General features: G+C 38.3%; 1 protein-coding gene across 4 annotated transcripts; it reads right to left on the reverse strand.

Moving 5' to 3' along the window:
• Positions 1–1,239: 1,239 nt before the first annotated feature.
• NAB1 (NGFI-A binding protein 1) lies at positions 1,240–46,588 on the reverse strand. 4 transcript variants are annotated; one of them, XM_012464141.3, is made up of 8 exons: positions 46,433–46,588; positions 35,732–36,569; positions 24,695–24,828; positions 22,331–22,382; positions 9,495–9,584; positions 7,701–7,863; positions 5,998–6,114; positions 1,240–3,698 (listed from the first exon to the last, which is right to left on the reverse strand). In XM_012464141.3, the coding sequence occupies exons 2-8, from the start codon at positions 36,548–36,550 to the stop codon at positions 3,610–3,612; spliced, it is 1,464 nt and encodes a 487-aa protein (XP_012319564.1). In that variant the 5' UTR covers positions 36,551–36,569; positions 46,433–46,588; the 3' UTR covers positions 1,240–3,609. The 4 variants fall into 4 exon arrangements, with proteins under 4 accessions (XP_012319564.1, XP_012319563.1, XP_064229301.1 ...); XM_012464140.3 differs by lacking the exon at positions 46,433–46,588 and adding an exon at positions 45,777–46,041 and having other exon boundaries at positions 7,701–7,860; XM_064373231.1 differs by lacking the exon at positions 46,433–46,588 and adding an exon at positions 45,777–46,041.
• Positions 46,589–72,089: the final 25,501 nt, after the last annotated feature.

Below are 72,089 nucleotides of genomic sequence, written 5' to 3' on the forward strand. Positions count from 1 at the left end.
TCATTCAAGCTGTTGCAAACATACAATGTTTGTTCAATTCTAACTTCAGCTATTTACTAAATTAATTCATTTCCTAAAAGAGGCAGACCTTCTGGCTTCATGAGGTTGGTTAATACCTTGGTTTTCTTTTGAAGACTCAACATGGTATATTAAGTGAAGTCACAAGCAAAATGGGCATTGTGTCAATAATAGTTACCATTTGAGTAGCCAAGTGAGTAGACCATACGTTAGGAAATTCCCTGCATACTTATTTAGCCTTTAAGTCTTAAATAGTGTCAACTATAGTTGTAAAGGTACACTAGGTGCTAGCAGTCTCATAATTACCAAATCCTAAAGCTTTTACCCAAGTGGTTTCACTAATTAGGGGCAGATGAAAAGCACCTTTCCCTGCTGCCTTTTGACAGATTCAATGGATTGTCAAAAGAATTATTACCCAGGCACAGATCTGCCATTCAGTTCCACAATAAAATTGCAGTTAAAAAAAAAAAAAAAAGCCTCAAAGTGAAATGTACTACCACTATGGCTTATCAAATTTCACCGCTGCAAGTTGATTTCAGTCCTGGCCGATTCTCTTTTGAAATCTCAATGTGCTTTCTCTCACCTGTAAAGTGCTGGCTACGTAATACAGAATGCACTAAATGTCAGCTCCTTATCCCAATATGTAAGGCACTAAAATTTTTATTTTTATGTGAGTGGTATTAGTTCCCATCCAACTAGATTTTGGGCAAGGATCATATATTTCGTCTGTGGCCTTTACCTCTTCCCTGGCACCTAGCACAGTGCTTGGCACACTGATGATCTTCATTAATCTATAGAACTCATCAATTAATACCTGTTGATAGGCTTGTCCTGGTTATTTACTACAGGTTAGCTCAATTTCATCTAATTAGCCCATAATACTGAGGCCAAATCACATTAATATTTTACAAATATGTAATGTATTATAGATGTTAAATCCTAACATTTCTCCTTTTAATACAGTTGGAAATGGTGGAGTTTTAAAAATGTCTCATAAGTGAGAATATAAATTGACCTTTATCTCCCAGACCAGAGTCTACTGAGAACCTGCTCACCAAATGACGTTTTAGAAATGACGGTAGCTGACAATATTTAGTCCCAACTTAAGACGTAAGTTCTTGTCCCCTAATGCTGAAACCTAGCTTAAATAAGCAGATAGGGGAGGCTTAATATTACTTACTGTAGAAAACTGCTATGTAGAAAATGCTATAAACATAAATGTGTGAGGCACAGAAAAGCTTTATTGCCACAGGAAGCAAGTGCACTCGTCCCACCTCACCAACAGCTTGAAGAGACACAGAAACGTGGATATCGCACAATAAAGTGTAAGAGACTCAGGGAGAAATGGTCCCTTGGACTATATTGGCTGTAATACTGAGGTAACCAATTGACCTTGTTCAGTGAAAATACCTCTAACAAAATGAAAAAAAAATCAACTAGTTATAACATCCAATTCATATATACAATTCAAATAAAAAATATATTATTTGCTTTAATGTATAGCAAGTTTAATACATTAGTGTTTACAAAATAAAAATTGTATTCTACTGAAATTTTTCTTGTGCTTCCACCTTATCACTAAGCTTGAAAGACCGGAAACAGATGATACGTAAGGAAACTTATTATGAATTTAAAGATGCAATTTGTGGGTCCACAATGGATGGATAAATATTGGAAGTTAGAAGATTACTGCATCTTTTAAAATTGTGGCTTATTAAAATCTACAAACTTGACTGTAAGACACAATTAAAAAAAAACAAACGAAATGTTTCAAAATAGATTAGAATACAGGAAACGTTTCATGAAACTACTGAGATACTAACCAGTGCTATGGCTAATATTAAAAACTGACCAGTCTATTTAAGTTGCACTCATACTATTTCTACACACAGTGAACAATACAACCACAATAATCAACCTCAAGCTAGCAACAAAGTTGCAAGGTCCATAAGAAGCTTCTTCAGTGAGCAAAACACTATGGTACAATTAAAACATTTAGGAAGGGAAAAAAGCCTTTTAACAGTATAAAAGTTGTTTACTGGTGTTTCTTACTGTAAAGTTCTTCTACAAAGTAAAATGAAGAAGCAATTTATATATGTGACAGTGATCTGAGACTACAGTGCAGACACTTCATTTAACATTTGGCTGACGAATTTTAGTGTAACAGATTATGACTTAATATTTTTTACAGTTATGATCTAGAGCAGAACTAAAAACAAAAAAACACATACTCTAAGTCAATACACTCTTCTCAGCAATATCTGGGTTTGATGTATCTATAGGAAGTAGGTAAAGCTGTCAGATACCTTCTCTTAAACCAACAGAAAAAAAAAATATTGTCAGATGTATTTGTTTTTTTACCATTATGAATTCCAATGTGAAATTCTCATAAGTATGCAAGTACATTATTAACATGTAAGCACACTCCCATATATACGCACAGTCCATGAATTGGGATAATTAAAAACGTACTGTCAATTTAAAATGAATTTTAAGAAAAAACTGCATTCACAAATCTCAAAAATGTAGAAAAATGAAATGGTAACATAAATAATGAATACAGGTGTCAACTAAACTTTTATAGAAGTATTCCTACAAATGTGGAAGCAGTGATTGTCCACACTTGTGATGGCTGGGTGGGAAGACATTCCCTAGTGAAAGCATCTAGTCTGACTTCTCTACACAGAGAAGACTTTCTGTATATAAAACAGTACTTAATCTATTATAGCTTTTGTTAACAGTCACCATCTTTATAACATGTAGGGTTAACTTACCATGTCTTAATCTATTTAACACATTCTGAAATTTCAAGTTCTTTGTCCAAGTAATAGCTTCCTATCTTTGATACATCTTAAGTAGCTATTAATACAATCTAGGTCAACTAGTTGAAGAGATATTTTCTACTCTTGCTCATCTTTTTAACTTTCCTCCACTCAAGTACTTATTGTGTAAACGTGCATTGATAACCAGATATTTTATGAGTGAATGCTACACATTTCCTGTTAAACAAAATCAGTTTTATCAAATATTAAATTCACAATCTTTTCCTTGGCTTAAATTGAGTATTTGCTTTCTATTTTTCCACAATCATTACAATCTTGCCAATAACTACATCACTTAAGCTTTCTTTTTCACGACTGCAGGCAAAGATTCTAAACGCTGACATATATTCACGTTAAACACACAAAGAGACAACAAAATTTCAAGTAAAATAAACTGTATCCACATCTATTGGACCAAACAGGTCTCAACATCCAGAGTTTACTTCTATAAATTACACAAATACATTGTACATTCTTAAATAATGAATGCTTACAATATTGATTTGCAAGCCTTTCCATATAAAATGACTTAACACAGGAATGTGAATGAATCAATATTACTGTTATAGATTGTAACACTCTTGATTTTCTCTTTTGTGGCTGTTGTTTTATCTTCCTAGTTTCCGCAGACTACCGTACCAGTCCTTTTGCTTTGGCTATGAAATCTGTTTGAGCTGAATGAGGCAACACTGGTTATTAAGGCTTATTTCTATGATGGAGTATCATCCTTAAATCTGATGCCATTTCCAGAGAACAGAGAGAATCACAGCTATCTTGAATCTTCAGGCTCCGTTTTGATGACTTTCTTTTCTAAGGTAAAAGCTGAGTGAGGGTAGTCTTTTAAAATCCCAAGGCTCTCTACATAAAATGGAAACAAAGTGAGTCGATATTTTAAATCAATGGACTGCAAAAATACCAAAGCTATGAAACAAACCTCCACACTCCATACCAAACAGTATCAACTATTCATGATTCTGCAATTCCATATAAAATTTTTGTTCATAGAGCTGTTAAGAACTTGGATTCTGGATTTAAATTTCAACTCTGCCAATTACTAGCTGTATACATGTCTGGGCAAGTTATACACCTCCCTAAGCCTTAGTGTCTCCATCTATAAAACGGGAATAGTATCTACATAAAGTGGCATGAAAATTAAATAATGAAATACACATAAAACATTTAGTATATAGAACATATTAATTTTTATTTAATGCTTGATCCAACATGATAAATATATAAAAGGAAACTGATTATTCATATATAACTGTTATTGGTTAAAATATTTATCACCAATGAAGTAATCAGACTGAAAAATATCTTCATAACCTTGGAATTATTTTTTAAAGTTCTCCTATATTAAGGTGGCAGAACTAGGGATAAAATAATGAACTCTATTTTCATAAGAAATCATTCCATGGAGTTCTATGTGTATAGTTATTTCAACCATACACAAACACTACAGAATAATAATCAAATGTAACTTTTATATAAAGTACAAACACTGGGAGATATGTACACACACACATATACATGGCAAATGTCCATACACATATACTTACACCTTCAGAGGATTCTAGAAAGTAATCAATACTAATAGCTTACCTGAAATTAAATAGTTCAATTTAACAATCCTCTCTATCTAAACAGAAGGGGATTTTAAATTCCACATAAGAGTAATAAAAATAGTAGCTACTATTTATTGAATTCCTGCTGGCTGAAACAGACAGTGTACGACGCAGGTATACTATCTTGTTTAATCCTCCTAACTATCCTACAAGGTAGAAATTATTTCTCTTTTACAGATGAAGCAACTTAAGAACAGGGTACTTAAGTAACTCAGTCAGGGTCACTCAGTCAAGCATTGGTGCTAAGATCTAGACCCAGGCTTGCACTATATGAAACCTGTATTATTTCTATTCATTTAAAAATTTTAGAAAAGGCTTTTTCAGGCATTTCTTCATTCGGTTCTACATAAAATCCTAGCTCAATTATGTCTCCATGATGAGACACATGATCAATGTGACTGGAGTATTCCTGTTATATAGAGTCTTCAAAGAAATATAAATTAGTCAAAAGTGGGATTTTGTTCATTTTTTTAAAAAACTTTAAGTAATAGATCACTTTTTGTGTTGTGGAAAACAGACCAGGATGTCATCTTTTTGGGACAGTTTCAATTTCTCAACCTCCCTTTGAAATTATTAAGCTGGCTACAATCAAGTATGCAATCGCATGCTAAAGTCACAGCACCAGACCATTATTTAGGACTTGCCTTTTTAGCATCTGCTACTAAAAGCATGATCTGAAACTGAAAGACATAAAGGCTCTTGATAACATTTTTTTCTAGTAAATATATAATTCATTCTATCTAGATAACAGATGTAAAGTCAGGTTTAATCCTAGTGCTTGTAAAAGTACATTTCTCACTAACTTACAATGCAAATTTGGAGCTATTTATTTGGCTTCAGTTATATAATCTATAAAATCGGTGACTTTCATCAAGTGACTCCTAAAGTTACTTTAACTTGAAGACTGAATGATACCAGATTCTTTCAAATGGTGCTGGTCTCTAATGCTTTAACTAGGTCTAACTCACTTCACTTGGGTAAAAATATGTGAATATCTAACTATGATAAGGAACTGCTCATCCTTTTATGGAATTCAGTTTACTTCTGAAATATGAGTATCACCTCTAAAATGCATCTGCATAAAAAGTTTAGATTTTGATACACAAGGTTTTCTCTGTGTCAAAGCAAACATGTAGTCCATCAATTTCATATTAGTAACACAACTTAAACCAGCTATTTATTGTAAAACTTTCGTATAAACGTCACCATTCGTATAATGGCTAGTGAAAGTAATCTCAACTTTCATGAATTTTCCCTTCATTGTTCAGAATACTAAGTTTGCAAAAAGACTAACAAGAGCAGCCAGTGTTATGGCAATTACCACTTCCAAGGGGAGAAAAACTGACAAGTGAGCAACCGTTATACAAAATGCTTGGGACCATTTCGAATTTTCCAACTAGGGATACTCAATCTACAGGAACACTGTCAGTAATAACATTTTTTGGTGGGGGAGGGACACTGGAAACAGGAGAACAGAATTTGAAGATGCTTTTATTCAAGTGTTACCCTCTCATCATATAGCTCATTCTCACCTGATGAGTGGGACTTTGCCTCACTGGGGTAAAGTCTGCTCAGCTCCCCGTCCACCACAAAATGATGGGGTTGTCTGTTCTGTAAATTAGGCATGCGGAGATTCAAAGGTCTTTCTCCTAATGAAAAAAAAACCAAAAAACAAAAAAAGAAATATGCATAATATTAAAAACACATCATGGATTTTCTTAAAAATAAGTTTTCAAAAATTGCCTGAACACTCCTTAGGAAAAAAGTGAGGAAAGTCAGTGGACACTGAAGAATTTACATAACAGTTGGAAAAAACATTTTAAATAATAATTTAAGAGGAAAATGGCAAGTCATTTCATGCTAGTCCCAAGGTTTACAATTCTGCCAGGATAGTTTTAAGAGCTAAACAAAAGACTGGGAATTCCAGTGAGCATTCCAGTTTTGGCATATAATACAACTCCTCCATTAGGCATTTTCTTACAAGTGCCACCATTCTGCCACAGCATGTCATTAATCACATAATAACAAGTACTAGAAAGACAGAGAAGGCTTCAAGCCAATTACAGATTATTAAAAAAAAAATACAGCAAAATCCATGAGAAAACAGATTTAGCATAAATATGGGGAAAAATTAGATACCCAATCATGTTGTCATGTACTGAAATGCATCGCATTAGCAAATTGTCTCCCCACACTGAATTATCCTGGTGTCACAAATTAAGAGTCATAAAATCTTTAATAATTGCCTTTGCTTCTTAACGGTTAAGGATAATTGGAGAAGTAAAACAAGCAATCAACTCAAAGGTTCCTATAATATTTTTAAAAGGAAGAACTTTCTTCTCTTCCAGTACTCTGATCTGCTGAGACATGTAATATTTTACTCCATGGCTGGAGAATGCTTAAGATGGTATTCTTACTTACAAATGCAATTTTTTTTGACAATAATAACTACTCTCTAGAAAAGTATAACAATAACATATAAAAAGTAGGCACTACAAAATTATTTTTTTTCTTCAAACACTTCAAACTAGAAGATATACTTATAACCTGTACATCTCCCTCCACTAGAGTGTAAGCTCCAAGTAAACAGGGACTTGTTCCCTGCCACATCTTCAGTGCCTACAAGCGTGCCTGGCACATAGAAAATACTAAAAAATAAAATGCCTGTTACATGAGTGAAATAACAATGACTTGGGATTTTCTTTATGTGAGGATGTGAAAAGAATGAAGTACTTTTTAGAATGGTAAAAATACTCACGAATCCCATGGCTTTCTAAACCTGAGCTGTACTCTGTCGTTAACACTTTAGAAGCAGTTACCATATTCTCTTAAAAACCCAATGCTGAAAATTTCACAAACTTGTTTTCAAAGTCTAAAAAATATGAAGTTTTGGTCATTTAAAAAGGATAAACATCTCTCTTGGAATCTGCTTCTTTGGGGAAAATAGTCTCTGCTGTGGTCATTCTCACTTTTCCACCAACCCCTTACAAAAGAATACATGTCAATCTCAAGTGCCAACTAATGTTTAGAAATAATGAAGCTTTAAAAATTTACAAATTAAAATTTGCAAAATAAATTATTTCCTATTTAGAACATGGAGAATTTAATTTTGATAAGAGGACCTATAAAATAATCTCTACAAAATACCATAATTTAAAAATCAGCTGTTTTCTTCTGTTTCTCTTTGAAGTGCATGTAGTGGCTCTAAAGGTGTAGAAAATTCTAAAATATGTACCTTGTCCATCTGAGTTATCAGAAGTCAAGCCATTAGGACTGTGCTCTTCTGAGCTCTGCCTGTAAAGCCCTGTAGACAACCTCCTCTCAACGTGCTGCAGTCTTTCATAGCCAGCTTGGTTGCAAAGGAACTCCATCTGCTTTGCCATCACCTTCTCAGGCTGCTAGTAAGTAAAGCAAAAATAAAACCAGTAATTGAAACATTCTAGATTTTTTAATGGTTTAAAGATACCAATTTCAGACTCTAGCAAATATATTTAGTATTCATTAAAATTAGTTCACACTTCATGTGGTATACAAATTCATAAATATGCATAGATGTCTATATCATGTTAAAATATAAAATGCTGGATGGTGTACAAAAGATAAAAGCTTTCTTCTCAATCCTGTCAAGAGAATTCCATGTCAGCTCAAAAGCAACATAACCTTAGTTTTGTTTTCCAAGGTACTAAGTCCTTTAAAGGATTTTTTTAAAAAAGAAACCTAAAAGCAACAGCAACATCTGCTATAAACTACTTCTAACACTTAGGGCGAAATCTTGGCATTTTTATTTTAGGATCTGGCAGTACACAGACTCTGATATGATGACAATATGTTTGGGGGAGAGAAGGTGTAAAACAGCTGTCTAGAAGAACAAGACAAACACACCTCCCACTAAAATTAAACAATGTAAATTATGCAAAAAAAACAGTGCCAATAAGCATCTTCACCTTCATCAGGAAATGAAACTGCAGCATTTCCCAACCAATCACAAAAAGGCATATTCTAAATATGCAATTAAGTCAACTGACATATAAATTTATATGTGTTTTATAAGTTCTTTTCAATGCACTGCTCTAGATTACTTACATGTGAAATTCAGAGCAGTGTATTTGTGGTAAGGTAATAGTCGAAATGCACAGATATGAATCACTACCATGCTATACAAAAGAGTAGGACAAGAAAGCTGCTATATAAAATCGGTTACAAAAAGCTCTGATTCACAATGTAAAAATCAATAGATAAAATATACAAATTCACAGAATAAACATGATAAATACTTATATTATTTTTTGGAATGCACATAAACCAAATCAAGAGTAACCACTGCATTTTATTTGAACTTGTTACTAATTAGTTGATAAAATAAATAAGCATATCTGAGGTAAAAAAAAAAAAGTATTTTTCATCCTAACATGAAAAAACAAAACTTAGCAGTAATAAATTTGATCAAAAGCAAGTTATTACAAAGAAGCTGTTCAAGAGGAATAAAAGCTTACAGTGCTTTCTAAAAGATGATGTTTGCAGAAGGAATTTTAAAATTAATTTCAGTGTACAGACACAAATAACTTAATGGCAAAAGCACCTGAAGCCACATATTCATTTAACAGTTTTTCAATAAATATGAATTTAAAAGAGTTAATAATTACAATGTTGACTATTAATATTTTATTGAGAACTAGTACTATTTTATCTCAGAGTTGTATTACACACAGCCATGGTCAACATGGCTGGTTTTCCCAATCATCAAACTGTTTCTTTTAAGTTTTCTTGAGTAGAGAATCTGTCTCACTTCCTACAAAACTACAAGAATAAGTAAGTAGCACCATATCAGATTCCTTTCACAAACTGAATCAAACCAAGTTGTTATTGCTCTCATGTTGATACAGCTGTGGCTCAGATGACGTTTTAAAAAACAACCAGAAATAAAAAGTCAGTCTTTAGACACTTAAAGCAGAAGCTAGCTGAAGTAGTTATTTATTTTTTAATCTACAGATACTACTATTATGAAATAATAACTGGTAGTTTACGTTACCTGTGAATTAAGAGCTGTGAGTTCTTCACTCTTAGCTCTAGCCTGCTGGAAGAGCGTTTGCACAGAATCTTGGAAATCTGGAAACCCATCCTGTGGGTCAAATAAGAAGTCCTTTATATTTGGAGTTTGTAAATAATAAAATAACAATATTATCAAAAACTTGGAAAACAAAGCAAAGAAAACTCAATATAATCATGATTAACATTTTAATGTACAATATTTCATTTCAGTCTTTTATGAAACATACTTTATTTTCTACAACTGTAACCTCAGTAGAAACATAAATTAGATGAAAAATATCATCATCCCCATTGTTTTACATTAGAAAGCAGACTTTATGATCATTGATTATAATGGTTATATAACATTTCATCTAGGCCAGGAAAGGTGGCTCACGCCTGTAATCCCAGCACTTTGGGAGGCCAAGGTAGGCGGATCTCCTTAGGTCAGGAGTTCGAGATTAGCCCATCCAACATGGTGAAACCCTGTCTTTACTAAAATAAAAAACACAAAAATTAGCTGGGAGTGGTAGCACATGACAGAAATCCCAGCTACTCAGGAAGCTGAGTGGCTACTCGGGAGGCCGAGGCACGAGAATTGCTTGAACCCGGGAGGTGGAGGTTGCAGTGAGACGAGACTGCACCACTGCACTCCAGCCTGGGTGACAAAGTGAGACTCCATCTCGAACAACAACAACAACAAAAAACATAGAACAAAAAGCATTTAACCTAGTGGGGGGTTTGACTAGCCATATCCTCGCATTGGACATTTTTTATTCTTTTCCTAATTTTTGGTTTTATGAAAAACACTGCAAAAGTATTTTCATGGAGATAGCATTTTTGATAGCTTAGATTATCCATTACAAAAGATTCCCAGAAGCCAAATTACTGCAGAAATGATATTTTTATGCCTTATATACTTTTGCTAAACCCATAGAGGGCCTTTACTAGTTTATCATACCACAAGCAATATATGACAATCTCCTTGCCAGCACTAAGTATTCTTGTTTCTTAATTTCTGCCAATTTATCTACACTTTTGATACGCAAAAATTTTTAAATTTTTATATGCTATAGTTGCACATACTTTTATTTTGTGATTTCATCTGCTGCTATAAAATTTAGAGAAATTCTGCCTCAGGAAATTCTGCTTCAGAAATCTGGTAAGTATTCAGATCTACCCTCTAATTTTTCTGTGCTACAGTTGTACATACTTTTATTTTGTGATTTCATCTACTGCTATAAAGTTTAGAGAAATTCTGCTTCAGGAAATTCTGCCTCAGAAATTTGGTGTATGTATTCAGATCTACCCTCTAATTTTTCTAGAACTTTGTTTTTTAAATTTAACCCTCTAACCCATCTGAAATTGATTTTGTTACGTAAATGTGGTTAATGATCCAAACTAAATTTTCTTTAAAGTGTTAACCAATAATCCCACCCTGAAGAGCTCAAAGATGTAGGCTTGTGATTTCTCCTTTATCATATCCTATGACAGGAAATGGGGCTTTGGAAATCGAAAGGCCTGTATTTGTGTTCCAACTCCATCACTTACTAGCTATGTGACACCGGATGAGTAACTTAACCTTCCTTAACTTCAGTTTCCTAGTAGGAAAAATGAGGATAGGAGAACCTATCTATTAGGATTGTTGTGAGGACCAAATGAGATAAAGTGAAATAATGCCTTCAGTTATAGTAACTACTAAATAGGTGTAATACATACTAAATTCCTATAATAAATAGGGCCTCTCTGGGGACACTGGACAATACTTCAACTTAAATCACTTCCATTTTATACACTGTATTCCACATACTACTTTTTTCAAGGTTTTTTGTTTTTTGCCTGTTGATTGCTCATGAACTTTTATAACTAAAAAATACCATGACAGCATGGTTTTAACTTTGGTAAAACCTCCTAAAGGACTCCTCACAGAAATTAACAATTAAACTCTAAAACATTATTTCTCCCCTTCTTTGATAAGTTACGTATTTGCAGCAGAGGGCAAGTCCTTAAAAACCAAAGTTCTTACAATATACAGCAGGAAAAGATGTAATAATAACAAAATATTTTACCTTATCTGGGATACAAGATAGTGGTTCAAAAATTTTCCCCCATCAGGGTCTTTTCAATAAATGATTTCTCCACTGCAGATTTAACATTTTCAAATATTTTATCTATCAAAATTCATTCCCTAAGTAGTAACTAATTTGCTATTTTTAAAATTCAAAGACATGAAATAACATAGAGAGAGCCAAGAGCTAATAAACTTAACATCTTAAGATGGTCCTATGTAGCTTTATCATGGGCCAGTATGTATCAGCATTTTTGAAGTGTTGAAAATAGCCGCTCTTCTAGGTCTCTGTGTTGGCTTACAGATATGCATGGAACATAATCATAAAGTAAGCTAGAATGAACTTCATACAAGTGTATACAGTCCAAGCTAAATCCAAAGTCTACTTTTTCTTAGTCATTCCAGTTTTCTTATAATAATTTATTTAGACTGAAAAATCCAACTTTCTCTTTAGCAAACCCCCACCCCACTGGAACTACTTAAGTTCTCAAGTTCAGTGAGGTAAGCTAGTAGAAGAGTTAGAACAACTTCTAAATGAGCAGTTACCATTTTCCAGGAGTCAACAACGTACCAGTCCCTATGTTCTATATTTTACATTCATTATGTCATCTAATCTTCCTCACAGACAAGATTGGGTTTCCTTTTTTTACAGCTACAACACTAGCTTCAAAGCCTATGCTCAACCCATAAATTCATAGAGTTACTACCTATAAGAAACTCACAAGAACATAGGCATTTCTATAAACAGAAATTATAGCTCAGCTTTTCATAAGCTGAATGGGCTTTAACTAACTGTATGATTTGCACCGAGTTCAAAACCCAACTCTTCTACTTATTCGCTGTAATACTGGGTAGATTATTTCATCTCTCTTTGTCTGTTTCCTCATCTATAAAATGGGAAGAATAGTACTTAACTTACAGAATCATTTTAAGGAAGCAGAAAATTCATGAAAAATACTTAATACAGTGTCTGGCACACAGCAATTACTTGATAAATGTTTGTTACGGATATCTGTTAAGCTCATCTAAAAAGTCACCAGATTTAATCAGTAAAGCATGATCCAGGGGAAAAACAGAAATTTTATGGACAGTTACAGAGTATAGACATCTTAGAGAAGGAAGAACTAAAACATTTAATACTAAAATCAACCAGAGAATATTGAGTACATTGTTGGGGAACTATCTCAGTGAAAAGAACACTGGAAACCTAGAAACATGTGTTTATGCGTTCAACAAAAATGTCGTGTTCACCCAGCTGATTCATACACTGTACTCAATATAGGGACACAAGATACAATGGCAAACGAGATGGCCTGCTTCGGCGCTCCAGACAACAGTCTAGGGAGGGAAATGGATGGAGACCCAGAGCACAGCAGAGGGCGCTGTGGCAGAGCAGGCATCCCAGAGGCCAGGGCGTCTAGGCTGAGAGTTCCAAAAGAAAGCAGCTGGTACAGAGGTCTGGAGGCAAAAAGAACAGGGCATACTCTGGGAAGCTGAAAAATATTCCATATACACTGAGAAAGAGGGAGTGGTGAGGGAAGGTGGAAACATAGGGACAGATTCTGTAAGGCCTTGTAAGCTATGTTAAGAATTTTAGATTTTATCTTAAATACAAAGAGAAGCCATTGAAAGTCTCAGGGAAGAGACAGATTGGATTTACATTTCAGAAAGCCCATCGCATGTGAATGTGATGGAGAATGTGTGCGGAGGAGGGGAGTTCAGAGTAGTGACAGGGACACTGGTTACAGGGTTGTTGGTGAAGATAGGGTGCAGCCCTGGACAGCGGCAGGTGCTGCAGAAATAAGGCAACTGAGAGTTTGGTTGTGACACTCACTAGAATGAGGAACTCAAGACCACAAGATCTGGGAGGGGCCGGAACAGTCGAGCTCATCTGCTGGTCAGACCTCTTAGATAAGCCAGGTAAACAGGGGCAGTGAGTTTGGAGCTTGTTGTAAAATCACGGCTGGAGACCCAGATTAGAGGGTTATCGGTTCATCAGTAGACTCTGAGTGGAGTGTACCAATCAGAATCCCCATGAGCCCCAATGCCTCAATACTGTTTCTGGAAGAGCTTGAAGGAGAAAGGTTTGATCTAGTCATTTCACGTTAGGAACCAGCTGCATGATCTCAAGCAAAAAAGTAAACCTCATCATTCCGAGTGATCCAAATTTTTAAATTAGGATTACACCACCTGTGTATCTGCCCACTGGAAGTTTGTGGGGATTAAATAAAGTAACACAAATAACTAAGCCTTGGAAAAGTACACATTGCCATACAAATATATGGTGGCCCCACTGTCAGGATTATTCAACCATGAGAATACTGAAAAAGCTGGATGGGGGAGCCTCTAACTCTACATGTGAAAGTTGCCGGAAAATGGACACTATTCCATCATTAATAAAGATAAATAAAAGCCTAAAACAAGTAATAAATAACAATATCCAAAGTAATCAGTGATCTCTCTGCAAGTGGGTACATTAGTCATTATTTTCTCCCACTGTCTTGACAGTTCACTGTGGATGGAAAAACTACAAAATCGAGTAGCTATCACTGCATGTCATATAAAGTAGATTTAAGGTCCCAAAATATATGACTTAGAAATAAAAGTGAGAATATTCCCAAGAAACTGCTCTCTTTCACATTATGTTTGGTGCACGACTTTTGTTACACGTCTAGTAAGCTTGTTTCCCAGGCACCAGCTGCACCATGCTATGAGTGATCTATCTCCATGTCATATTTTTGGCTGATGCCATTAATCACAGTGTTCCCTTGCTGATGAAACTCTGGGTCTGAGCACTGAGAAAATAAAAAGAAATAGGACGGAGGCTGGGGCATGACCTAAGTACTCTCATCCCATCGGTCTCATCCCCATTCCTCCTCATCCTTCCTGCTGAACACTAGCAAGCCACTTTAAGTGGTCTAGGGACCACTGCTTAGCTGTCTCTAGATGACTTGTTACAACAGATGTTCTCAACCCCACACGTGCATTTTCCTTTTTTCTAATCACACTTTCTGTATGAATAGCATATTGTAATGCTTCTGTTTTTCTGATCCAGAGGGGAAGAGTCTATGTCAAATTAGACCAGCTTTCTTTTCAACAAGCTTAGTAGCAGTGTAGGTGGATGTTCTGACCCTCTTTCCTCCCCCTTCCTCACTTTCCCACCCCCACCCTGCTGGACCTGCTAGCAGATGTTTCCTTTAGGTCTTTCTTCTTCAAGCCCCAGTTCTCTGACTTCCTGGGCTCTCTTAACAAACCTCATTTCTTTCATCCACTCATCTCTGAATGCTTTGCACCTCTGACTCCCACAGGGTCAAGAATGCTGTCATTTCTCATCTCTGCCCAGTCTCCAGCAATTTGAGCGAATGAAGAACACTCAGATGAGATATAGCACTTAGTCCAGTTAGTCAGCTCCCACCACCAGCCCTGAGACTGTAGCTTTATATATCTTTTCTCCCTTCTAAGATGTTACTCATAACACTGGAGTTAATGACAAGTTTGTTCATGGAACTCAATGTGTTCTTAATGAAAAAGAAAAGTTACCAATTTAATCCACTTTTAACTAAGATTTAATAAAAATTAGGAGAAGACAAGAGAGCCAGGGACTTTGGCTCTTGATTTTTCATCTCCTTGAATGAGTTGTCAAGCCACCTTAAATATATTCTGTCATAGGTAGGACAAAGGAAATAAACTAATTTTTCTGATTTACTCTGTTTATCTTCTCAACACAAGGTTTTTACTCATTGTAAACAATCAGCATCGAATGATAACTTCTTATACTTAAATATTTTAAAATTTACATCATTAAATTTTCTATTCAAAACTTGTAATTGTTTACTAAATAAAATTTCATGGATTAGAAAACAGTAATTGCCACTGTCCACCCTTTTCAAAGACTAGCATTTCACCCTTCACACGGTACTAGTAGGAGGAAAGGTATAATTCCAATAGTGTTTTTTCACAGGTAAGATGCTTTGTGAATGATCATTAGCACCTAGGAAGGTGCTACTGCTTTCACATTCGGGAATCAGACATAGGTTGGAAGCCCTGGCTCTGCTACTGGATAGCAATCTGGTAACACTGGCAAGATACTGAGACGATCTGGGTCTCTCCTTGGCTGTAAAATGGAAATCATAAAGCCTCCACATAGGTTAGACAAGAATGTTTGTGATAATGAATTCCAAATGCCTAGTAGGGACTGACACATAAAAAAAGCACCACAAAGTAGCTATTTTTACAACTGCCCCAGAACTAGAAGATTTAATTAGAAGATCTAATTAAAAGATAAGTAAGAATAAACAAAATCTATTTTCATTTCAGCTAAAAGTGGATCACAGAGCGCTGTGTTCCAGTGGACAAGTTATTCATCCGGGTCAAGCAGAAGGACTCCCAACCTCACTTACTAACTAGCATGAAGGCTTGAAGATGTGTTTCCCTAGATATTTCATTCCAAATGGTGGGTTCCCTAAGACATACCTAAGCTAGCGGGCGATCCTTCTCCATGTCTATCTCATATATTCTAAGAATTAGAGTTCAAAGTGTTTTAATGTTTAACATACCCTGTAAGAAGGAACACTATTTAAGGAAAGCAGATTATCTTGCATACTTCTATGCAATGTATATACTGCTATTTTTTTAAAAATCAATTAAGTAACTATCCTTTAAGGGGGAACAACCTACTACATAAATAAGAGCTTTCCAGATAGAAAAATCAGACAAGTGAATGAGTTAGAACTTCATTCTACCCAAGCCTTCATGTTTAGATCAGGAAAATACAGTATTTAGCCACAAAAGCTCTTAACTGAGCTTGAACAAAGCACTACTTTTATTAGTATACCCTAATGCATTGATAATGACAAGCAAGAAAATGTTTCTCTTTCCTTTACATGTCAAAGTATTTTGAAGTCATTTTTATTTTATCTGCTCAACATTACATTTTTGTTAACTGTAAAAATTATACTTTTAAGATGGAAAAAGCCAGCAATAACAGATTTTAGAACACTTAAAGCTTTTAAAAGAAGATAAAAACTTGTCTCATTAGTTTGGGCCTTGTAATTAAAAACCAGTTACACTTTAAAATGGGCTAAGCTTAAGTTTATTTGTCAATCACTTAAAACTTTATTTTCTTTGCTTAAGACAGGGTCGTGCTCTGTTGCTGGGGCTGGAGTGCAGCGGCACAATAAAGGCTCAACCTCCCTAGCTCAAGTGATCCTCCCACCTCAACCTCCTGAGTAGCTAGGACTATAGGCGCATACCACCATGCTTGGCTAATTTTTGTATGTTTTGTAAAGATGGGGTTTTGCCATGTTGCCCAAGCTGGTCTTGAACTCCTGGACTCAAGCAATCCACCCACCTTGGCCTCCCAAAGTGCTGGGATTATAGCCATGAGCCACCATGCCCAGCCTTGTATATTAGTTTCTTTACATAGAAATTAATAAGCTGAGAATCACAAGAGAAACACTCAAAAAGTATGTTAAAATAATTCTACATTCTTTGTAGTTTTATTCATGAGGTCCTCTGTGTCAATCACATTCCCTAGACGAACTTATTGTTCTCTCAATATGCTTAGTATTTTCTTATCTGCCTTTGCCCATGTTAGTCTATCTTTATAATGCTATCTCAATACCCTCCCCATATCCCTATCTTCTGAAATTCTACTCTTCTTTTAAAAACCCAGCTCAAATTACACCTTCCCAATAGTCTCCACTAATTTCTTCTTATACCAGAAGTTCTCCCTCCCCAGAAGCCACAAAGAAGGTAGACATAAAGCACTAGTACTTGGTGAAAAGTTTTAAGGGAGCAGTAACTTTATACAGCCAGTACTATCTACCTCATATCAGCTTCCATAAATAGTTCCGGTATCTCAAATTTGACTTATAGTACAGCACAGACAAGGATTCATACCAATACTATATATTTGGCAACGAATTACACAATCTACATGTGTAGGTATCCATACACACAAGACACACACGTTGAAAGATACTGATGATCTGCAATACACAAGTGCTTTTTAATAAACTAGAGAAGGTTTTTTGTTTTTTAAACTATGCCCAACTAGCTTGTTTTATTGAAGGGGATGCAAAATAAACAATGCTAAAAGCTGGGACCTGAGGCTGGGAAGAACCCCCTCCCCTCCCCATACATGCCCACTGCCCCAAATAAAAAATAAACAACTATGGGAGAGCAGCCAAGACAGCAATTGGAGGCAGGGGAAGAAGACACAGAACTCGAGGGCAGTGGTGAAGAGACCATGTGTGTGTTGGGAAGGCCCAGAGGCAGCGGCGGCATGAACAGCACAAGTGCAATCTCTGTGTCTTCCCCAGGGTTATGTATAAATATAGAGAGATGAGGCCTTCTCTCTCCCCCTGCTCTTCCTTCCACTCCGTGGTGCTTGCCCCAGTCCCAGCTGCTCTTTCTACATGAGGGTGAAGGGGAAAAAAAAAAATCAAAAAGTGGGTGAACAATATGAATACACACATCTCAAAAGACAACATTTATAGTCAACAAACACATGGAAAAAAAGCTCATCATCACTGGTCATTAGAAAAATGCAAATCAAAACCACAATGAGATACCATCTCACGCCAGTTAGAACGGCAATCTTTAAAAAATGATGAGTTCATGTCCTTTGTAGAGACATGGATGAACCTAGAAACCATCATTCTCAGCAAACTGACATAAGAACAGAAAACCAAATACAGCATGTTTTCACTTATAGGTGGATGACAATCGATGCACTTGGGTACAGGGAAGGGAAGAACACTCACTGGGGTAGGTGGTAGGGTAGAAGGGAGGGGCGGTGAGGGACAGCGGTGGGGAGGGGCAGGGAGGTTGGAGAGGGATAACACCGGGAAAAATGCCTGATGTAGGCGACGGGGGCTAGGGAGAGGATGGAGACACAAACCACCATGGCATGTATGTACCTATGCAACAATCCTGCAGGATGCAGGATGTGCACAAGTACCCCAGAGCCAAAGTTAAAAAAAAATTGTCTACATTCCCCATCTCCTCTTCCCCTATGAAGTATAGTATATAAGCACCTGTACCCCATTGGGTTATTGGGCCATCACTCTTCTGTGATTTTTCCCCCATGCATGTTAAAATAAATGTGTATGACAAAAAAAAAAAAAAAAAAAATCAGGAAACAACAGATGCTGTAGAGGATGTGGAGAAATAAGAACACTTTTACACTGTTGGTGGGAGTGTAAATTAGTTCAATCATTGTGGAAGTCAGTGTGGTGATTCCTCAAGGATCTAGAACACAAAATACAATTTGACCCAGCAATCCCATTACTGGGTATACACCCAAAGGATTATAAATCATTCTACTCTAAAGATACATACACATATATGTTTATTGCAGTACTGTTCACAATAGCAAAGACTTGGAATCAACCCAAATGCCCATCAATGATAGACTGGATAAAGAAAATGTGGCACATATACATCATGAAATACTATGCAGCCATAAAAAAGCATGAGTTCATGTCCTTTGCAGGAGCATGGATGAAGCTGGAAACCATCACTTTCAGAAAACTAACACAAGAACAGAAAACCAAACACTGCATGTTCTCACTCATAAGCGGGAGCGGAACAATGAGAACACATGGACACAGGGAGGGGAACATCACACACCAGGGCCTGTCAGGGGGTGGGGGGCTCGGAGAGGGATAGCATTAGGAGAAATACCTAATGTAGATGATGGGTTGATGGGTGCAGCAAACCACCATGGCACATGTATACCTATGAAACAAACCTGCATGTTCTGCATATGTACCTCAGACGTTAAAGTATAAAAACAAAACACTAGAGAGAAACAAAATTAAAAACAAACAAACCAACAACAAAAAAGTGAGCCATTGTGCTAAATTCAAAGCTATAGTTACTATTTATTTCTGAGAAACAAATCATGAGTCTAGTGTCTATAAAAGTATTTAAAGCAGCTTGGGGCCGCTTGTCACTTGTCTTATTTAGGAAGGGTTAGAACAGTTATTCACAGGAAAAAGAAACACTAATTATCTTAATTCTGAATCCAGAGCTGTTTAAGTGGCTTTGTGAACTCCAGTAAACCAATAAACTAACCATATAGACCTATAATTCAAGTATCTCTAGTGGAATATATTTAAAGGAACAGAAGAGTCACATCTAATGTTACAGCCCAACATCTGGGCTTCTAATAAGAAACTGAAAGCACGGTAATGAAATACAAGGCCTCTGAGAGGGTCAGAAATAATTACCAATAAAGCCCATCAAGAAACAACTGCAGACCAGGAGTGGTGGCTCACGCCTATAATCCCAGCACTTTGGGAGGCCGAGGCGGGTGGATCACGAGGTCAAGAGATCGAGACCATCCTGGTCAACATGGTGAAACCCCGTTTCTACTAAAAATACAAAAAATTAGCTGGGCATGGTGGCGTGTGCCTGTAATCCCAGCTATTCAGGAGGTTGAGGCGGGAGAATTGCCTGAACCCAGGGGGTGGAGTTTACGGTGAACCGAGATCGCACCATTGCACTCCAGCCTGGGTAACAAGAGTGAAACTCCGTCTCAAAAAAAAAAAAAAACAACTGCAGTGCAAACAGACCATTAGATTCATGATCACAAATTTCAATATGCAACAGTGACCTCTCAAGATAGACAAGTTTGGCTTAAATGTAAGCAGCTTGAATCATGATCACACTTAGGGCCAACGGTGAAAAACAGATATGGATGTATTTCTAGCCTAGCAGTTGACTACTTTTCCCAGCCCTGTGTAGGTTCTGTGCTTTCTTTCCCTCCAACCCTCCAGTGGCACATGCCTTCTTAGCAGTTTCTATGTTCACCTGCCTTTCTTTTCAGTGGCAGTGAGTGACTAACAGCCAAATCCACAAGGACCCTCTGTTACCTGTTATCTGGGCAAGCAACAGATAAAACATCTCACTAGTTAGACCATCTTTCAATGTAGCCTTTTAGATAATTCCCACAGATTTTCTGAGTCAACCATGTTAAACATTATTCCAGAGCTAACAGTGAGGTATGTTACAAATATAAGCACTTTTTATTTTTCGTAGAGACAGAGTCTCCCCAGGTTCCCTGGTCTCAACCTCCTGAGCTCAAGCAATCCTGTTGTCTTGGCCTCCTAAAGTGTTGGGATTATAGAGACATGAGCCACCACACCCAGTCCACAATTTTTTTTTTAACGTGGCTTTTTGTTTTTGACAAAGCACTTCTCTTCCTTGAGAAGCACTGCTTTAGAATAAAGTGTTTGTAAGGCAAAGATGCTTACCTGAAGCCACTCATTATTTCATCCTATAGATTTTATTAAGTGCCTATTAGGTGCAAGGCAGTTATAAACTCTAATTATACAGCAGCAGATACACAGATAAAAGACCTGTTCTCATCTAATGGGGCAGACTGATAATAGATTTAAAACAAATATCTAATAGTTTCAAATATTGGCAAATGCTATGAAAACAAAACAAACTAGGAGAATAACCTGAGTGTGATTCTGGGGCGAGGGTGCCCCTATAGAAAGGGAGGCAGGGAAGTCAGGGGAAACTCGGCTGTGACTTGAAGCCATCTAAAGAAATATAACTCTAGGTAGAGGGAAAACAGTGAGTGCTGAGGCATAAATGAGTTTGGCATGTTCCAGGAACAGAAAGTCAGCCGGTGTGGCTGGAACACAGTAAGAATGGAGAGGTGGCAGCAGACAAGGCAGGAGATGCAAGCTGCAATCAAATCATGTGAAGTCTTAAAGATGCTTTAAAAAAAAGCTTAGATTTTATTCCAGGTACAGTGGAAAGCCACTGAAAAGATTTAAGAAAGAAAGGGATTTATGTTTTTATAAGATAACTCTGGCCTTGGTATGAACAAAGGATTACTGCCATACAAATAGATACTCTATAAATATAATTTGAAGATGTATTAATTTAGGGTGGTCAAGGATAGCTTATTTGCTTTAATTTGAAATTAAATAATAGGATGGCTAAGAGAACATCGACCTCCATCCCCTGCCTAAAAGAAAAAGAAAGAAAGGATGGAGCTGCCTGACCAGATTTCCACTCTGCTACAAACTAGACTTTTTAAAAAGTATTCGTAAGAAACAATAGTTCTGAAACCATTCTATAGTTCTGAGAGCCCTAAGAAAAGTATGTTTTTCTTAACTACCACTTACCACTTGCAAATTTAAATAAAAAGAGCAGCCTCAACAGTGACCCTCTAAAAGAGGCTTTAGTTACAGTAAAGTCTCTGTATTTATAGCTACTAAATTATCATTTCCCTTAGTTAATATAAAGAAACACAAAGTTAGCTCTTCTGAATGTATTTGATGACTAAAAAGAATGGTTTAACCAGTAAAGTCTTAAATCTATAAGAAACACCAATTTTGGTGTCTGATAAACTGACTGGACTAGTCACCATAGTTTTCTAAGAATTTCCTTGGACAAAGCATGGTGGTTCACACTTGTAATCCCAGAACTTTGGGAAGCCAAGGAGGGAGGACCACTTGAGCACAAGAGTTCGAGTCCAAGACCAGTCTGGCCAACATAGAGAGACCATGTCTCTACAAGAAAAAAGTCTTTAAAATTTTTCCTTGGTCTGCTAATTCAAATTACCGTAAATATTATATTAGAAAGTAACAAAATTCTGTATTTTTAAAAGACTTATTCAAAGTCAATTTTCACTAGTTTATGGGACCATCTTTTTTTCTTTGTCTGAACTAGTTAAGATTTTGCTTGATCTTTAAACAAAAGCAAACATTATCTGAATAAGAAAATGTAACATATGGCCATACCTCCACTTTAATTCTCTTCGGGGATAATTCATCTCTTTCTCCACATTTTGACCTAAGGGAAGCGGGAGAGGAAAAAAAACAAAAAACTTGAGAAAATAACTGATTTTATTCCAAAGGCATCTCAGCCTACAACCTTCTGCCAAAATGTATACCCTGAAACTCCAACACCAGAAATGACATACTCACAATGAACATTAAAATAATGAAGAAAAGATCTTTCCTCATTTCCAAGTTAACATTAGGGGAACATATAGATACAATTATAAATTTTAAAAGCCCACTACCTAAGAACTCCCCACAGAAAAAGTACTCAATATTTTTTTTTTTTTTTAAGACAGGGTCTTGCTATGTTACCCAGGCTAGTCACAAACTCCTAGGCTCAAGGGATCCTCCCATCTCAGCCTCTCAAAGTGCTGGGATTACAGGCGTGAGCCACTGTGCCCAGCCTAGCACTCAATAAATATTTAATAATCATCACATAAAGAAAAAAAAAAGCAAGAAGGAGGATATTCCTTTATGGTTCAATAGGAATAATTTAGGATAAAATGACTAAAATGACCATTTAAGATGGACATTTTTGGTTACATGAGATTAAAATGAATTTTGTCTATCCACAGAAATTACAGATTATCTACCCCGACCCAGCAATTTTTCTGCTGGCAAAACCGATCCCAGAGGTACCTACACATATTTAAAATGGTGCTCTGCTAATACATAATTGTTTCATGTACCGCTATGAAATTAATTAAACTATGATAAGCCATCAACTACAAGTTATACTTCAATATAAAAGATGTTAAAATGTGAAAATGTGCATCTCAGAATCAACAAAATATGTATGATGTTATTTATTGCAGTATTATTTATAATAAGAAAAGACTAGAAACAACCCCAGTAGCCATCAGTAGGGAATGGAACTAAATGAATTACGGCACATCTACACAATTCAATACCATACAGCCATAAAAAATAATGAGGGCGCCTTAGGAGTCTGAGGTGGCTTCTAAGTTATAAATGTTAACATATTTTAAAGTACATTTAACTTTAAAAGGAAAGGTGAAGGTAAAGACTAGAAGAAACAGCTAAAAATCGTTTAAGGCAGTTGACTCTGGAACGTGGAACTGAGAAGTGGGAAGGCAGAGCATAGGAACCATCAAATTTCATTATGAGCCTTACGTATTGCATGACTTCTTAAATCGTGGACATGCATCACTTTGATTAAATGAAATTATTTAAATAAAGTACTCAGAAAGAAAATGGTGTATAATACAACAAAGAAAATAAAAAACCAGTGAATCAGCTCTTGATTATCTAACTCCAAAAAAAAAACCTTATAAATAATCCCAGAGAATGTTGCTGTATATTCTTACCCTATTCATTTAGTCTACATGATTTTACTTGTCAGCTGTAAGTATGTAGGTACTGACATAGGGCAGAAAATGAAACTGTTGTGAGTTAGGAAAAATAACGGTAATGAGGGCAAATGCCTATTGCTGGTTTTCAAACTTGAGGATGCACAAGAATGCTCTGGGATGGTGAAAGTTTGTATTCCAGGGTTCCATCCCCAAAGAATGTGATTTATTAGGGCTGGAGAGGGTGCTCAGAATGTGAAATTACCAACAAAAACTTAGTTACTTTAATGCAGTGGTCACCTGCATCCACTCAGAGAAGCAGTGGTAGGCACAATACAATGTGGGCTGGAAATCAGGATCCATGTGGAATCAAGTGAACAAAATCAAATGGTCCTATTCTGTAGACAATGCTTACAGCTCAAGTAAGGATAAGGTGAAGAAGAATATGCTGTGTTTACATTAAATTTTGAAATCACCATTGCTTTTTAACATCATATTTATTATTTCAAACTCTTGTTCCATAACCCATTTGCTAGTAATAGAATTGTCTTTCAGTTTTCCCGTAGATACTAGTCAAGAGAGACGTTTTACATATTCAGCTAATCTCATCAGATTGCAACTTTGCAAAAAGAACCACTCTGTTTCCTCAGAGTTCAAGAAGTTCATGTAGTTAGGGGGTGTACAAATACATCTATAAATGTTGTCTGACTAAATCCCCTCATCACACTCAAAACCAAAGAGTGTGTGTGAGAGAAGAGTATCTAAAACCACTACCAGACCAATGCTATAGTAATTAGAGAATGATGCCTTTCAAAAAAGAAAGAGGAGAATTAAACAACAAAAATCACCTGAGCAATGTTTTCAAAAGTCACTGCATCATTTAGTTTCATAGAACAATAATCATACTGCTTTTTCAGAAATGCTTATAGCTTATATTCTATCAACAGATGATGTTTCAAACTCTGCTTCTATCAAGGAATGCGAAAATACTGCCAATTGGTTAAACACTTACTTGGTGGTTCTGTATGTATATTTATAGGTGACTTCTCGAGAAATCTGCCTAGCCAAGGCAAAGAGCTCATCTCTTCTTGTCAGCAGGGCATTATCCTTCACACAGAGTTGAGCAGCTGCTTCATTAACAGTGAGCTGGATATTCAAAACAGAGTTTTAAAAATTATGAACATTTTGATTTCATCAAAATGCAAAAGGTTTTATTTCATATATAAGAATGTCACAGCATTATATAATGAAATCATCATAATTCATAAAAATCAGAATGGTATTTATTCCTAATTATTCCTAATGCCAAATTTCTGAAGAAAATCAACTCATCTCCCATCTCACAGAGCCCAAATGAATCATAATAGTCATCTTGATTTCATTTATTCATATGCTTGCTTATTTTTGGTTAGGTAGGAGAGTTTATAGACAACAAGGAAAATAAAGAGTAAAACATATTCTGCATCTTGCTTATAAAAACACCCAAAATATTAGAATACAGGATTTGCTGATACTATATCTAACCAAAAATGAATGTACATGGTCTGACAGATTTTTTAAAATGTGCGCTGACAGAAAAATTCTTAAAAAGGAATCAAGACCAAATGATTTTAAACACTTATCAAATCGTTTAGTAAAAAATAAGAGTGGCTGGGCATGGTGGGTCATGCCTGTAATCTCAGCACTTTGGGAGGCAGAGGCGGGTGGATCATGAGGTGAGGAGTTCAAGACTAGCCTGGCCAAGATGGTGAAACCCCATCTCTACTAAAAATACAAAAGTTAGCTGGGTGTGGAGGCAGGTGCCTATAATCCCAGCTACTCAGGAGGCTGAGGCAGAGAACTGCTTGAACCTGGGAGGTGGAGGTTGCAGTAAGCCAAGATCACGCCACTGCACTCCAGCCTGGGTGACAGAGCGAGACTCCATCTAAAAAAAAAAAAAAGATAAAAAAATAGAAGAGTTATCACATACTAGGGCTGTATTGGAATATCAAGGTCTTGGACTAATCTCTATGATCCATCTAATTCTACTGCCCTTTCATAATTCAATAATTACTAAATACTACCAATATAGAGTTGCTAGTTGACCAAACACTTTGTACTAAAATTTTGTTACCCTAAACTCAAAACCTGTGATTGTTTAACTAGAAACATTTTCACATAATTTTGTCAATATAAATAGATATAGGAAATTGTCAAGAGTTATATCAGGCTTTTTTAATATGCAAAAGATTTACTTAACCAAGGCATGATGATTAGCAAAAAGAAAATGGGACATGATGGCAGACGGACCTGAGATATCTCCTGCTCCATCATTTAACAGCTGTGACTCTGGACATGCAAAACTTTTGAGAGACATGGTATTTAATATTCTGAGAGGCAAAATGGCATAATATCACTATCCCAAAAGGCTCTAACAAGAAGCAGATGAGGAGACACACCTGGCACAAGGTTGTTGTGTTAGTTCTTGTTTTCTTTTCTTAAGAAATCAGGTACAGCAGTATCTTCTTACCCACAGTTTTGCTTTCTGAGGTTTCAGTTAACTGTGGTCAACCGTGGCCCAAAAATATTAAATGAAAAATTCTAAAAATAAACAATTCATAAGTTCTAAACTATGTGCCATCTCACTCTGTCCCGTCCGAGTGATGAAATCATTCCTTGGTCCAATGTACCTATACTGTCTACATTCCTGCCCGTCAGTCACCTGGTGGCCATCTAAGCCATCAGATGGAGTCTTCTGGTATCACAGTGCTCATGTTCCAGTTACCCTTGTTTGACTCAACAATGGCCCCAAAGTGCAAGAGCGATAATGCTGGCATATTGTTCTAATTGTCCTACTTTATTATTATTAATAGCTACTGTTGCTAATCTCTTGCTGTGTCTAATTTAGAAGTTAAACTTTATTATAGGTATGCATGTATATGGACAAACAGTGTATATAAGGTTTGGTACCATTTGCAGTTTCAGGCATCCAACTGGGGATCTTGGAATGTGTCCCTCACAGATAGGAGGGGACTACTGTAGCCACCCTTTCTCCCTCCCAGGCATCTCATCTTTATTTAGAATAATTTTTCTTCCTTAAAATTTTTAAAAACAAAAATAAATAGAACACAATCATTCCATCCAGAATGACAATATTCTAATATACATTACTCCAATATTTCAGTGTACGTATAAAATGTAAGTACATACATACATATAGATTTGTAATCTACTTTTTCCAGTTATGTACGCTGTGTTTTTTATTTCCACCAATGTATTAAGGCAGAGACTTGTTTACATTAGGCATCTGGCATGGGTTGGAAGTTCAATATGTATCTGTTGACTGATGAATAAACTGAAAAATCCTTTATAATATCACTTTTACTACCTACACATACAATATTCCATTGTAGAAAAGAGCAATATATTATTTAAACCACCTTCACTCTGAACATATCTCCAGTTTTCCATGTACTGTTTAAAAAAAGCTGCATAAGAGATTCTTAAACGTGCATCTTTACACACAAATCCAGTTATTTCTTTGGAATAAATTTCTACAAATAGATCTGTCACGTCACAGGGTATACTAAATTTTAACAAATTTATACATTCCACCAAATCATAACGCTGTCAATGATTATATGAGGAGTCCATTTCCTATCATCTTGACCAACACTCGTTATTACCTTTTTAAAACTTTACTTGTTTTCTATTTCTAAAAGTATTTGGTTATAATTTGCATCTCTTTGACTATGAAACTGAAGTTTTTTCTTATGTTTTTGACTCATTACAATGTTTCATTTTCTTAGAACTTCAGTAATTCTTTATTAACAGTATTAACTCTTCATCACATATAATGGGATTTTTTTTTTAAGTTTGTCATTAGCCACACAGTTTCTATGCCATGGGTGCCAGGCACAGAAACACTCTTCTCACCCTAACAATATATAAATGTACCATAATTTAGTCTAATCCTTTTACTTTTCCCATCTAAGTATTTAAACCATCCAGGATGTGTTATGGTACACTGGTATGATGCAGATATCTGATATCCTCCTCCCCAAATTTACAACTGTGATTTATATTGATTTGTTCTGAGACAGTTAATTTGGCTACTGACAACAAAAGGTTATAATAATAAACCCAAGTCTCCTATTTTAAATCCATAGCTGAATATGAAAGCATAACTGAAGGAAGAATTTATTTTCAGCTTTCTCCCCTCCTTCTAAAGAGTCATCAATACATAAATTCCTCCCCTAAGTGCCTTTGAATGTCATTGGAGTTAAAAGTGAAATGTATACTTTAAATAATGATTTCCAAAATAAATCAACTTCAGTTTTGGAATGATAGTAGCTACATGACCTTGAAGAGCATTCTCAAATAGCTTTTTATGTAGCGATTTTTGTTTTCATACTGATAAATCTAAATTACTATAAAAACCTCTGATTTTCAGTAAGATGCTTAAATTGACAACATTTCAGAGGTACTAGCGTATGCACAACCACAGAAAATAACTTTTCAACATAAACTGAAAACAATATTCTAATATTCCTTCCATCACCTTGCCAGAAACCAAGGAAAATAAACATAATGCATTCACTGTCACTGAATTTAGGCTCCCACAAACCAAGGAAGTAGACTAAACTCTGCAGTCCCTCAGGAACCTGGGAGAAAACTGAGGCTGGAGAAATAACTCTAGCTCACCCCCTTATTGTAATAAAAAGCTGATTCATGAAGCCTCTCCCATAAAAACACGTATTTTGTCAGAGTTACCTAGATTTCATGCCCCCAGTTGCTAATAATTAACAAATCAATAACTATTATGATATACTTACAAAAGAAAAATAAAAATATTCCCAAACAGTTCATCACTTGCTGTAGCACTGTTAGTTTTTTCTGAATGTCAATATTCTAATTTTGTTAAAAGGATAAAGTAACAAGTAAACCTTACTGGTTTACTTATTTCCTCCATTTTCCTTTTTTGCCCAAAACACCAAAATTCCACTCATATCTTTATGTGAAAGATTTCTTAAAGTTGGCTTCCTTTTTTTTTTTTGAGACATGAGTCTCACTCGGTCACCCAGGCTGGAATATGGTGGCATGACCTCTGCCTCCCGGGTTCACGTGAGTCTCTTGTCTCAGCCTCCCAAGCTGCTGGGACTACAGGTGTGTGCCACCATGCCTGGCTAATTTTTTTGTATTTTTAGTACAGACAGGGTTTCATCATGTTGGCCAGGCTGGTCTCGAACTCCTGACCTCAAGTGATCTGCTCGCCTTGACCACCCAAAGTTCTGGGATTACAAGCGTGAGCCACTACGCCAGGCCTCCTGAAATTTTCTCTCTCTTATAACTGGACTTAAAAATTAAACTCATTACAGTTATCTTTATCCTCAAAAAGAGTGGTTTATTGATTCCTAAACAAATATTTCTTTATGGGTTGTTAAAATTGTAATCTCCAACAATCAAGTGATTGTGACTTTAGGTACTGTTGGCATAAAAACACTGTGACCACAGTGTGATAGGGAGGCTCAGGACTTTCATCTCCAGCACTGGCAGGGCTAGGTACCATTATTGGCCCCTCTCAGAAAAAACAACCAAAAATATTAAATAAAATGGGGAGGGGATCATCTAAATGCTCAATGAGTGGATGAGAATAAGGACACTGAGGCCAAAATGAATAAATACAGTACCTCAAGGGAGTTTAAGTTATGCACAGTTGCTATACTTGATAAGTTTGAGATTCAATCTTCATGGCCTCATGGGATTGGAGAGAATGGGAAGGAAACGAGGCTGAATTAGAAATACATCTGCACCCCCAGGAGAATGCAAAGAAAATTATCTGTCTTGAACGCTGGTAATGACTGGGAGAGAACAAAAGGTACTCTTTTGAGATTTCATGACCCCAAATCAGCCGTAATTCACACTAAGTGGGCTGAGAATTTATTTTAACAGGGGCTCAGATTTGCAATGTCCCCAGATGCCCGGTAAAAAGAAAAAGCAAATAACCTCTAGAGAATTCACTTTCTTCCCAAGCTTCTAAACATTCTCACAATTAAAGTTCCAAGAAATATAAATTCACAGAAATCATAAAACATCCAAAGAAACAAGAGAACAAAAGTGAAAACTCACAGAAACAGACAGCAAAATCAGACCTTCAAAGACTTCATTTGAAGAAATAAAGGGATTTGAAAATATGATTAAAAAGCAATATAGTAAAAATAACCAAGAAAACGTGAGAATCAGGAGAGGAGAAAGAAACTTGGGCAGAAACAAACAAGATTTAAAAAGCAAACAATAAATAACAGAATAAGCACAAACTTCTAAACAGAACAACGGAAGCCGAAAGCCAAAAGCCAACAAAACGGTATCTTTAATTACTAAGGGAAAACCACTAACATTACAGAATTTAACACTCAAATAAATAGCAATTAAAAATGAGAGCAAAATAAAGTTATTTCCTAGTAGGTGGAGAAGGATGAAGTTTGCCACCAGGCCTTCATTAAGAAAATCCTAAATCATTAAGAAAATCCTAAAAGGAAACTAATCCCAGATGATAAATGTGGAAATAAAGTGTATCGGGGCTAGAGGGGAGATATAAATAAAATAATGGAAAAAATCCAAAATAACAGTAATTATAATAAATGTAAATGGACCAAATGTCCCAGTTAAAAAACAAAGAATGTCTGACCGGGTTCTTTAAAATCTTATATAAATTTTATATACAATTTTATGTAAAAGATATATATAAACATGGATTCAGAAAGGCTGAAAATAAAAGGATGATATAAAGATATAACAAGCAATAGGCCATGTGCGGTGGCTCATGCCTGTAATCCCAACACTTTGGGAGGCCAAAGCAGATAAATTGCTTGAGCCCAGGAGTTGGAGACCAGCCTGAGCAACATGAAAACACTGTCCCTACAAAAAAAGAAAAGAAAGAAAAAAATTAGCTTTCTTCCTTTGGATCACACGCCTGTGGTCTCAGCTACCCAGGAGGCTGAGTGGGAGAATCACTTAAGCCTGGAAGGTCGAGGCTACAGTGAGTCGTGATCTCACCACTGCACTCCAGCTTGGGTAACAGAGGAAACTCTGTCTCAAAAAAAGATATAAAGATGTAATAGGCAATTACTAGTAAAAAGAGAGCTCATGTATTTATACAAATATTTAAAAAATAGCTTTTTAAATTAAAATGCATTATTAAAGGTTAATAAGATTACTGCATAATACAAAGAGAAACAGATGACACTACAATCACAGTAAAATTTTAGCACACAACTCTTTTTACTGATAGAGCAAGTAGACAAAATAGTTAAGAATATAAAAGATTTGAATAACAGTTAATAAGCTTGTTAGAACAGACATATACAGAACACTCTACCAACAACTGCTTAAGATATCATTTCCAAACATAAAAAAGCACTGACCACAAACTGAACCACAACTAAACTCTCAACAAATTTTAAAGGGTTGGCATCACACAAACCATATTCTCTTGCCCTCAATGTAATTCAGTCAGAAATCATTAGAAAACATAACTAAGGGGAAAAAAATCACTCATATTTGGAAATGAAGAAACACTTTTAAATAACTCATGGTCAGAAAATAAATCATAAACATAATTAAAGTTGAAAAATAATAACCTCATATCAAAACTTTGGGAATAACAATGAATCAATACTTAGTGAGAACTTATACTTTAATTGCTCATATTAGAAAAAGAATGACTAAAAATTAAAGAACTAAGCACCTAAATAAAGTTAGAAAAGACCAATAAAATAACTGCAAGAAAGGAGACAAATATATACACAGCACAAGCAAGAATATCAACTAAGCCCAAGTGGCTTCTTCAAAAAGATTAGGGGTTGGCAAGCTTTTTCTGTAAAAGGCCAGAGAGTAAATATTTTAGGCTTTATGGTCCAAAGAGCCTGTGGCGCAACTACTCAACTCACCACTGTAGCTCAAAATCAGCCACAAACAGCACATAAACAAATAGGCCCAGCTGTGTGCCAATAAAAGTTTATTTATAAAAACAGGAGATAAGTGAGACTGGGCCCACAGACCCTCATTTGCAGATCTCTGAAAAAGAATAAAACTGGCAAATCTTTGGCAAGGTTGATCCGGGCAAAGGAGATTAAGTGTACAACCAGTATTAGGGGTGTGTGTGTGTGTGTGTGTGTGTGTGTGTGTGTGTGTATATATATGTTTTTCTTTTGAGACTAAGTTTCGCTCCGTTGCCAGGCTTAAGTGCAGTGGTGTAATCTCAGCTCACTGCAACTTCCGCCTCCTGGGTTCAAATGATTCTCCTGCCTCAGCCTCCCGAGTAGCTGGGACTACAGGTGTGCATCACCACACCCAGCTAATTTTTGTATTTTTAGAAGAGACGAGGTTTCACCATGTTGGCCAGGATGGTCTTGATCTCTTGACCTCATGATCCGCCTGCCTCAGACTCCCAAAATGCTTGGATTACAGGCATGAGCCACCATGCCTGGACTTAGGTCAATATTAGGTCTTAACAAAACTATAAATAACTTTACACCAGTAAGTGTGAAAACTTAGACGAAATGGACATATTCTTAGAAAAATGTAGCTTACCAAAACTGACTCAAGAAATAGACTACCGTAATTCATTTTTTAAAATTATCAGAAGGAAAAGTTCAACATTTTCTTTCAAGTGTTAGATGCTGAAATCTATCAATTCTGAGATTGGGAGTTTAGAATAAAACAAGCTAACTTAATAATGTGTCCAGGTTTGTGAGTTCCCAGATTCAGCATTCCTCCTCTCTTGAAGGTAAAATTCCTGGCTTTCTCTGAAACACTCAGCCTTGATTTCTCAGCACTACAATGGAAACTGACCTAAGCGTGGCATCACTGTTTATTTTACAGGCCTGGGTCCTTATCTTGGTAACCTGCTTAACATCTCAATTTCTCCAGAATTTCTTCTGCTCAGTCTACAGCAACCTGTTGACTACATTCTCCACTTCTCCTTCCTATATATCTAGAGCTCTTTGGATGGAAACTGCTATCTGCTGACAAATACTCTGTAATGCCAAATTGTCTATCTATTTACATTTATGAGTATTACAAGTAGAAACCTGTAATACTCTACTTGTAATACTCTACTGCCTTGGTGTTCCCAAATTTTAGTTGCTCTCTTCTCATTCATTCACTGATTTAAGATTGGGGGCACACTGCTTGCCTAGTTTACCATCTACTGTCTGTTAATGCCCCTTATAATAGATGCAACACTGCCTGCCTGCTGGCTTTTTTCTGATATTGCTCTGGGTTTGTCCCTTAGCATGTGCCTGACACCAGCAATGTGTGTGGTTCTAAGCCTCAGCCCTCACTCTCTCCACAATCTGATGCCTATAAAACAGACCATACTTAGCCAGGTTGTAGGACTATCACCGATTCTTTAGCACACACAAAAAAGAAGGGCTTAACAATAAGTCATTCCATAGTTCTTCACAGTCTACACTCGGAAACAAATGTTATTATAAATACATAAACAAATATTTTCTTCTTACAAGAAAAAGAATTTTATGTACTTGAACAGTTGAAAAAACAGGTATAGATAGCCTGAACTTCATCCACTAGTGACCTACATACAGCTCTATGTCTTGAAATATTAAAAAAACAGTATCCACACAATTTACATGAAGAAAACACTCAGAACAGTGAGATTAAGCCAACAATGAATTAAGAATAAGTTGTATGTTCCTTATGTGGAAACTGAATAGAAACTAGCAACATTCTTTAATCTCAGGAACTTAGAAGAACTAAAAAAACCCCTGATTTTAAATAATCAGGAGAAAAAAACTGCAAAATTCTCATAATACCTAAAAGGTATACCTAATAGTATTTTCTTTCAATTCCCTCAGGATTTTGTAATTTCTTCCAAGATCTTAGATAGTTACTAGTTTTAAGAAAGCTTCCTGATTCACAAACATTTATCCTAAACTATATTATTAAGCCAGATTCACATATTGGAATTACAAGTAACAAGCAGGCCTAAGTGAAGCTTCTAAAATACAAGCCACAACTTCCAAAGCCCCCACCCCCACATTTCAGCCTACTGGCATTCATTTTGAGTATTTCCTTATTTTGGGAAACCCACAGTCTCATTACTTAAATACCATCTGTACCTACTTATCTAAAGAGGCAAAGAGCTCCTTAGCAAAAGCTAAGTGTAAAATAATTCTTTTTGGATTTTTTTTAAAGTAGGATATGATTTTTTTAAAGTCAGGTTAAAACTAGGTTTATTAATCTTTTAGAAATAATTTTACTTTGATAAAAATATAGGTATTTTGACTCAACTTTGTGTTTCATCTGCTGTTTTAAAAATTATAAGAAAACTAGATTAAAGTATGAAGCTAAAATTGCCAACACATTTTGCCTTTTGTTTTTCTACTAATGACAGCCATATAGCCTTTTAAGTGTATCCCTCCACTGGTTCAAAGGATACTCCCAAAATAGAATCAGTTACAGATTGGCCATGACTTAAGTCATTCTGCCAACCAATTATCTGATCTCAAGCTCCAACATTCATGTTTAAAATCATTTACTTAAAAAGATCTGGCTGGGTACAATGGCTCATACCTGTAATTCCAGCACTTTGGGAGGCCAAGGCAGACATATCACTTGAGCCCAGGAGTTTGAGACCAGCCTGGGCAACATGGAGAGACTTCCATCTCTATAAAAAACTTAAAAAAATAAATTAATTAACTGGGTGTGGTGGCACACACCTGTTGTCCAAACCACTGGAGAGGCTGAGTGGGGAGGACTGCTTAAGCCCAGGAGGTGGAGTCTGCACCCACTGCACTCCAGCCTGGGTGATAGAGCGAGACGCCCATCTCAAAAAAAAAAAAAAAAAAAAGTCTTTTTAACTCTTGAAAACACATTTATTTTCCAAGCACTTACTGAGTACATTAGACTCTAGGGATATAAAGATGAATGAAACATTATCTCTGCCTTGAAGAAACCCAGAGTATACTGTGAAGCACAGACCAGTATACAAAAATAAGTACAATAAGGAGTTGAAGTTATTGTGACAGAAGTATATGTAGGGATAAAAATGAAAAGGAAAGGTCATTCTACTTGAAGGAAAAGATAACAGAAAACACTTAAGCTTATTCTAGGCTGAATTTTAAAGATGATGTGTTGACCAGATAGATGAGAAGCCAAGAAATAAATGTCAAAGTTGATAAATACACATAAAGTATAATATGTTATACATACAAAATTTTATATCTAAATGCACACACACATATACACATGCAAACTTAGGCAGACTATGTCTAGAGTGCTATAAGGATAAAATAAAAATGTTTAATGCCAAACATCAAACCAAAACAATGTTCAAAGTTATAATTCCTACAAAAATGTTTTTTAAATGAAAAGTTATATTTAAGACCTAGTTTTATTTCTGAATTAAAAAAGAAACTGCCTTACAAATACAAAAACATTATGCTTTCACTGCTTAAATTCTGCCATTTTTCTAAAAGTCACCACATACCATAGTTCCAAAGCTCAAACATGTTCACGTTCAATAAAAATATACCCCAACACAGCTGCGCATGGTGGCTCATGCCTGTAATCCCAGTACTTTGGGGGGGCTGAGGCGGGTGAATAACGAGGTCAGGAGATAGAGACCATCCTGGCCAACATGGTGAAACCCTATCTCTATTAAAAATACAAAAAATTAGCCGGGTGTGGTGGCGCACGCCTGTAGTCCCAACTACTCAGGAGGCTGAGGCAAGAGAATTGCTTAAACCCAGGAGGCAGAGATTGTAGTGAGCCGAGATTGCACCACTGCACTACAGCCTGGGTGACAGTGTGAGACTCTGTCTCAAAAAAAAAATTATATATATATATACACACACACACATATGTATACACCCCAACACAATAAATATGGTCTATCTTCACAGAAGAGTTACATGTTGCTAACACCTCCATGTTTTTAATACTGCTTTCAGGGAGTGTATCACATTTGCTGCAAACTATTACCAAACTTATCTCTAATGACTAGTAACATGCTACACACACATAAAGAATAATGCGGGCTTTGTACCTCATGAAGTGTGAGATGTTTCCCATCCTTCCTCTTTGAGTCAAATCTGCCATATATTGCACTGTACTTCCGAATTTCCTCCTCTTTGTGTGGATCATCATCGTTCATCTCAAAGATGTGACCAATCATTTTGGCCAACTTCTTGTTGGTTTTTAGCAGCTCTTTCACTTCATTCAAGTCACTTTTCGGCAGTGTGGGGGCCATCCGCTCCACACACTCAGCCACAGAGAGTGCAGCAGCAGCATCCAGCGCCTCGCTGCTCTCCTTTGGGGATGCAGGGGAGCCCAGGTCTGCTGGCGAGAGGCTGTGCTCGCTCTCAGTAGCATGGTGGCCTTGCCAGAGTCTGGAATCACCAACACTCTGCAGCGCTAGGCTCCCGACCACATCTGACTTCCCCTGTCCCAAGCTCTGCACACAGGTGGTGGCAGCACATTTGGGGATTTTTAAATGAGGTTCCCGGGCATTGCTACTCCTTTCATAACTACTGCAGGATATTCCCAGCCAAGTCGGCGATCCCTCCGGTAATTTATAGATGGGTATGCTACTGACAGGAAGGGAAGTCAGCGGCTGATTGAAAAGCCCAGGGTTTGTGACCCAGTCTCTCAAAGCCTTCTGCAGCCTTCTAACATGAAGGGGCTTGCTAGCCATGCCCACGAGTGCCATGATTTCCAAAAACTCCTCTTCTCCTGCTTCACAGAGCTGCTGGACATCATCACCACCTTGTTGGATAAAGGCATCAAAATAAGAAAGTAGGTTGGCTTTTTGTAATATTCTATACAGCTGCAACTCGCCCAGCGTCCTGGGTAAGGCCGTAGCCATTACTGTGGATGGGTTCAACCTGCCAAAAAAAAAAAAAAAAGTAAAAATTCGTCATACTTGTTTCAAACCTCTTACATCAAATAGGTTAGACTACAGGTTTTAAAAACAAAAACAAGCAGCATCTGCATAGTGACTGTCTGTGAAGGAAGCATTCCCTCTACCTACTTTATTTCATTCTGCACTCCTAACAACCTTATAGGTCAGTAACTAAACTGACCTAAAAAGAGTAACTGTTAAGCAGGAATCTAGAGGTTCCAACCAAGGCTCAAACCAAGGGTTCCACATCCCACATTTTTGACTATATACAGGAATGGACACAGCTGGAGTTAAAAATTATTAAATTTAGCAGGAGGTAAGAAGTAGAGTATGCTACCATTTGCTGAATACTTATTGTGTGTCAGGCAATACAATAAACACTTTACGTATGTCTGATTCTCACAACGGCCCTGTGACACAGGTACAGTTATTCCCATTTTACAGAGAAAAAAATGAGCAAGATGAGTCTGGCAGGCAAAGGAAGATAGATTTCAGTATGAATTGGAGGTGAGAAAATAGAAGGTGGTTTGTTTAGGAATCAAGAAAGAGGAGGTAGAGAAAAGTCCAACAAGTAAGTGACAAGATTTGGTGATCACTTAGATCTAAGTGATGAACAAAGTTACCATTTATTGATGTTTATTGATGAAGGAAATAGTTACTGTTTACTGACACTCTGTAGTTTAAGAAAAGAGTTACAAGTAACAATGAGATTACATCTGAGAGTTCAGGATTCAAGAAAAGAGTTACAAGTAACAATGAGATTACATCTGAGAATTCAGGATTCTAACAGGCATTAGGGACACAGAAAAATAAGGATGATGGGATTCCCTTTCAAACACACAGCACTTGCACATGGCACAGGGTAGAATGCTTATGGAGAACAGTCCCGCGTGTATCAGGGACAGAGCTGTAGGATAAAATGAGGAGGGTGGGTGATCCCTCCAAAGCAGCAGGAGAAAGCCTAAGACAGAGCCAAGGAAGAAACATACTTTTTAAGGCCAAGCAAGACAAAGAAGTCTGTTTTTAAAGAGACAGAACAAGACTCAGCAAAGTACTTCTTGACCTCTTAGCAGCCTTCAAAAGTTGTTCACAGTTGCCTGGAGACCTCCCACATACAAAGAGGAGTTGGCCAAGTACTTCCATTTAAGAGAAACAAATAAACTTGTTGTAATCAAATGCACTCTTAGGATTAAAAGTACCCTGTAGCCCTCTATGGAGAAAATAACAGAAGGCTAAAAAAATACGTGCATCAGGGGAAAATGGAAGACCCACTCTCAACTCTAACAGTATATAGGAATAGTTAACTGGGACAATAGTTAACTGGTAATAGTTAACTAGGCTTTTCCCTGAAAGCCAAGAAGTCAGAGAACTTGGGACTTGTTTTATGTCATCTATCAGAAGGCTACACAAAATTCTAGTCTCAGTCACTTGAAGCAAGGAGAATGGGTGTCCATACCACTCTAAGCACTGACTACTGGAAGCCCCATCTCCTGGAACCTCTGTGTCATCCACAATCTGTTTTGATCAACTAGCGACTTCCTCAAACTTTATGTCTCTTTATTTGCAAGGGCTAGTATGGGCATAACCAGGTGACCTGATGACTTCCCAAAAGACAACAAAGACTGAATTAGGGCCCAGTAGCTTCTGCTAACACCCAGGAAATCACCTGGGGTGTTTTTGAGAAATAGTTTCCCAGGTGCCTGAGATGCATCTCAGAAGACCTCCCATGATGAGGCAAATCTGACAGACTACACAAGATTCCTACTTAATAAATCCTCTGGGAACCACAAACTGCTACAGGTCTTGTGATGATCCAGGCAATCCTTTAGGTCAACCTTCGCATTCATGCCACCTCAGTCCTCTGGATGAAAACATTCTTGCATCTTCTAAATCACCTAAAGGAGGCTCTGCAAGTCCTCCCACTCCAGGGAGAGTCTATCATCCACCTGGACACCAGCTCACAAAAACAGCTGTCTTGAGTTACAGACCCAAGTTTACGGCTATATTACACTACACTATACAAATAGAAGGGCTGCTAGAAAGTGTCAGAGGTGGAAGGAAATTTACTTTCCCATCATACACGTCATGCAACTCCCCCATAGGCTTTCAATGCAATACTAAAAAAGTACATGTATACATGTGTATATATGTACACATGATCAAAACAGACTGGGGAAGACACAAGTTCCAGACATGGGGTTTCCCAGTAGTACATATAATAAGAGAACTGGAACTTTGCAAAGTTTATGGAGTGATCGAGTAACTCACCATATGTACTCCTCACATTATGAGATAGAGCAGAGATTAAATGAAGAAATCTGGAAAAATAGTTTTTAATCTTTTTATAAGCAATAAGAAAAATATACGTATGTTAGACAAATACAAAAGAGAAACTTAAGAAAAAGAGCCAAAAGAACCAAGCTTATATTTTGTTCTTCTGAGATAAGGCAACGATTTTAGAAAATAATTTTCAAGTTTTATCCTTTCTTATCTGTACCCATTTAAAAAAAATGAAACCCCCTAGTTCTTAAGGGAAAGTCCTCTGTATGGGTAAGAAAGTAGTTATGAATATAAGATCTCCATAAAGACTGATAGGACCAAGTGTCTTTCTCCAAAGCCAAGATAACAGACGGAAGAGAACTAACTGATTCGGTCCCTGGAGGCTTTCTAGAGGCCCACACTTACTACTGGGAAAGGAGTTTTCCTCCTAAGCTTTTGCTTTGAGAATGTCTCAGTTTCCTTCCAAAGCCTGCTGTGATAATTTAAACACCCACCCCTTCATATATTAACTTGATGTGATTTGAAAGAAAACTTTTATGAGATTTTCTGTTTTCATAAAATCTATAACCATTAATGATTCAACATGAAGGTCAAATAAGTCAAAAGAAAGCCTCTACCTCCATCTCTTCAAGCTGAAGTAAATATAAAATGGGTCCTTAACATGTTATATACAGGTAGCTTACAGTATTGTAAATCCACTCAGCTGAAAACTACTGTTACCTGGCCTTTTCAAGATGTCCTGGAACGACCACACTGAGTCTGACTTTTCCATGAATTCCACAGTTAAGAGAAACTAGTTAACTGTATTCAAAAGCTAATCCTGAGAACTGGCTGCCAATGTACAGCCAACTTTCACTTCCACCAGCTTAAATCTTCCTCACCCGGCTCAGTCCAATAAAAAGAATCCCAATGACGTTAGGGAAGCGGGATTAAACAAAAAAGCATTAATTTAAGACCATTTGTTGTTGTTTGTTATTCACTGATCTTTTAAATGGTAATGATTTGTTCCAAAACTTTTTAAAAAACTCACTTTGTCTTCTTACAGGGTAGTAGCAGTCACCTGCCAGATTCCAACTGTACTAAGTGAAGTAAGGAGCTAGTTTGGTCGACGGAACTACTGGTCAACTACTGTTTCCCTATGGAAAACAATTTCCCTGACAGTCTCCAAGCTGGGATGTAAGGATATTTTGATAGCACAGAGGGCTTTAATTGTCACTAGGGAAAAGCAGAACCATTCCTTCAAATCTGCCTCAGGCCAGCTTGTTTTCTGGCCTCACCACTGTATCAAAATTTTCTGGGCCTCTCTCATTAATCTCTTTGCTACATGGTATCTATCACTCCTTGAGATGCTCTTCACCTGACTTTGGTAATGCTGTATCATTTGTTTTCCCTACCTTCCCTTATTATATTCTAAGTGCAAGAATTCTCCAAATTTTTGTATTACATCTTTTTTCTACTGTGTGTCCATAACTTTCTTTTGACAGTCTCACCCATTCCCAGGCTTTAATGATCACTACAGACAGATGACCTCAAAATCTGTATTTGTAGCTTGGACCAGGGCCATGGAGTTACTCCAAGTGTTCTCAAATCCAAATGCACACAAAACACTGACCACTGAGTGAAAAAGATGCCTCTCACACACGTCTACTTTGCAAATGAAGGTAGACACTTCTGTTACTTAGTAACATATGAACTCACTTAAAAGCATAATTGGATTTTTGTTTTTGTCTTTATATGTATCCTCAAAAAACAAATACTAAAAGTAGTCATGAATATTTGCAATTTTTTTATTTGAAACGCTATCCTCACACCTGAAAAGTTCAGAACCATCAGCCCAAATTGTTCTTCTGAACTGTAATTTGGCATTCCACCTGGGCATTGTCAAAACCTCAAATTTGATGAGTCTAAAAGCAAAAACATTATCTCATTTTCTTCTCTTCTTCCAGATTCCTAGGTCTACTCATTCCAACTCTCTTAGCTCTTTCAGTTGCACGACTAGTCTTTCAGTTTCCTGGATTTAAGTAAGTTTGGATTCCATTTTTGCTTTTTGTTCTTTTTTCTTCCAATCTACATGTCCTTAGGCTACACCACCACTTCTTTCTCTGCCTCAAAAGCACCAAATTCTAGTGCTCATTGCTTCTTGCCTCAACTTTGAAAAAAGCTCCTTCACCTTCAATAGATCCCACACTGCAATGCCAAGTTTACAAATGGCAAACTTCACCACCACTGCATGGAGAAAGAAATCCAAATGATTCATATGGGTATCCCAGACCCAAGCCTATCCTTCCACCCTTCTCTCTGTTCCTTAGCATGCCCATATACTTGTGACAAGCAGATACACTGGACATTCCTCAAATATGCCTTTCAATTCCCTGCCCCTGTGCCAGGCATCCTCTCTCCCTCCAACCTCCATAGCCTTTCCCAAAATGTCTTTTCCACTACCCCTGGCTGCAGCTGTCCTCTCCCTTCTCTGAACCCCGCAACACTCTCTCTCTCTCATATTTTGAACTTATTCAAATATATCAAGCACTAAGCCAGTTTTCTGGGAAACAGAGGCAAGACAATCCTTCATGGAGAATCAGGAGAAAGACAAGAAGCAGAGACTTAAACACTGTGGTAAATGCTGTGCAGCTGTGAAGGAGTCATGGCACAAGGCAGGCACCTGCCTGGCTCTGCAGAACAAACCACTGTTAGGTTATATGCACCCCGAGGGTAGGAAATAAGTTTCATTAATATTTTATCCCCCGTTATTCTTAGCAAAGTGTTCTATGTTAAATAACATCTCTGGAAAGGTTGCTGTGCAATGAAACCCAACGTCTGAGTCGGAATCTGATCAGCAACCTTTCATATTCCAAAAGGGAGGCCGTCTGTGTAAACCGGTATCTCAATAAATTGAGATCCAATAACAGGGCATCCTGTTACTTTACCTACAGTCCTTTTCATTCTCTCATCCTCATTACTTCCTCTTTCTTAAAAAGCTATATGGTGCACTCCTATAACATGGCTATTCTCCCAGGAAAGCAAAAGATGCTCTCCCCATACAGGAACTACAAGTGGTTAGTGTTACACATTACACATCGAGTCTGGCCCCAAAACCTGCCTTTTAAGAATTCAAGTTCAGTCATGAGATCCTAGTTCTTTTTCTTCTCTCTTCCTATATATGTGGTGTAACTTATCACCAAATTATCTACCTCATAAATGATCCACATACTCAAAGGGATTTATAATCACTATTCTTGCATCTTCTCCCCTCCGTGCTATGGGAATCATTGTTATATACACATACACAAACATATACAGCAATACACATATTCACACACTTCCAGGAGTGGGAAGAAACCAAGGGAAAATCCTAGTTAGGTCTGACTTATTTATGCAGAAGACTAGAGATTCCCTCCTCCAACACAGACTGCAAGTTTTACTTTAAAATTATCTGAGTTAATAGCAACCTCTTACAGACTTACAAAAAATGTGAAAAACTTTGGAAAGAGTTAAGAGCTCATGAGTCATTTACAGATTAAGGTAAATTAGTTCCACCAGATTGCTTTCCTCTTAACATCTAGACAAGATCTGATGCACATTAATGAAAGATTGAGATGAGAAATGGGGATGATGAAAATAGGAGATCTGAGGACAGACTACACTTAAAGCCTCTGAAGTATTGCGACTTTAAGAGAATATAGCTTGAAGGTACAGGGGCCTGGGAGAAGGGTGAAATGGGTACATGATAGGCTGAAACTGAAAAGGTTTATAAAAAGCAGGAATTTAACTTAGGGAAGGATGAGCTTCTATGTCAGGTGTGTCCAATCTTTTGGCTTTCCTGAGCCACATCGGAAGAATTGTCTTACGCCACACAAAAAATTCACTAACACTAACAAGAGCTGATGAGCTTAAAAAAAAAAAAATCACACACACACACAAATCTCATAACGTTTTAAGAAAGTTTACACATTTGTATTGGGCTGCATTCAAAGCCATCCTGGGCTGCATGCAACCACAGGCCTTGGGATGGAAAAGCTTGCTCGACGCAATTAATTATTTTTGCTTTTATCCTCATTCTAGAACCCAGAACTCAAGCTAAAATGATTAAACTTTATGGGTTACTTAAGATTGCAGAGTTGCCCTAGGTACTAACTCCCATGTAGGTGTTTCAAGTTCCAAATGATTTACCTAGGCATGCATATTACTAAGTATTCAGTGGTGGATCATATAAGTCAAGATACTTTTGGATCTGAGCTGTGAATTAAATATATCCTTTCCAATGAATTGAGGGTAATTTGGTAAATTTAAAATGCTCTCTCTTGTTGTTTCTAAATTCTGAATGAAGCTGGAAAAACAATTTTCGAGACATCTTAAAATTTTAATAAAAATATTCAGTGTAAGGTTAAATTTACTTGCCAAAATTAGAAAAAACTAAATCAGATTTATTTTGCTAAATAACTATCTATTAATTTCATTATAATTACAATAGGCAAATACTAGCATTTACTATAAAGGCTGGAAATTCTCAACCAACCAACCAACCAACCAACCATCAAATCATTCAACAAACATTAAATAGCCTCTCAGCACTGACTATGCAGGCAATATTTATAAGTCTTTTCACCTTTTCAGAAGTTTCTCTGTAAAAATCATTAAATTAATAAATTAATATGCAAATCAATGGGCCACCCCTAAATACAATGTAAGGAGAAATGACAAACTCTTTGAAAGCTTAATGGTATGTTTTAGCTGTGTGAATTCTCCCAAGATGAGGATTACTATTTTTCTCAAGCATCAACTTCTCAAATTTCCCACTTGTTCCATTATTAAGCTTAAGGAGTATATTCTACTGTTGTATGAGTTATTGAACATGTCAGATTAGAAAGGGAATTTGCATTTAATATAATAATTGTGCTATTCTTCACACTACTGTTCAAAAGGATAAAAGAAGCAGGTTAAGATAAAAATAAATCCAAAGCAAAGGGGCTAGCAACCTTTTATTATGCTCCAGTGGGTATTTATTGTGTAAAATGTTTAGCAAATTCCACAATGAAATATGCATAGATGGGGTGATTACACATTAGCATGATCTTAACTGTTCAAATCATATTATAAAATGGTCACTTCCATCTAAAACACAGCTTCGCATTTAAAGGTAAATTTTACAGAGATTTCATTTCCAAAAATGCACATAAATAACACCCACAAAAAAACAGCTCCAGGCTTGTTATAATGGAATAAATGAGTCCTAAGTCTTAGGCCAACAGATACAAAAACTTGACATAACCTGGGAGACTAAGGTGGGATAATCCCTTGACCCCAGGAGTTTGAGGTCAACCTGGGCAACACAGCGAGACCCCATGTCTATATTTTTTTAGCAACTGGCATACTTCTGTTTTCATCCAGCTGTTACTTTAAATATTTAAAGTTCACTAACAATTCTTCAAAGATGTCTCCCACTTTATAATTTCTTCTTTCAAAGAAGCATCCACAGTGCAAACCCCCCAAAATCTTCAATAATAAACCAATAGGTTCTTAGCTGTAGTGTGATGAAAATACCTAATGCTTTAACTGATTCTCTAATAAGAAGAATAAAAATCTATTAACTTTCCCATATGACAGTGGGTATTATTTACCAGTTACAAAAAACAGATTACTCAACTGAATTAATAATTTTGAAATATGAGATAATTTATTAGATCAAGTTATTTACTAGACATATAAGCTTACTCAACGTCCTTGTAACAGCATAGTAATCCTAAGAATTTCTGTCATTTGAATTACATCCATAATTAGAAGGTAGAATAAAATAAAAATCCATCGAGCCTCAATGTTTTTATTATTATTACTGATACCTTTACGAGTAACAAAAGACCATCAGAGCCAGAGAAAGAAAACATTTCTAATATGGGAATGGCATATTAACTTTATTGCAAAATGGTAAAAATAAAATTGAAACAAAAAGTTTCTTCCAGAAGTTCCTTTACATAATTTCTTTCAAGATCTAATGTTCCAATATTTAATACCCAAAACAGGGATAAAAAAGGCTGACCTAGCCAGCCACTTACAAAGTCTCAAGAAAACCCTAACTTGCATGTTAATCCCATAAGGACAAAATATAATCTTTTAAACTGAATGAAAAGATAATATTAAATGTCTTCAATGCCACAAATATGGAGGAGAAAAAGATAGCCCTGCATATGAGAGCCACTTTTACTGGCACACAGATTAGATCAGAAGCAGCTCTTTCAGAAAAAGCTCAATCTCCACCCAAAACAGAGAGAGCAAATCCTATGTGCATCCTCTCTTCTCATACTTCTTATAACCCACACACAAATTACGAAATAGCGTAATTGAGTATGTTGTTCAGGGAAAAATTTTCAAAAAAGTGAAAACCTAGGAAGGTAAGTCATTGCGTGCACACTCTAACAACAGCTAAGCATTTCCTACGTGACTAATCTATTTTAAATTCGGTTCCTCTGTTCCTATGCAATCTCATATTATCTATTAAAACTGCCAAAATATTTTAAAACAAGATCTGAGAATTCCTCTCTCAGTTTCTGATCTTTGCACTCCTTGAGTTGGCAGACACGTCACTGGCAAACCAACTGGTAGTGACAAGTTACTCCAAATCGACTCTTTCAGATGAAATTTTAAATTAACAGCCATCCCCAAATTTTCTGTGCCTCCCGAATCTCAGGGAGCTAGGGGTAAGTACACGCAAGTCCTCCGGACCACTTGCTGCAAAACTTGGTCTGAAGAATCTATAAATGGATATTCCATTTCAACCATCCCTTTCCCCAAGATCCTGCAACATTCAGGCTTATTAGGAGGGTCGTTTCCTATCTCAAGCTTTGGAAACTCTGAGCTTGCAGACAACAAAGATTTGACAGTATTTTCAATGTTTCTCTATGATAAGGTCACACACCTCTGCATCCAAGGCTTATATGTCCCACATGTGTTTGCAAATTCCTCATCGGCCTTAGAGGCACAAAGAGTCTCTCGCTTCCCTGCACCTCGGTTCCAAGTTTCTGTAAGCCACTTCCATGCAAAACTCTCCTTCCGCTTTTAAAAAGAAAACTACATTGGCAAGGGGAGGGTACCCAAGAAGCAAATCGAGACGGTAAGTGCAACACTTTTATAAAGTAAACAAACAAAAAGCCTGCCTTGACGAACGCGGCTGCAAAACTCTGGGGCCAGCGCGCACAACCCACATCGCACAACCCCACAGCGCCCCGCGATCCCTCCGAGCGCCGCGTGACGCCCCCAGCCCTGTTAGCAAAATGGACTCGGCACCCCCGGCTTTCTCGGAGGGAAAATGCACAATGCACGAGTCAGGGCCGCGCTCCCCATTCCCCGCGGCCCCGGCACACAGAACATCTCCGGGAATCGCCCACACAAGCCCGGGGCCGCCCTCTCCTTCCGGCGCCGGCCGCGCGGAGCCCGCTCCCCCGGACACCGCCCCCAAAAGTGCCCGCGCGGCCCCGCGACTCCGCCGCCCCAAGTTCGCCCGCGGCCGCTCCGGCGCGAAAGCGTCCCGCACTTGGCGGACCAAGAGTGGCGGCCGTCCGCCCCGGTACGTACTCAGCCAGTGGCTGCAGCGGTCTTGGCGCGCTCTCCCCGAGGACTGCTCAGCCCCAACTCCAAAGCGACGGCCCCCGGCTCTCCCTCCTCTGGCGGCTGCGGGAGCCGGGACACCCCCGCTCCCATCGAGGGGGGAAGGGAAGGTGGTGGGCGCGCTCTCCCTGCTCCCCCCCAGCTCGGGCCCGCCGCTGCTTCCCGCCCGCCCGCCCCGACGGCGCTCGCTTGGCCGCGGCGGCGGCGGCTCCTCCGGGCTGCGGCGCGCGGGCGGCGGCGGCAGCGCCTCCCCCGCCGCGCCCTGCCCTTCCCTCCCCTGACTTCCCCGCGCGCGCTGCACCCTCCTCCCCCTCCCCCTCCCGCCTCCGCCGCCTCCACCCCCACCCCCCGCGCTGTCACATTGGGAGATTCCGCTCTTGCTACATTCGCGGCTCCAGCTCCCGCCCACGCGCGGCCGAGTGACGCAGATCCCGGCGTGGGCCGCCGCCGGGCGGGGGCGGGGGCGGCCTCCGGGGCCGGGGTTCGGCCCCTTCCAGTCACCCCCTCCGCGAAATCCGGAGGGCGGCCCATTCACACGGCAGCTGGGAGGAACCAAGTGGGCGCCGGGAGTGGGCGGCTCCCGCGAGTCCCGCTCCGGGCTTGGGGAGGGGACGACCGGGAGGGAGGCGGGCGGGGGACGCCGCCTCGGGCCTGCTCTCCAGCTGCAGAGTGAACTAGGGAGGTTTGCAATTTAAAAAAACAGAATTATGTGTGAGGTTCTCGATATAGTATTTCAAAGAGCACACCCGCCAAATCCAACATTCCCCGAGAGGCTGACTTAAAAAAAAAAAAAAATCCTAGCGCGCCGGGCTCCCCTCGCCCCCGCAGGCTCAGGGCGGAGGCGGGGAGGCAGGTGGGCCAGGTGCGCCCCTGCCCGGGGGCCGAGGCGTCCGGCGGGAAGGCGGCAGCGACCGCACGGAGGAAGGGGCAGCAGGTGCGCGGCGCTGGAAAAACCGGCGGCTGGGAGATCATCTCTGCCTTGCTCATCTTGCCCCCTCCCCACCTCCGCCTGGCGTAGGGACGGGAGGAGGAGGAGGGGAACAATGGGGAGGCCGAAATGCAGTTTTGACAACTGTCGCGCTGACCGGGTAACTTAATTCCAACCTTTTTAACCTCCTGAAAATCTGCCTTTTATTTTACTGTTTGATGTTTTCTGTGTACATGATGTAGAAAAACGACGGCGTTAGTCTAGTGCTGATATATGTCAAATTAGAGTTCCCAAGGCACAATATGGAATTTTTTGGTTTGCATAAACTTTGCTAACCAACGTGTTAAAGCATCTTCAAAAATGTACAAGCTGGCCAGGTGCAGTGGCTTACGCCTGTAATCCCAGCACTTTGGGAGGCTGAGGCGGGCGGAGTTCGACACCAGCCTGGCTAACCAGGTTAGGAGTTCGACACCAGCCTGGCTAACATGGTGAAACCTCTTTTCTGCTAAAAATACCAAAAAAATCAGCCAGGCGTGGTGGCGCGCGCCTTTAATCCCAGCTACTCGGGAGGCTGAGGGAGGAGAATCGCTTAAACCCAGGAGGCGGAGGTTGCAGTGGGTTGAGTCGAGCTATTGCACTCCAGCTTGGGCGACAATGAAACTCCTCTCAACAACAAAAAAAGTACTTAAGCTATTGCCAAAAAAATTTTGGAAGTCTATTTTTTAAATCTATGTTTCCATTCTTTGCAAAAAGTAATTTTATCATCGTGTTCTTGAACGTTAAAGAGCATTTGTTAATATAAAACTACTGCAAAGACAGGTAGAATCCCGTTTTAACATACACACAAAAATCCAGTTTTATAGGAGGCCATTCCCACATCCTGGCTGGCCTCCCAGAGTGTGCCTACTTCGCTGATCGGGATACAAGGCATTCTTTGAGATGAGAAATTCTTCAAACTGTATCTTTATGTTGCAGCAATGGATAGGATGATGATGATACTGAAAGCAAAAGACTTTAATCACGTACAGAACCTTTTTTTTTTTCTTTTTGTGAAAACATGTTATAGAAATGAGTAATGCCACAATGGAATACATATAATTAAGGTTAAATCTTTTTCTTCAGTATTAGTGACAGGTTTTGTCTGGAGTAGTTGAGTTGATATTTCAAATGAGTAAGTCTGCTTAATTCCTCAAATTCTTCAACTGCAGAAATCACTACTGGAAGTTTCTCTTAGCCCCTTTAATTGTCACCATTTTTGCAGCTGTGGATCCTGTTCTGCTAGAGAGAAAGTTAGGTGGTTATGTTAAAGACTAGGCAATTTCTTGGCTGGTGGGGAAAGTAATGTTCAGGCAACGAAATCTGCAAAATTCTCCTCTAATTCCTTTTTGGAATCCTGATGTTTTGCAAACACTTGGTCCTGAACAGCTAGAGACAAAGAACTTTTTTTCCATAAAGATATATAATCACTGATTCATGAGTCACGAAATTAGTAGTCTTACCTTTTGAGCCTTCAAGTGGAATTGTTTCCAGAGTTTGAAGAAACAATATGAAATCCTATTCCCAAGCTTGTCTGTGTCTGGCTGAACATGATGCTGAAAAGGAAATGTGTCAGGGCAGATACTGTTTCTTCTGGCTCGTAACTGGTTTCTACAGTTAAACAGTGAAATCTATCCTTGTTTGTTTTCTGGGCACATTTAGATAGTGTATTCTTCCCACATTAAGAATGGCACTTTTGGCCCACTTTACTTTGCCTTAAACGCCCTATGGTGCTGGGCGAAGTGGTGGAAGAAAGGAAAATGAAGGAAAGATAAAATTTTAAGCTTTTAAGCATCCAATTCTGTATGTCTATATGACAACACTGTAGTCAATATGGTAGCTCAAAAAGAACTGAGGCATTCACCTGTATCTAAGACAAGTCAGATGAAGAAGCACGGATTCTGTTTTTCCACCTTACCCCTTGTTGTCGCTCATGCCATCCCTAATACCACCTCCTGACTCCAGCATACACACACAATATTCTCCCACTTCCACGCCTGAGGATTTGTTAGGGGAAAGCAAAGAAGGTAACAATTATGGTTGTCTGATTATCCTCTGAAGACCCTCTGGAAGAGATCAAACAGTTTCAAGGCTTTAGTGTGTTCTTGGAGGCATCCCAGATAAGGTGTAAGAATGTGGTAACACAAATAGTTCCCATTCAGACCACTTTGGATATCTTTTGTTAAACGTCCATGCAGTAGTTTTGTTTTCTCCTGGTGTGATTTTACTATAAATACCTATATACTGAAGTTATTGGTTTATTCAGTACAGCTTGTTGAGTACCAAGAATGTGCCAGGTGTAGGGCCAGATGCTTGGAACACAAAGACAAGTAAGTCATGGATGGGTCCCTGCCCCTAGGGCTTTGCTGTGAAACAGTGAAAATAAGAACAGAAGGAAGTCTAAAAGATAAAGGAAAATGTTTTGTGTCTGTTTACAGGTTTTATTGTCTTTTCATACACTCTAAAAGATTAATATAAAAACTACTAAGAAATGAGGCTATATTATTTTTGTAATACTCCTTTGACTGCAAATCACAGTAAAATAAAAATAATTTTCTTAAAAATGGAAACATTACATTTCTTGTTACCTTTCAATTAGAGCGTAAAGGACACGAATGTAATTTCCAAGAGGGCAAAAGTTTTATTAACTATGGTGTTTTATTAACTTTTGTATATTCACTGGCTAGAACATTGGCTGACGTATACTAGTCACTTAATAAATATTTGTTGAATAAATGAAATGGAAAATATGAACCAACAGATTTTTTTGTATTTTGTAGATGTTCTTAGTATGAATTGTATTTCCTAATAGATGTACCTAAAATACATGATACCTACTTCTGATTAAGTATATAACATTTTCAATAAAATATTTAGAGTAAGAATGTGTTTTGAAGCAGTGTGTAAATTGTGAAGTAATTTTAGAATGTTCCTAAAGTAATTCATATTAGATTTTCAGGCACAAAATTTCTTTTTAAATAAATTATAAAAGGTTAATAAATACACCAAATTCTGTATTTTAACACCATTTGAAAAGTGGCCTGAGAAATATATCAAATTCTGTTTTTTTAATCTATTATTCATGTGTTTATTCTTAACTCTATCATTTGCAAATATCATCCCAGGCTTATTCCGTATTATAAAAGTAAGGGCAAGATAGAGCTACTTCTGATGGCTTAAATAAATGTTACTTTTGTACAGTTTTAAGTTTTGAAAATACTTTTTAAAAAATTTGAAAGCCTTCTTTCAAATTGTTGGCTTAGTTTTTGTTTTCACCTGTTAGCAGTAGATTTGGAAGAAGCTTATTTTACAAGCCTGTTCATAATTTTAATCCATACTGTGGAGTGTGTCACAGTGTACAGCCAAATCACCAGATGTATTTCCCCTCTCAGAAAACCAGATTTTGCCTCTCAAGTTTTTTTTAACTTTTATTTTAGATTCAGGGGCCCATGTGGCTTGTTACATAGGTAAACTTGTGTCACGGGGGCTCATTGTACAGATTATTTCATCACCCAGGTATTAAGCCCATTACTCAATAGTTACTTTTGTGTTCCTATTCCTGCTCCCACCCTCTCCCGTCACGTAGACCCCAGTGTCTGTTGTTTCCTTCTTTGTGTTCATAAGTTCGTATCATTTAGCTCCCACTTATAAGTGAAAACATGAGGTATTTGGTTTTCTGTTCCTGTGTTAGTTTGCTAAGGCTAACAGCCTTCATCTCCATCCGTGTTCTCACAAAAGACATGATCTTGTTATTTGTTATGGCTGCTCTCAAGTTTAAAAATTAGAGAAAAAAAATTTTTTTTTCCTGATTCTGAACGGAAGAAGTTGAACTTCATGGAAGATAGAATATAATGTATGCCACTGAAAATATACAGTCAGTATATATGACACACCTTTGAACACAGGACCAGTCAATGGTAAATGAACACTGCTCCTTTACTTTTGTCTTCTGATGGCTCTGTCAAAGTATAGAAGCATGCTGAGATGATTCGAGATGGAAGAGGCATGTTGGCATTAAAGAGCAGTAAATCACATACTGAACAAGCTATTCCCTTTTCAATTCTCTTTCAGTCCTTTGAAAGAGGATATTTAAATTGGTGCCAGTATGTCTCTGATCCCTGTAATACTTGCTGAATTCTGTTTTTTTTTTTGTTTTTTGTTTTTTTTTTACAGTGAGGAAACAGGCTTCAGCTCAGAGCCTTTGGCAGGCCTCAGTATATAACTGGAATTTAATAGCACTGTTTTCCTTGTTTTTGTTTTTATGATGATCTTCTATTGAGGCAAATGAGATTCATTATGCATTTAGAATAATGATCTCAAAATATCTTTTAAATAGATTTCCTTGAGCAAAACCCCTTACTTTTAAAATAAAAAATATTAAATAAATTCTTTTTTTTTTTTTTGAAACAGTGTCTCTCTCTGTCACCCAGGCTGAAGTACAGTGGCATGATCACGGCTCTCACTGCAGCCTTGGCCTCCTAGGCTCCGGTGATCCTTCCACCTGTGTCTGCTAAGTAGCTGAGACTATAGGCGTTCCACCACGCCTGGCTAATTTTTGTATTTTTTATAGAAACAGGGTTTTACCGTGTTGGCCAGACTGGTTTTGAGCTCCTGACTTAAGCCCACCTCTTAAGGTAAATACTATTTTAGTGCTGCAAGAAAATAATAACTAACATTTATTGAGTACCTAATAAGTGCTGTAGCATTTTATCAGTATGCTTGCAACAGCACTATAAAGTATGCACTATTAGTCACTTCATTCTCTTGTAGAACTGAGGAAACTGAAATGTGTGGTACTAAAATAACCTCTTTAAGGTAACATGGGAGACCCAGGCTTTGAGGCCAAGAACTCTGTCCCAGAGCCCATGTCAGAACCATTAAACAAATAGCCCTAAGTAGCCAAGTCAGTGCCCAAGGTTTCAGAAACACTCAAGTGTTTCTCCCATCTTTAAAGGTCCAGCTTAACTTCCTTGAAGATCACTGTGACCTCCACGTCCCTCAGTAGCCTCTGCTTTCCTTAGCTCCCATTCCACTTATCTTTGATATCACATGGAAGGCTCATAGTTATTTATGCATCTTTAGTGACTTAATTTATGTTCATTGTAAGCCCCCTTGGAAAGAGCAACTATGTCTCATACTTCTCTGGAATTCAGTAAATATATGTTTAAAAGGGTTTTTAAGAAATTATTATTAAAACTGCTTCAACATTATTTTAGCATTTGCAGAAATAGGGGATTCTTTGGACAAAAAATAAAATAAAACCCAAACCATTTCCACATTGTGAAACTAAAAAAAAGTTTTCAGTGAAAAAAAACTGTAGAAAGTTGGTAGTGATTTTGACAACTGAGTGAAAATTTCACTGAAAGAGCATTAATTTATTACTTTCAGAAAGATTTCGTACTTTAAAGTGCTTCAGTAATTCCAAACAAAAGAATAGATTTAAAATGTTCTTAGCGGAGAGGAAGAAAAACATGGCTTATGACCTACAAGATCTAAGATACAATATAATTCTCCCTTATTATTGCCTCAGAACAATTCTATACTTAACAAATTTTCCACTCTGTGTGGTGGTAGCCCTGCAATTAACTGAGTCATGTACAATATTCATATTACCAGAAATAGAATTAAAATTTTTCTTATTTTGCAATATGAAATTCAAAGCTTTGGAAGTGTATTATAGACTAAGTGAACTTTTAAATGCATGGAAATTTGAGTATTTTTAAATATATGGATATTATAAACAAGTTTTTAAAAGACAAGTTAATAGGAATATATCATAACTCATAATTTCAAAAGCCACTATGTTAAAAATAGCTGCTAAAAAGATTTGCTAAAAAATAAGCAAATCTTCATGCATTGTATTTTATAACAAGATACTATAGAATTTTAAGGTAAAAAACATTATAAAGTTCACCTAGTTCATCCTCTTCTGTATATTCAAAATATATTCAAATACCTTGCAGAAATTCAAGATACAACCAGTTTAGTTTCCAATTGTTTATTTCTTTATAAGTTGGTTATTTTGAACTTATAATGCAATCTCTGTTGTAAGAAAACAAAAAACAAAAAAATGAGATGGTTAGATTCCCAGGATGGGCTACCAGTGCTTATAAAGGAAATGAAAATACTGTATTATAAATTTTGGGGGGATTAGGTGGGATCTTAGAAATCACCTAATCCAATTGACTTCTACAGATAAGGAAATTTATACTTCACATTGCTTATATAAAGAGCAGAAAAATATAATATTAGGCAGTAAGTACAACCAAACATTTAATTGACTGAATAGTAATTATGGTTAAATTTTGTGTTTAAGACAGAAGAGAATGTAAATGGAAACTTTTGAAAAGACTTTCTTAAGAGAATTTTGGGAAAATTTTTAAGGATTAGAGCTTTGTTTTTCTTTCTCCTCTATCCCCTATCTTTGGCAATAGTGGTTAAAACTCCTCAACTCTGTCTTCTCTTCCCACTCCTTCCCTCTTCTCCCAGCATCCACTGTGAAGGACTTCTATGGTTAACTCATCTGTAACACTGTTTCAGATCTCAGCCACACTGGCTACTGTCCTCTCATTCCTGGCCATTCATAATTGTTAACAACACAAGCCAGGGTAAAGAGTAGGTTAAAAAGTGCTCTGCTTAGGCCGGGCATGATGGCTCATGCTTGTAATCCCAATACTTTGGGAGGCCGAGGTGGGTAGATCACGAGGTCAGGAGATCGAGACCATCCTGGCCAACGTGGTGAAACCCAGTCTCTACTAAAATACAAAAAATTAGCTGAGTGTGGTGACGCATGCCTGTAGTCCCAGCTACCAGAAGGCTGAGTGAGGCAGGGGAATCACTTGAATCTGGGAGGCAGAGGTCACAGTGAATCAAGATCACGCCACTGCACTCTAGCCTGGACAACAAGAGGGAAACTCCATCTCAAAAAAAGTGCTCTGCTCACCATCTCTGGAATGTGTTCAAACCGTCTTCCATTTGCAACCTGCATTCTTGGCCGCCTCGTTCCTCACAGTCCCATGTCTGGCTTTGCCCTTCTCCACCTAATTTACTGAGATAATGTCGAGTCTGTGCTGACTCTCCCAGCTCTGTCTCTGGGCTTCTCTCTTCCTCTAGGTCATTGCAGGCAAGGGACCCAGCAGCTGAAGTACACCTGTGAAGCATTCCACATGAGGGTGAATGGAGGATTTTGTTTGTTCCCTTGACAAAGGTGTGTGACTTGTCAGCCAAGATGTGGGCTTTTTCATGAAAGGAGCCAGGAAATAGGAAGAGAGCATGTCAAGGAAGAGAGTCCTTCTTGAAGTGAATGGGCAAGAATTGGAAGAAAGTCGGGGAAGAGGATGGAGATTAAAGAAGATATGTCTGTACTTATGAGAAGTGACTAAAGTAGACATAACTGTTTTGGGAAGAAGTGAAAAGCCAAAGAAAAAGTACCAAGTACAGGGCTCCCCTGAAAAAAAATGGAAAGAAAAGGCAGAGGGGGCAAAGAAGAGATCATCCTCACATAATCCCCTCTAAACCAGCCACAGATTTGTGCTCTTGACCTGGGACAGATGGGAGTGATGGGTTGGAGTGGCTGGGGCAGATCTGCAGGGAGAGGGGCAGAGAAGCAGCAGCCCATCTTCTCTCTTTGCTGAGATTGGAAGAGGTAAGTGTCAGGAAAAGGAAAGAAAAGCAGAATGGGTTCAAAAACTGTCCCACCATACCAAGTATTTTACCATGCTGATTCAGATATCCTGAGTTGCCTTATCACTCAACTAGCTACAAAAAAAATATTGAATGTGTTAATATTAATGAGTTGGCTAATTGTCACAACAAATTACTCAACACTGCCTTCTAGGAGCAAGTACTTTGAAAGGACAATGCACAATGCAGGTATCCTACAATGAGAGACTTTTTAACTACTGAAATAAAGATAAATCAAACATAATTCTGTTTGCATATAATTGCAAAGCTACCTCTTTACAGTTAGAACTATATTGTTATGTACCCAGACTTATACGTCATGACTCAGCTTACCCAGGACTGGCAATAATATATGGTAATCAAAAACTTTAAAGACTTTTCTATCTATTACTGTATTTTTTCATTTCTTACTGTAACAATTTCTCAACAGTGGCAGAGGAAGGGTTTTTTCCAACTATAAAATATATTCTTTAAATAAACTGTTCCAAATCATCACAGTGTTGCAGAGGTTAGGGGTTCATCATTGCTGGTAAAAAAAATAAATAAATAAACAGCCTTTAGAACAGCAGTTTGTCAAGTTGAACCAAGAGTTTCAACATGTCCATATGACTTCAGCCAACAAATTCACTTCTAAGATAATTATACTAAGTGTATACACATTTAAGTTTATACATTTTTATTACAACATTATTTATAAAATTGAAAAAACATCCAAAATAATGTATTGGTTAAATAAGTTATATCACATCTATATGATGGAATATATTCAATTAATATTTAATAATTTTGAGAAATACTCATAATATTATGGGTAAAAATAGAGCAGAGAAAAACAATCTGTAATCGCTCTACCTGAATATGCATGGAAGGAAACTTACTAAATGTTAGCAGTAATTATCTCTCGGTGATGATATTATAGATAATTTTTATTTTCTTCTTTATGCTTTTTTCAATTTTTAAAAATTTCAACAATAAACATGCATTACTTTGAAAATCAGGAAAAAATTAAATGTTATTTGACCAAGATCCTGCTTCAAAAGCAGTTTACACATAAAAATGAGAACAAAATTGTACGTGTTTATTCGCTTGTTTGCAGAGGGCAACAAAAACCAGGAGGTCAACAAAAACCAGGAGCTAAGAAATGTGTGTTGGGCACTTAGTATGTCATCTGTCCTGTATAACTACAGATAATATATCTGACACATGGTAGACCCTCAAGACATAGATACCCCACCACACCAAATACTTTCACCATGCTGATTCAGATATCATCCTGAGTTGCCTTATCACCCAACTAGCTACAAAAAAATGGAAAGTGTTAATATCGATTATATATATTATACATGTAATAAATATATATATTATATATATAACATATATTTTTATATATAGCACTGGCTTGAACTGCTTTAATCTGATGTCACAAATAGTCTCTTTTTTTCTGATTAATCATTCAAGCATGTATCTTCTTGAGGATCCTCCTGTTCCAGGGACCTATGCAGTCCCAGAGCTTTTGCAGTTCAAAATGTGACATTCAGTGGGCTTCCACACCCAATGATGGAACTGGCATCTGGGCCACCTCTAATGCCCTCCCTTTTAGCTGCAGAAAACTGGCCTACCAGGTGCAGAATTGGTCCCGTGCTGCTTGAGACCCATCTACTGCTGTGGTTCCTTAGGAGAGGACAGCAGAGTCCACTTTCTCCAACACTGCAGTTCTTTCTTCATTTTGCAGATGCCACCATCTCCCAAGTGTGAGCTCCAGACCCACCTTGATCATCTCGACTCAAAGCTGCTTTCACCCCTTCCTTTCCCCCTCCCCCAGGTATCAAGCCACCAGTGATGGCGCTCTTTCAGACCCATATAGTAGAAGAGGCCTAAATTTGTTAACTACTTTTTGATTTTAAATTTTGCTTTACAGTATCTTTTCCAGCATCAGTAGATTTCAAGCCATGCTCATTCCTGTCCTTCCAACCTCTCAGTTTGCCCAACATCAAGGTTCGTTTTCGTCAGGACTATTGACATTGCTGTGAAGTTTCCCGTGGCAGGCTGCCCAGATGCTTCTGTCCAGATCCTCTGAGCACCAGGCGGTTACACAAGGCCCCTCTGTGTGACTTATTGTCGCCTTCCACTCCCACTCACATACTATGGATGGATAGGAGTTTTTATGCTAAGGTCAAAAAATAGGCAGGTTACTTACTTAGAAGGTGGCATTTTACAAGCAAGAATGGATACTAAGACTAGAAAATGGACAGTGTGAGGACAATCAGAGGCAGGAAAAGATGTAAAGAATTTGGAACACTCCAGGCTCCCCATGCAGGACAGTGGTCTGACAACTGGTAGTGCTCTCTGAGAAAGAAGGGAAAGCTCAGTGCTGCCAGGAGCACTCTGATTGCTCCTTGCACTGCAGGCTCTGACAGCTCTTCAGACAACATCACTAACTCCCCAGCTCCTGCTCCTGCAGTGTTTCATCCTTATTTCTTCACTTGCTTTCACCTCCCTCTCAGGCATTCAGTGTGCTACTGATGTCTGAATTTGTTTCCTGACAAGGAAAAACATGATCTGATCCAAATATACCCAGAGGTATTAAGGTTGCAGTGTGCTACTTTTCCAAAGGTGTTTATACCTGGAGACTATTTGCTTGTTCAACAATTAAGCACTGACTGAGGGATACACACTAAGCCTATATGCACAAGAAAATTAAAAAATCTCTGCTCTAATTCCTAGTCTAGAAAGGTGAATACACATGTAAATGAGCACATACACACATTATAAGAGGTTTTTAGTCACACAAAGAAAAAGCGATGGTTCTGTATTGGGTGGGGCAGGGGGGTGAAAGTAAGTAGGCCTTGTAAGCAAGCAACAATTGGACAGGTCTGGAAGGATGAAATTAGTAGAAAGACTCGGGAAGTGCAGGCATCCCCAGCAGGTACGGAAGCACAGAGACAGTGAAGCAGCACGAGCGTGAGCAATAACTTAGGGAAATTACTGTCAAATGAAACATAACGGAGTCCAAATGACTTGAGAATTAGACGTGAAGAGGCCAGAGCCAGAAGATGAAGTCGTAGAGACCAAATTATGCAGGAGCCTCCTCTTGGACTTTATCTTGTAGCTGTAGTTCTCACCATCAGTGAGTGCAAGATTTAAGCTGCAAGTGTCAGGCATGAGGCTAATAGATACAACTAAGGGAAGAGAGAAATGATTGAAAGGGGAACAAGGGGTCTTCTGAAGTGCTGGCCAGCAAGGCTTTTTCTTGTTCTGGACCACGTGGATGTTCTGAACTTCCATGGTTATGTGGATGTTCACTTTGTAATCATTGAACTGTACATTATGCTTTCTGTACTTGTTGTACACTCTACTTCTCAATTGTGAAAAAAAGTCTTTTTAAGAAAATTCAGCTGGGTTATTTATTGAAAACACAGATTCCAGGATCTCCCTGTCAGACATACTGATTGAGTAGGCCTGGGTTGGCACTTGGGAAATCTGCGTATTTTAAATGATTACCTTACTGGATCTGAAGTTAGAAGGGACCCCTAGACCACACTTTGAGAACACTGCTAGCCCTCTTGGGGAGCCACCCAAAAGATTTAAGCAGGATGCTAAGAACAGAGATTTGTCTATCTGAATGTTGTGGATAAAGGGAGAGGAAGAAGGTGAGGGTGGCCTCCATCTTATGCCCTATTAGCACTTGTGGGTTCTGTGTCCCATACCTTTTGTGTTTTTAAAAGAGATGTGACAAATAAGGTGCTAATGACTTAGAAGTACTAAATACATTTTATTTTTAGATGGAGTCTCACTCTGTCACCAAGGCTGGAATGCAATGGCGCAATCTTGGTTCACTGCAACCTCCACCTCCTGGGTTCAAGCAATTCTTCTGTCTCAGCCTCCTGAGTAGCTGAGATTACAAGCATGTGCCACCACACCTGGCTAATTTTTTGTATTTTTAGTAGAGACAGGGTTTCACCTTGTTGGTCAGGCTGGTCTCGAACTCTTGACCTCGTGATCTGCCCACCTTGGCCTCCCAAAGTGCTGGGATTACAGGCGTGAGACACCAAGCCCGGCTAAAGTACTAAATACATTTTTTTTTAGATGTGGTTTCTTTTGGAGTTTTCTTAAACATGAAGATTTTGGACTTCAGTACTTTAGTAGTTGAATTTGAAGCACGGAACAAGCCCCGGGGGTAGATAATCTGGGGTAGGGAGCAACTTTGTAGGATTTCTTAAATGAGGGCATTCTCAGCCTGTGAGTCATAGTTGTTCCACTACTGACCTACCATCATTATGACATACACTTAGTGATGATTAATTTGCATGGATGCAGTTAAATTCATTTTCTTATGCCCCTGTATAATCAGAGGGATATTTTTGAGACTTAAAGCCTCCAATATGGTATTCTTCCAAACTTTAATCCTTCTGAAAAAAAAATAACAAGTTTTGTTGCAAAGTTTTTCCTTTGGTGCTGACAGTGATGGAAATAGAAAGAGGAAACCTTACTTGGCCTTAAACAGAGAATGAGAAAATCCAAAAATCTGACACAAAATTTGCACAGATTTTTTTTCCTCATAATTAAAGTACTGAGGAACTGCCATAAGATGATTCTTTGTGGCAGAGCTTATCCATTCATCAGATCAGTAAAAATGTTAAAGCCTTACATCACAAAGTGTTGGCTAGGATTAAGAACATAAGAACTGCCCCTAATCCCAGCACTTTGGGAGGTCAAGGCAGGAGGATCATGTGAGTCCAGGAGTTCGTGACTAGCCTAAGCAACATAGTGAGACCCCATCTCTACAAAAACTAAAAACTAAAAACTTAGTGGCATGATGGCACACATCTGTGGTTCCACCTACTCGGGAGGCTGGAGTGGGAGGATTGCCTAAGCCTGGAGTCCAAGGCTGCCATGAGCTATAATCATGCCAGTGCACTCCAGCCTGAGCAACAGAGCGAGAGCCTGTCTCAAAAAAAAAACAACATAGGAACTGGTAAGAGTATAAATTGGTACAAACACTTTGGAGAGCAATTTGGCAATATTTAGTCAAGTTAAAGGTGTGCATACTCTGTGACCCAGAAATTGCACTTCTAGGTATATTCTCTGAGACGCTGTCTTAACTGTGCCCAAGGAGATACATACAAGAATATTCACAATAGCACAGAAAAAAATGGAAATGACGTACGTTAGATCAACAGAAGAATTTATGGGTAAATTGTGAAATAGTCAACGGATATAGCTGTGAAAATCAATGAAATAGATCTGCGTATCTCCCATGGAAGACTCTCACAAACAAGAAGTTGATCAAGCTGATCAAAAATCAGGTTGCAAGACAAGACACAGTGGCTCATCCCTGTAAATTGGGAGTACTTTGGGAGGCCGAGGCAGGAAGACTTATTGAGTCCAGGAGTTTGGGAACAGCCTGGGCAATGTAGCAAGGCCCTGCTCTACAAAAAATAAAATTAGCCAGAGTTGGTGGCACATGCCCATGGTCCTAGCTACTCAGGAGGCTGAGGTGGGAGGATTCCTTGAGCCCAAGAGTTGTAGGCTGTAGTGAGCTATGGTTGCACCAATGCACTCCATTCTGGGTGACAGAGCTAGATCCCGTCTCTTAAAAAAAAAATTGCAGATGAATGTGTAGAATATATTTCTATCCAGGTTAAAAACTTGCAAATGCTATTGTTGTGTGGGAAATTACCTTGCTGCAATGGTAGCCTATAAGTACACTAACAGACTAGCTATTCAAGGGATCGCAGAACAGGAAAGTCTCATGGACCAAAACAAAATCCGCAAATCACGTGGCTTATTAAATCTATTTAAAACACACCATAAGAAGCTAGGCGAAAGAGATGGAGTAGGTTAACACATTTAAGATGTGTTACAGGAGGCAGGGTGGAAAGATGACAACACCTGAATGCTCAGTTCTGTCTCTCTCTGCCATGTCAGTCTTCCTAATGAAGGGTTTGCTTGCAAAGACTGGAGTTGAGATTTAAGCAAAGCAGCCCAACAGACAGAGGGTGCTTGGGGTCAAAACACACACTTGCTCTACAGTCTTGGGGGCAAAGTGGGCCTGGCTGACAGCGATAGCTCATCAGTGAGCCTGGTGAACAGCTATGGATTTTTATTTATATTTCTTTTGCAGAGGGTGTGAGGAGCCAATGGTTGACCAAATTAAAACCTTTTGAATACCGAATGCCTCATATGCCTTAAGCATCTTCAGTGCTTCATGAAAATTGGATGATTCAGGGCCTCATGTATCATGACTATTAGGTGTTTATTGTTCTTTTAATCTCTTTCTAATTATGTTCATTTCACAAATGCGCTACTACATTTTGTAGGAATTTTGCCTGTTTCATAAACTATTTGCTTCAATTCTTAGTTTCATTGTTTTCTCCGTGTTTATTTCTCTTATTTTGTACAGCAGAATTGAATGTTCTTAAATAATTCAGCAAACACACATCATACATACATGTGTAATATGGTTAAATAAAAATAAATGCTTAGAAAGATTAATCCCCAAGTTCAGGATTTGCCTAACTATGGTAGAGACATAAAGGGATGCGTTAAGGATGGAATTTACAGTACTTTAGTTATATTGGTAATGTTTTATTTCTTTATATGGATGCTAAGTATATGAGTATTATATTATTATTAATAATTTTGTACATCTGAACTCTTTAAAAATAAATTTAAGAAAAGTTTGAAATACTAAATACCTGGAGTCTTACATATAACAGATATTTGATACTTTTCTTTTTAAGACAAAAATCTTGCTCTGTTGCCCAGGCTAGAGTGAAGTGGCACAATCGTTGCTTACTGCAACCTCAAACTCCTGGGCTCAAGGCATCTTCCCACCTCAGCCTCCCAAATAGCTAGAACTATAGGCATGTGACCACTATGCCTGGCTAATTTTTTAATTTGTTGTAGATACAGAGTCTTGCTTTGTTGTGTAGGCTGGTCTTGAATTCCTGGCCTCAAGTGATCCTCCTGCATCATTCTCCTGAGTCACTGGGGTTACAGGTGTGAATAACAGTCCCTGGCCCTATCATTTTTTATTTTAATAAAGTTAAAGAATTTGACTGGGCCAACTTAATTGGTATGTCATCTCTCTATTGCTAGTACATGCATGTATTTTTAAACGAATATTTGCTGAGTACATACTATTGGCAAGGAAGGCATTGTACCAGTTGACATGGGAGATGAAAAGTTGAATACAAGCTGGGCACGGTGGCTCATGCCTATAATCCCAGTATTTTGGGAGGCCACGGTGGGTGGATTGCCTGAGGTCAGGAGTTTGAGACCAGCCTGGCCAACATGGTGAAACCCCATCTCCACTAAAAATACAAAAAGTAGCTGGGTGTGGTGGTGGGTGCCTGTAATCCCAGCTACTAAAAAGGCTGAGGCAAGAGAATCGCTTGAACCTGAGAGGCAGAGGTTGCAGTGAGCCAAGATCACGCTATTGCCCTCCAGCCTGGGCAACAAGAGTAAAACACCATCAGAAAGAAAGAGAGAAAAGAAAGAAAAGAAAAGGAAGGAAGGAAGGAAGGAGAAAAAGAAAAGGAAAGTTGAATACAACAAAATTCTTACTCTCAGGTAGGAATTACTCTCAAACTTTCTATTTAGTCTTGGAGTTGAGACTACTGCAAAAATTAGTACAATTCAGAGGCATGGTACACGTGCTTCCAGTAAAGTACAAATTGCGGGTGGTTCAAGTAGGTGGAACTTCATTCAGAGGGTGTAATCAGAATGCATTTAAGGGGAAGGTGACATTCGATCTGGACCTTAAAGAAGTAGATTTTAACAGGCAAAAATAGAAGAGAAAGCATTGCAGGACAAGGAAATACAATGCACAAAGAAGTAAAGAATGGAGTGTTCAGAGCAGCAACTTGTCTGAATTGTGTCAAGAATGGGTAGGGAGAGCAGTGCAAGGGTGGGTGGGGAGGCGAGTTAGGGCAAGAGTCCTATACAGCATTAACAGGGGTTATCTGTGGGTGGGATTATGAAGGATTTTGATTTTCTTCTTTGTAATATTCTGTATATTCTATATATTCTACAATGACCACATATTACTGCTTGGTCATGGATTTTTTTTTTTTATTGACATAGAGGATTTCATTTGTAGCCTGCCAAGTCATTCCAGTTGCCTCCTTAGTTATGGAAATGCTGGGTGTAGAGTTTACCTATCCTTCTAGTATTATGTCATAGGGTAAATAAAATTGGTCCCTGATGAAGTGTTTAGATAATATAATTATGGAGCCCTCACCATCTGGAAAAGTAAGGACAGATATTCTACGCTGCTCTTTTCAAGATTGACCAGGGTAACCTGGCCAAGGCCCGTTATCAGAGAACAGTAATGAGAACCTGAAATAAAATTATCATTAGGAATCGGCAAACCTAAGTTGACATCCTGGGATAAACTTAGGGGCCTAGGCATTCTTGGAGGAAGCATAGCATGTGACTAAGTTAGAAGCTTCTTGGGACCCAGCTACTCTGGTCCTGTGCTGAAAACAGGGGAAATGGTGACTATCATTGCCTGTGAGGGACTTCAAGAGAGCTATAATTGTAGGACCCCAGGTTGGGGCCCCACCATGACTAGGCAAGGCCAGATGCGGCAAGAGCATTTGCCACAGCATGGACCATGCAGGAACATACTTCCGTAGAGCTCCGTGAGGCTGCAAGGAAGGAGAGTACTAGGGAAATGGTCAAGCCTCCCACTTCCCTCTAGACCTAGCAATGGAAAAACAACTCACTTTTGTCACTCTTTGGACCAAGGAAGCCCATAGTGTCTTTTTTTTTTTTTGAGACAGTCTCACTCCGGTTGCCCAGGCAACAGTGCAGTGGCGTTAGCTGACTGCAGCCTCTACCGCCTAAGCTCAGATGATTCTCCCACCTCAGCCTCCCAAGTAGCTATAACTACAGGTGCGTGCCGCCAAGCCTGGCTAATTTTTGTATTTTTAGTAGACATGGGATTTTGCCGTGTTGCCCAGGCTGGTCCTGAACTCCTGGACTCAAACAAGCTGCCTGCCTCGGTTTCCCAAAGTGTTGAGATTACAGGTGTGAGCCACCACGACCAGCCCATAGTGTCTTTGGACAATTTGGGGAGAGTCTACATTAGACTTTCTCCTAATAGCGTAAGTGAGGAGCTGAGAAATTGATTATAAATATAAAAGTCATGACTATAACAATAAAGTGGTTTTGTGGAGTAAGTCATACAGTATTGATCTATATTATCCAAATATTCTACAATCAACATGTGTTAATATATAATCTGATAAAAGTTGGTTTCTAAAGTCTTATTCTAAATTCCAAGTTAGCTTTAAAATTTAACATATGCTCTTTGGTACATATTCAAAATAAAAGTAGTAAAAATATTAATATAAAGTTTTTTTTACATTAATCTTATAAAACCACTTGATCTTGTAACTGGTCTCTGACAATGTCTAAAGTTTGTTTCTTTGTCCAAAGGATTTTGCTATACTGTCAACACTGACAGCCTAGTTAAAAATGCAACATGATCATAGCAAAGTTGATGGTACCCTGTAAGGCCCATTCCACACAACCAGCTAAGTGAAGCTAGGTTGTGTGATCAGCCTGCTGTTTTTTAATCTGCTTCATTTGGTTGGATATGTAAGCATCGTGGAAACAGTTTCTTCCTCATCTAGAACTCTTCAAGTCTCATGCAACATCTTCAAAAGAATTTAAGTTTGTCATATCTTTAAAATTCTTGAGATTTTTGTAGCTGATACTCATGCTTAGCCTCTTGAAATATTAAACAGATAAAATCTGGGTCTCGCTATGTTGGCCAGGTTGTCCTCAAACTCCTGGCCTCAAGCAATCCTCCTGCCTCAGCCTCCCAAAGCACTAGGACTACAGATATGAGCCACTGTGCCTGGCCAACATTATCATTTCTTGAACAACACTGAGATTTAAACTGAGTGAAGTTAAAGAAGAAAATTATCTCACTAGTTCAAAAGGTTCATGAAGAAACAGAATTAAAAGATAAAAATAAAATATATGCACTTCCTTTCTCAACATAAGCTCCAACAGGTTCAAGACTTTTTTTTTTTTGGTAGAGATGGGGTTTCACCACATAGGTCAGGCTGGTCTCAACCTCCTGACCTTGTGATCCACCTGCCTTGGCCTCCCAAAGTGCTGGGATTACAGGTGTGAGCCACCGCACCAGGCCTCAAGACATTTTTATAAGTGATAATAGCCATTTAGTCCATCCCTAAAGAACTGAGGGTTCTGGGAAATTAACCAGGTCAATGTAGTCTTTTTTACATTATTAACTAAAAAAAGATTTAAAGCTTTTTTAGGAAACAAAAAGTCAAAAGGAACCAAATCAGGACTGTAAGATGGATGCCTAATAATTTTGCATCAAAACTCAAAATATTGCCCTCGTCTGATGAGAGGAATGAATAAGCAGGAGCATCACTGTGGTGGAGAAGGACTCACTCCTGTGAAGCTTTCCTAGGCATTTTTCTGCTAAAGCTTTGGCATTCTCTAAACACACTCATAATAAGCAAATATTACTGTTCTTTGGCCCTCCAGAAAGTCAACAAGCAAAGTACCTTAAGCATCCAAAAAAACCTTCACCACGACCTTGGCTCTTGATGTCTGCTGGTGCTTTGACTGAAGCATATCCTCCTCTTGGTAGCCATTGCTGTGATTGTGCTTTGTTTTCAGAATTGTACTGGCAAAGGCATGTTTTATTTCCTGTTACAGTTCTTTGAAGAAATACTCTGAGATTCTTGATCCCACTTGTTTAAAATTTCCATCAAAAGCTCTGCTTTTGTCTGCAGCTGATTTGGGGTCACAATGGTTTTGACACCCATCAAATGGAGAGTTTGCTCAACTTTAATTTTTCAGTCAGAATTGTGTAAGTGCAACCGAGACATCTATGGTGTTGGCTGTTTCTGCTGTTAATCATTGGTCCTCTTCAATTAGGGCCCACACAAGATGAATTTTTCCTCACAAATTGACGTGGATGGTCTGCTGCTGCAGGCTTCAGCTTTAACATTGTCTCTCCCCTTCTTAAAATGAATTATTCTATTTATAAACTGCTTAATTTCTTGAGACATTGTCCCAATAAACTTTTCATTACAAAATTAATGATTTCACCATTCTTTGAACCAAACTTCACCAAAAATTTGATGTCTGTTCTTGCTTCAATTTTAGCAGAATTCACATTGCTCTGATAAGGGACTCATTACAAACTGATGTTTAGTGCCTCAAACTTTTCAGACATTTTATAACAAGTTAATACAAGTTTATTTTGGTGCAAAAGAATTTTGACATCTATGCATAGTTTTTTCATAATACGTATTTCAATGAACTTTTTAAAGACCCCTTGTATAATGTGTTTTACTTGTCTAAGTTCCCCGCTAGCTTGAAAGCTCATGGGAATCAGGGGCTGTGTCACGATGGCTTTCAAAACTCCAGCATTTGACCTGGTACAGAGCATATAGCAGCTGCAAGATAAATTTGATGAATTGTTTTTTGAGGAGGATTAGTGAGCAGGACCAGGCGCAGCTAGGAGTGACGTTCTGCACAATTCTGGACCAAAAACAGCTTTCACTATTTGGATATGTCATCTGTCTACTTCTGGGTTCTTAATTGCGGTTAAGTCTTGAGATTTTGGATAATTAAACTCAATGAAAGGATTATGATTGTGCTTTGTGGTCAGAAGCCTTGTGGAGTCAACATCTTAGGAAAGGATTTTTGTTGCATGGAAGAGAAACTAACTTCAAGCCAGGCGAGGAAGTAGCCCAATCCCCCTGGGGACTAGAACCAAGAGCCAGGAAGCCTCTGGGAAGCCGGGAAGCTGGCTCTTTCTCATGTCTATTTTTCTCACTGTAGACTTATTTTTCTTTCTCTCTCTCTCTCTTTCACTGCCTCCAGGACCAGCAGATCTGTTTTCACTATCTCAAGGCACACAGCCACAAACACGGCCCATCCCCAGCTCCCCGTGCACATCTTTCCTGTTGGAGAAACCAGGACAGAGATCAGCATTTCTGTCCCAGTTCTAAACTCCCCAGAGAGATTCTGATCTGCCCATTTTAGGTCAGGGGATAGTCTTCACTCCAGAGCTCCTAAGATAACAGAGACTGGAGTAACAGGCACTGTAGAACTGATTTTATAAAGGAAGAACGTGTACCATATATATTGCTATTTAAAAGCATGTATTAACTGTTGAGTTCTACCTCCTCAGAAGCCTAGAAGGTTTCCTTCCTTTGAAGGTGAAGAAGCAGTAACAGACAGGCATTCTGCATCAGACCCCTCTCTCTGGGCACCTAGAACACTTCCAGTTGACGTCTGCTTCAGGAGGAGGTCACTAAAAGTGCCCCCACATGACGCAGCAGACACTCCGCTGGTCCCAATGCCCTCTCCAAGCCCTTCCAGATGGTGAATTGTTAAGAGTCTAAAATGGAGTAAATGATCTGCAGAAATTCGGTGGTGTCAAAGGAGCCAGTCCAAAGTCACTCGGCTTTAAAACGCTGCGATTCTATGATTGCAACGATGCCCAGGAACACAACGCGGCACGACAGACCCAGAAGCGAGAGTGCAGCTGCCAGGGGAGCAGCTGGCGGGGCTGCGGCGGGGGCTGCTGGCCAGGCCGGCCCGGGTGGGAGGAGGGACGGGGGCGGCGCGGGAGGAGGAAGACCGCAGTGCGAGGGCGGAGCCGCGGTGGCCTGCGCGCTGCAGTCTGTTGAGCTCTGCTTATTAGCTTGGCACACGGATAGAAAATGTACGTCTGAATCTATTTCTGGCTTTCAAATGTGTGAAGAAAACACATAACTTTATTATTTTATTTTTGCAAAGTTAAAGACAGAGACAGATGCCCCTAAAACGTATGCATTCCATAAGAAATTCCTATTCTTTGTTAGTGCATCTTTGGAAGCAAAAATCAAGGACAAATAGGTCATCTGTAAGTTTTCTGCAGGAATATTGGCAATAAAAACAATAGAGTCAACACTGGTAACTAATGGAGATGAGGGAAATACAATCTGGGATGATGTTTAGTGTTGTTTTTTTTTTAAGAACTTTTAAAGGAAAAACAATGAAGTAAGTGTTGATGTAATATGAATATGTTATTACTTGTTAAATGCCAAAAATACTGCAGATACAAATAACCTTTTAAAATTTAGTCAAGAAACATTTGAACACTTATAGAAATTCCCTCATCAGAGTTGTTTGGAAATCTTCAAATCTTAATATTCTTTCGTGAATGGTCAGAGTAAATCAGAAATTAAAGAAATCTGGAAAAACAAAAACACATTATCCGTGCAACAAAAGCATTGCTAGGAGGGGTTGTTATGATAAATAGAACTCCAACTGCAGTGCCATATAGTCAAATAAAAGTCTTATAAAGCAAAATACGGCGAGATTCATTTATTCAAAAACTGTTATTGAGCGCGTGCTATGTGCCAGGCATGGTGCTAAGCACGGGGCGACATGGCGAAATAAAACGTTGTTGTCCCTGCATGCCTGTCCCTCCCCAGGCTTTTGGCTGTACAGAGAAAGTATCATAACTGCCAAATAAGTAAATAGTTGGATGGGGCTTAAGAGATCAGTGTGACATAAAAAAAATGTAGATTTTAATCTATTTCAAAATACTCTTTACAGACTTTCAGTTTTCCTACGATTTTCTGGAAATGAGACAGGAAATCAAATAATATTTTTTTGAAGAGCTGAGGTTCAATTTTCAATATGTAATCCAGTTCTTTTCAGGAAGTGTTAATCACGTGATTCTATTACCATTAAAAACAGTCATAATCCTGCAATACTGACCATCTGTTTGTCGGGGGCCGGTGAGAACGGCACGTCTGCCGGGGTCTCTCGACCTGCAAGAGGGTCCCAATACCTGGAAGAGAGAGTGCGCAGAAGAAAAGAAAAGACAGGACAGCTGGAGTCTGGAGGGCTGGCCCTAAAACCAGCAACCTTATTGTACACAGAATTAGTATATATATCTTTTCCTACCTCATTTTACAGGAACATTCTTTGCCCCACTTCATTTACATAAGCATTCTTAGTCCCATCTCAATTATCAGAACAGATGCCATTATCTTGATAAAGGGAAGAGAGAGCCATCCGGCTACAAGCTTAGGCAGCGGGAAAACACACAATGGGTACAATCAAGTCGCATAATGGGTACAATCAAGTCACGGAGGTGGGTCTCATTATCAGGGTGAGGAAACCTATAGTTAAAATGTTAATGATCTATGCAAGTCATCAGAGAGGCGATAGACCCATTAACTTTGCAAATAGCAGTCACAGGAACAAGCATGGGACCCATCAATAGAGGGTAAACAAAGTCATAAAACTAGCCCAGAGCAGGTACTTCAAGAAACAATGCCTAGTAAAACCACACAGCCTTCACCCAGCCTTTTAGGTCAGTGGACCAGAAATAGGCTTCTGCAAACTCAAACTTCTATTAAATCTCTCTTTCACTGGTCTCGACTGCTTCCAGGGGGTGAGAAGCAGTCCATTATGGCGGGGACACCGAGTGGTCTCAACGCTGGAGCGATCCCCACATCTGTTTTAGATATGGCAGGCACACTTGGGAAACCCAGAATAATAGGAACTCAAAACTATTATTTGTTAGAGAGCTTATCAGTCCAAGAAGATTCCACCTCGTCAGATGTGGACAAGGCATTACTGGACCGACCATGCTGGTTCCACATCTCCCTGTGCTTTTAGCTGTTCGTGTGATTGCTGTGTGTCCCTGGGTTGTCTGACCTGCAGTTGTACTGCACTTTTAGTACAATGCCTGCCACCCACAAGAGTGTCGTAACAATTGCTGAAGTGAATGCTATAAAGCATTGTCAGCAATTCAAAAGAAAGGTGCTGCTTAACTACCCAAAATCATTATACACCCACAGGTAAAGCTCTTTCTCTCTCTTTCTCTCTCTCTTTTGACACTCTTAGTATGGTAATATAAAAGGGCATTTCTCAGGGTACATTTAAATGTCTGCGTGTATTTCATTCCATTTGTTATTCATTTTAACTTTTAAATTAATTATTATTTTCGAGATACTATCCTTGCACTAAAGGAAACCTATTATCAATTTAATAATTCTATGTCACTACTATGGACTGAATATTTATGTCCCCCCAAAATTCATATGTTGAAATCCTAATCCTCCATGTGCTGTATTGGGAGGTGTGGCTTTGGAGAGGTGATTAGGTCATGAAGACAGAACCCTCATGAGTAAGATTAGTGCCCTTATAAAAGAGACCCAGAGAACTCTCTCACCCGTCTGCCATGTAAGGATATAGTAAGAAGACTGCAGTCTATAAACTGGTAAGCTGGCCCCTACCACACGCTGAATCTGCATCTTAATCTTGGACTTCCCAGTCTCCAGAACTGTGAGAAATAAATGTAGTTTAAGCCACTCAGTCTTTGGTATTTTTGTTATAGCTGCCTGAATGGAGTAAGACAGTCACCATGTTTGAAAAAGAGACATATTTGGGTCTCTAGGAGCTGCCTGTCTGTTAATTTATGACTAAAAGGAATTTGGTCATGATTTCCTATCTAAATCTAGATTATTTGGCCATGTGTCAGAAACACATGTTTGGGAATTTATTTGGCTAGATGACTTGGATTGAAGCCTCAAAATTTAAAAAGAAAAGAAAAAAAGCACAACTAAACAGAAGCTAATCAATGTAAATACCTGACAGTATTGAAGCAGCCAGGGATGAGAGTGGCCTAAACCATCACAGATACGTTTCTGTATAGCTCACTTTTTCTGTTTTTTTTTTCCTTTCTTTTATAAAATAACAGCTTTATTGAGATGTAATTCACATACCAAAAATGCATCCTATTAACATGTGCAATTCAGTGTTTTTAATGCATTCACAAAGTTGTGCAACCACTGACACCAATTCCAGAATATTTTCATCACCCCCAAAAGAAGCCCTATGCCTATTTGCATTTACCCCATTCCCCCTTTCTGGAGCCCCTGTAAATCGTTAATCTACTTTCTGTCTCTACAGACTTGCCTATTCTGGGCAGTTTATATAAATGGAATCATACATTATGTGAATTCTTTCATTCAGCATAATACTTTCAAGGTTCATCCATCTTTATTCCTTTTTATGGCCAAATAATATTCCACTGTATGGCTATAACACACTGTCTATTCATCAGTTGATGGACATTTGGGTTGTTTCCACATTTTAGCTACTATGAATCAAGCTCTATGAACATTAGTATACAAGTTTTTGTGTAGACATGTTTTCAGTGCTCTTGGGTGTACAGCTAGCACTGGCATTGCTAGGCCATATGGCAACTCAATGGTTAACTTTTTGAGGAACTGCCAAGCTGTTTTCCAGTGTGACTGCATTATTTACATTCTCACCAACAATAAATGAAGATTCGAATTTCCCCACATCCTTGTCAACACTTTTGATTGTCTATCTTTTCAATGATAGACGATTTAATGGATGTGAAGTGGTAGCTTGTGGTTTTGGTTTGCATTCCCCTAATAACTAATACTGTTGAATATCTTTCCATGTGCTTACTAACCAACTTTTCTTTGTTTCTCCTTCACTCCTACCATTCCTAGCCTCTGGTAACCATGAATCCACTCTCTACCTCTATGAGATCCACATTTAGCTCCCACATATGAATGACAGCATGTGGTATTTGTCTTTCTGTGCTCAGCTTATTTCACTCAACCTAATGCCCTCCAGGCCCATCCATGTTGTTGTAAATGAAAGGATTTTATTTTTTATGGCTGAATAATATTCCACTGTGTATATGTACCACATTTTCTTTATCCATTTATCTATTGATGGGCACATAGGTTGATTCCATATCTTGGCGATTGTGAATAGTGTAATAAATATGAAAGTGCAGATATGTCTTCCATATACTGATTTCCTTTCTTTTGGATAAAATGGACTGAAGACTTAAGTCTTTAGCAGTAGGACTGCTAGATTATATGGTAGCTCTATTTATAAATTTTTGGAGGAACTTCTATACTGTTTTAT

This window comes from Aotus nancymaae, unplaced genomic scaffold (assembly GCF_030222135.1).
Source record: "Aotus nancymaae isolate 86718 unplaced genomic scaffold, 86718_ANA_hifiasm-v0.15.2.pri h1tg000008l, whole genome shotgun sequence".
NCBI classification, from domain to species: domain Eukaryota; kingdom Metazoa; phylum Chordata; class Mammalia; order Primates; family Aotidae; genus Aotus; species Aotus nancymaae.

What these genes read in the sequence shown, in the direction of transcription:
- NAB1 (XM_064373231.1), bottom strand. An exon ending in AACATCTCACACTTCATGAG is followed by an intron (nt 24,829 to 35,731) that starts GTACAAAGCCCG and finishes TTGAATATCCAG; the next exon opens with CTCACTGTTAATGAAGCAGC. An exon ending in GGCAAAGTCCCACTCATCAG is followed by an intron (nt 3,699 to 5,997) that starts GTGAGAATGAGC and finishes CATTTTATGTAG; the next exon opens with AGAGCCTTGGGATTTTAAAA.